This window comes from Piliocolobus tephrosceles, chromosome 11, assembly GCF_002776525.5.
Source record: "Piliocolobus tephrosceles isolate RC106 chromosome 11, ASM277652v3, whole genome shotgun sequence".
Lineage (NCBI taxonomy): Eukaryota > Metazoa > Chordata > Mammalia > Primates > Cercopithecidae > Piliocolobus > Piliocolobus tephrosceles.
Window position 1 is genome coordinate 106,537,386 of NC_045444.1, and position 72,089 is coordinate 106,609,474.

Sequence of the window (72,089 nt, forward strand, 5' to 3'; positions counted from 1 at the left end):
AAAGGGATGAGGAAACAGGGTGGGGGATCATTTATGGCTGGTTTTACAGTTAAACTCACTCTCCAGCTACTGTCGTTCTCGGTGCAATGTTGACAAATTTTGCCGTGTTCACATGCCATCCCTATTTACTTTTAAAAGCATCAACTGTAACTTAAAGACAAAAGCTATTCTAGCCTCATACTAAGCAATATTATCTGTGAAATCACAGACTTAATGGTCTAGTTATTGTTAATGAGTTGAACGGTGTCCCTCCTAAATTTGTATGTTAAAGTCCTAACCTCCACTACCTGCAAATTTGACCTTATTTGGAAGTTGGGTCATTGTAGATGTAATTAGTTAAGATGGGGTCATACTGAAATAGGATGGGTCCCTGATACAATATGACTGGTGCCCTTAAAAGAAGATGGAGAGGCCGGGCGCGGTGGCTCACGCTTGTAATCCCAGCACTTTGGGAGGCTGAGGCGGGTGGATCACCTGAGGTCGGGAGTTCAAGACCAGCCTGACCAACATGGAGAAACGCCATCTCTACTAAAAATACAAAATTAGCCAGGCATGGTGGCGCATGCCTGTAATCCCAGCTACTTGGGAGGCTGAGGCAGGAGAATCGCTTGAACCCGGAGGCAGAGGTTGCAGTGAGCCGAGATCGTGCCATTGCACTCCAGCCTGGGCCAAAAGAGCAAAACTCCATCTCAAAAAAAAAAAAAAAAAGAAGACGGAGAATGCTATGTGATGACAAAGGCAGAGGTTAGAGTTATGCATCTGCAAGCCAATTAATGCCAAAGATTGCAGGCAGATGCCAAAGATTGCAGGCAGATGCCAAAGCCGGGAAAAGACAAGGAAAGATTCCCCTTCAGGTTTCAGAGGAAGCATGGCCTGCTGCCGCCTTGATTTCAAATTCTTAACATCCAGAACTGTGAACCAATAGATTTTTGTTTGAGCTGCCTAATTTGTGGTACATTGTCATAGCAGTCCTAGCAAGTGAATACAGTTATTTTTAAAGATAAAATACTAAGCAAAACCATATTAAGTTGCCACTTTTAAAAAAATGTTTGAACAACAGCACTGTCACATTAAAATAAATAACTACTTGGCTATTAAGAAAGTTTGTGGACTACCTAAATTTATCTTGTATACAATCACTGATATATCACTATACTTTTGAAGATGCTGATTTAAAATGTTCTATTCAAAGATGAAGCATTTACATTTCCTGGGAAGGTCAGGCTGTAGTTAACATTTCTCCCCTACAATACTGTCCTTCCTTGTTTTACACACTTGGGGAAGAATTAGAATACAAATCTTTAGAATTCATTTGCAGATGCTCTAAACCTGACTAAATTTTCTTTTTTTTCAGTACCAAAGTTAATTTTTTTTAAAACACATAAATTAGTCTCTGACCCTGAGATATTAGAAAATCAAAGAGTAAATTTTCTAAAGTAGAGAAAATGAGCCATTTGGCTGCTAAATAAAATATGTGAATTGAATCAAGTTTCCTTCATCGAGGCAGTCCAAATTAACTTGTAACTACTTTAGTAGAATTAGATCCCAGTTACTTTTGCATGGAAATAATAAAAAGAAAATAATGAAATCTAAAATTTCTGAATCTTGCAAATACTAGCTAATTAAGAGACTTTACCTGTCAGGATTATTTTGAGCAACTGATTGTTTCCATCAATCAACTAGGCAACCCTGATAAGCCAATCATTTTTTAATCGATGTTGAGCCCCTGAAAAGTTGCCATAGATACCAAATTCTACAACCATCACAACAGAAAGTAAGGTTAGAATTGGAAGTGACAGGTGTATTCATCACATAGTTAACAAGCCTTTGAAGGGAAAGAGAGAGTTTGTCAGAGTCCTTAGGCTGGGTATAAAAGATTGCAAAGAACACTCAAACAATTCCCAAAGAGCACTTCAAAAGAAGGGAGAAGAATCCGTTTTTCATTAGAAATGCAGGAAGATGTTTGCCTGAAATTCAAGCTGTAAGTAACAAGTTCCTTGAAGTCTTGCTTGGCTGTCATTTACCAGGGGTCACCAGCAAGTTATCTTAAGAGTGGAGAGTTTCCTTTTTGTTTCCTTTCCTTTCTACATCAAACATAATAAGGATGGTTGAGAGCACGGAGCAGTGATAACTGTAGAATGCAGTCCTGATTGCACTGTATATAAATGTGGAAATTTGAAAGTATATGCATTTATGTAGATATAGATGCCCATATGTGTGTAAACATATATATGTATATTTACTTGATACTTTTAGAATCAAAAAGTAGAACCAAGAAATATATTTTGAGAGTCACTGTAGCCAGTATATATTACTAGTAAAAATATTGCTTGTCTAGAACATTGGGGAATAGGTAAAAAAGGAAAGGACTCACTTCAGGTGAAAAAAACTTAATATATTTCAAAAGTGTAGCACACAACTTCCTTTGGGGCGGGCGAGGCAAACTGGCTTCTTGTCCTTATTGTGCACATCAGCAGTGGGACTGTGTGGAAACACAGTGTTATCCTCAGGCTCCAGAAATGAGCACTGGAGAAGCAGTCAGGAGAACAGAGTTCCCACCCTGGCTCTGCCATTTACTTGGTGTAAATGCAAGTTTCTCCAAGACGGTGCAAACCAGGATGGGAGGGGGGCCTGCCTAGATTGCTAAAAGTGTCATCTTGCTGAAATATTATTTGAGTCTGGGATTGCTTGTATCTGTGCTACACAGCCAGTTGTGGCTTACAAGGACCCCTGTGTGGTTTGTGCATCCCGTCTCATCATTGGCTCCCATCCGCTTCCTAACGCTGTGTCCCGGGGATCCCTGCACACCATTTTGGTCTCATGCTCCTAAAATGCTCCCTAACATCTGGGTACCATACAAACAAATCAGTTGAAGCAGTTTGATAAATAAAGGAAAGTAGGTCTGACTAAGTTCCTGAGGGGCATGCAGTGAGCCGGGTGTGAAACCACAGCAGGAGGAGGCTCTGTTCATCCACAAGGAGGGTGGTTTCTCAGGGTTGCTGTCTCTGGGGAGCTGAATCTTGACTTTCATGCCCACTTGTCCAAGCCTTTTGTTTCTCTCTCCTCTATGGTACATGGAGGAGGAATTTTCTTTGGAACTTTATTGTAGCAACCAAAATGTCATTGGAGGAGAAGCAAATCCATATTATGGCATAAATAGTTTACTAAGCAGTCTATCTGTCTATCTACCTACCTACCTACCTATTTCTATCTCTATCATCTGTTTGTCTAGCTAATCTATTTTTTCGTCTATTTATCTTTCTGTTTATTATTTATATCATCTAATATCTGTCATCTATTATCTATCTAAACTTATAAATTAGTAACCCAGTGTGAGTCCGATGTTAAGTACCTCTAATATTCCCTCTACTTTTTTTTCTATATCTCAGGTCATGGCTATGATCATAATCAATCCCTGAGGAGTAGTGACTTCTTTCTAGTTTGTATGTTTGTATGTGTGTCACTGTAAAAATTCCTATGCTTCAGTTTTCTCCTGTCCTCAACATAGTCAATGATTTAATGCCTTGCAAATGTATTAATGCCTTACATACCTACATTTCTAATCTACGTAAATGGAATTTTTAAAATAGATCTCATTCTGTTTCTTGCTTTATTTATTTATTTATTTATTTATTTATTTATTTATTTATTTACTTTTATTTTTGTGAGACTGAGTCTCTCTCTGTCACCCAGGCTGGAGTGCAGTGGCATGATCTTGGCTCACTGTAACCCTTGCCTCCCAGGTTCGAGTGATTCTTGTGCCTCAGCCTCCCTAGTAGCTGTGACTACAGTCGTGCACCATTACTCCTGGCTAATTTTTGTATTTTTAGTAGGGACAGGATTTCACCATGTTACCCAGGCTAGTCTCAAACTCCTGGCCTCAAGTGGTGTGCCCACCTTGGCCTCCTGGAGTGCTGGAATTACAGTGTGAGCCACCATGCCCAGCCTGTTCCTTGCATTTTTATTCACCAAGCACTATACACATCCATCCGTATTGCTGTGTGTCATCTTTTTGATTTGGTATTCATTCAGTAAAATATTCATTGGGAATATACTATGTGTCAGGCACTGTTCTTAACTGGAAGATACAGTGATGAACTCTGAAAACAAGATCTCTACTCTCTTGGAACTTACATTTTACTGGGAAGAAATAGACAATAAACAAGTCAACATACAAATAAACAGGATAATTTTGGGGAGTGATGAGGATAACCACTGTAAACAGAACAGATGGGGAGATGATGATGCCTGCAGGTCTACTGTAAATGTGGGGATGGGTCAAGGTTGCTCTGAGGAGGTCATATTTGAGTTGTGACCTGGGGGAAGATCATTCCAGGCAGAGGGCAAAGCAGTGTGGTGTTTACAAAAGACTTACATGTTCAGAAGCAGAACCTTGTAACCCACTGAGTGAGTGGTGAACCCCTTAGGCAGGAGTGGCTAAAGACACTCTGATGCACTTTGAGCTGCTTTAGTCCTTTGTGTCCTTTCCTGGGCCTGATGTGAGGTGTGGGTATGAGTAGACAACGGGCAGCAGCCAGAGGAGAGTCATGAGTTGCCAAATGCAATTCCTTGATCACAATGAATGGGTCTTCTTTTTCTCTCCTCCTTCCCTCCCTCCCTTTCTTCCTCCCCCTCCCTTTCTTCCTCCCTCCCTCCCTTTCTTCCTCTCTCCCTTTCTTCCTCCTTCCCTGCCTATATTTCATATTTATGATGTGCTGGGCACCTTGCTAAGGGAGCACACTGGTCAGCATGGTCCTTACCCCCACAGAGCTTATATTCCAAACATTTCTTCTTTTGCATTACATCTGAGGATGTCCTATTTCCTCCCTATCTTCAAAAGCTGAAAGATAATGGGAGGAATAACATACTCCCTTCTTCTCCATGTTTCCCAACAGGGAAACCCCTCTTCCTCACCACCTTCTCTTGTCCTGGCCATTGCTCAGGATTTGCAATCTGTCAAAGGCTATTCAGAAGGATTTTATTTAGTTTTTTGCTAGAGCATTCACAAACAAATACATAAAATGACATTTGCTAAAAACTAAAATGAAAAATCCAGTTGAGCTTCACAACATTAAGAGATGCTAATCATGAGTCCAGTAAACAAAAATGTATGTTGGAAGAAAGATTTTGTGTTCTGTCGGCACAGAGGACAGTACCTGAGGAATACAAGCAGTGACCTCTCTAAGGATGTGCTGGGACTAAATGGTCGTTTGTAAGAGAGTTGTGAAGGAGGCTGGGTATGCTCCTGTGAACACGGGTCCTGTGGTGTTGTATCTTGACCCTAATCACAAACCACTGGTTAACTCAGAGAATACTTAATAAGTTGTCCAAGTTGCCCAGTTGCACTCTGAAACCTAGCCAATGCCTAACAGTGTCCAAAGGCGTTCCCTATCAAGACCATTCCCTCAGTCGTTGTTCTGGTTCACGATCTCCTCTCTTACCTGCATCTTCCAATAATGTCCTCACTGGTCTTTTTTTGCCTCTGTCCTGGGTACCTCGTCTATATCACAGCCGCCTAGAATGAGATTTCTAAAATGCAAATCTGATTACCACCCCACACCCCTCACTCCCCCAAACTCCACAATGGTTCCTTGTTGCCTGCAGAATGAGAGTAAACTCCTCACCGGGATTCAGGGTCTGCATGGTTGCTGTGTGACTCACCTTTTGAGTCTACCTTGCCATGCTCTTTCTTCTGTGGCTCCCTGCATCTGCTGTGCTCCTTCGGGCCTTCGCTTCATGCCTTTGCTCATGTCGCTCCTCTTCTTGGAACACCCGTCCTTCCCTTGGCTGTTTGGAAATTGCTTCTTTTCAGAATTTCAATCAGGAGTTCTCTCTTTCTTGGTTAATCTTCCCACTCCTGGGAGTCCTCTGTTCCTCTTCTCTAAGCATCATCCCAGTGTCTTGCACTTATTTGATTGCATGTTTCTCTCCCCAGTTGGATGTGAAGCTCCTTGAAGCCAGGAACTATTCTTATTCACTTGAATCTTGAGGTCTTGGTGCAGCAAAGGTGGCCAACAAGTATTTACATAGATGAATGTGTTCCTACTCTTGATGCTACGACCAGAAATAAGGGATAAGAAAGAGGTTCTACAGGGGCAAAGACTTAAAGTGGGCTCTGGGATGAGGAGCACAGTGATGGCTTAGGACAGGCTGGGCTCGACTCTGAGTGGTCAGTGTGTATGCAGGTGTGTGTGTGTGTGTGTGTGTGTGTGTGAGAGAGAGAGAGAGAGAGAGAGAGTTCTTATGGTCTGAACCCTAGGGTTTGTGCACAAGAATTAAGGGAAATAAGCCTGGAAAGTTAGGTTAAGGTCTCAAATGCCAGACAAAAGCATTTTTACTACTCTCTCTGCTGCAATGGGGAATGCAAAATGTTATTTGAACCTGGAAATGACATAATCCCAAAGGCACTCACTTGGGATTGACATACTGCAAAAAGCACTTTGGGACACTAATTAGCCCTTTGCGGCTGGTTTGATGTGGGGGAGAGTGCAAACAGGAGACTAGTTTGAGGATGACTGGGATAGACTAGGGATGACCTGATAGGAATCTAAACTGCAGAAGTGTCAGACAAGGCCTTACAGAGTTTGTCCTGATCATCAGGCTGTATATAATATGGGCTCTGTGAAATGTCTGACATGCCTTGAAATATTTTATCAGTGGCCCCTGTCTTTGGGCTGCTTTAGCGCTCTTTCAGGGTGGGGCTATGACTACTGGCTCTCCAAAGCAAGGCAGAGTCAGGAGTGAGGAGGATAGAGCTGATATGCATGTGAGGAGAGGGTGACCCACCTAAGGATGGGTGGCCTTTCCTCCTAATTTGAGATGGAGATATGTTGTTTTATATTGAGGCTAACAAGAATTTTGTGATCAGCAGGACTTCTTCACTCAAATTCACATCTCATTGGGCATGAAGACAACATCTACAATTAGGCTTGATGTATAGGCTTCAGCTGCTCAAATATGGATAGTGTAAGCTAATGCCATCCTCATGTGAGATATGCTGTACCTCTCAATTTTGACTGCAGAACCCTGATAATAATATCTTTACATTAAATCTGTACCTAAAAGCAGAGTAGGGGCACTTAATGTCAGAGACTCTTAGATGTCTCTAGCTGCTAAATACATCCAAGTCCTAAATGCTGATGGATACATTGACATGAGTGATCAACAAAAAAGCAAAAATGTTTGGAAGAAGTAAGATTTAGCTTACATTTCCATTGAGGTGTGAAGGCTAGGACGTCCCTCATGCCTGGCCCGATTCCTCTTTGCCCGCCATATACTGCTGTGGCACAGCTTCATGGAGGTGTGTCCTGAGAGAACCTTACCCAGCTACCTTGTGCATTCCTCACTTGCTTCTCTGGAGTTTCTTGACGATGAGGTGTAGGACACTCTAGGAGTCCACCGAACACTTAGGCATGTATTGCCTGGAAGTGTGAGTGAGTTATTGTCTGATGGGGAAATCCTTGCCAATGGGGGACAGGAGCAGGTGTTAAGTATTGTCTTTTGTCCCTCAGGTGGACAGTTCTGAGGGACATTCTGCAGAGTAAGCCCTAGTTTCTGTAGTTGTGCCCAACTCAAGGATATAATGTATTGACCTGCCTTTCTTCCCAGTTTCATTCTTCAGTCCCTTTCTCCTATTCCTTGAGATCACCTCTAAAACTAAACCACTGGCAGGTGAGCTTGTGTCTCAGGCTGTTCTTTGTGATGGGCAGTGACTCAAGTCAACCCCAGGACTAAGGGGTTATCCTTTCCTGCAAGTGGGTTTATTAGAAGTGGTGGCTGGAAAGACAACATCAGAACTTAGTCTATTTAGACCTCCATGCCATGTCATAGGCTCAACCTTGTTGTGAACGTGTTTTCACCATGTATGCAGAAGGAACTGGGCAAGAAAATGTGTGTTCCATGTCTTTTTGGACAAAGCAATTCAATCAAGCTGGAATATCACTGTCACCACAGGCCTTACTGGAGAATAATCGTGTTGGCATGCTTAACTTGTGACTAGAGTCAGTGATGACGGTGAGAGAGAGACCATTGGGTTTTGGCTTGTTGCTCAAAGGGCTTTTTAAAAGGATAATTGATGTTTTTGATATTTGTTCTCACTGTGCAATTGTCATCTTACACTGTAGTAAATTTTCCCTCAATAATGAATACATCTAAATATAAAGGGACCATTTGGATTTTCTGGTATATATTTTATTTTCATAATTCTCTTTCTTCCATTTCCACTCCTTTTTCTTCTCTTGTTTCTCTTCCTCTTTCTCATCCCTTCTTCTGGCTAGGAGCTCAGTGCCCTGGGTGTCTCTCACCCTCTGAGAGGGTCAATGCTTGATCTCATATCATGGAGCCATGACACCTGCTACATCCCCCATCACCTTCCACCATGTTTCCAAGGCATGTGCTTTGTGCTCTGTCACTCCCTCCTGGCTTCTCTGTCCTGAGTGCCCTCCACACCTACCACCTCCAATGTCCAGTGGTAGAAATAAGACACATGTAAAAACCTCTAGGCCTTCTATTACCATCCAAAATATTTGTTTGCTTCTCACATCCTCATGTGGGTTTCTGACAGCCAATTGAGTATCCTTGCTCAGAAGGAAAATTCCCAAGCAGTTCCAAGCAGAGAGTGAAAAGGAATAGGAAGCCACTTTTATGGCCAAGTCTCAGGAGAAGCCCAGCTCTTAGCTTAGCCAGGCTAGACCGGCACATTTAATAGTCCCCAGCCCCCTACCTGGAGGATCAGAACCTGGGAGTGGTTATCCTCATTGCCTCATGGAAGGACGCTAGTTCTGGCCTCCCATCCTCTGCTATGAACCCAGATTGCTTCTGCCAACTTGTGCCTGTTATTCCTTGTTCAGCCCATCCTCTTTGGATGGTGACTTATTCAGACATTCCCACTGGCAGAGACCCTTACCCTCCTCATGACTGCTGCCCTTCCCGGGGCTGGGACATTGAACAGATGAAGAAGCACATGGAGAAGAAGAGTTGAACTCTTTTCCCTTCAGTCCTCACAGCTATCTCCAGGACTGCTCTTAAAGTGCTATTGAAACCAAAGGCTTTCCCAGCTACCATTGAGCTTGCTCTGACCTAGATTAATGTTGAATCTTTGCTTTGTGGGGACAGGTGTTCAGTCCCCTGTAGGAGGAAGCATCATGCAGATGGGGTGAACATGGATCTCAAGTGATGGGGAAGAAGTCACAGGCCCAATAGCAGGACTATGTTTTTATGACCACAGACGTTAACCTAGGCCATGGAAGAAGACAAGGTTAGCCATCATTCATGGGTAAGCAGATGAAGGTTCCAAAAGGAAGAGGTTCTGGGCCTCCAGCCAAACAAGGCTTCTTCACCCACTGATCAAGGGCTATGCTTCTGGCATTTGGGTTTCTTCTCATGCTATCTTCTATTTTACCTCTTTATAATTGCATTGTGTGATGTTCACTAGGAGTGATCTTCTCAGGAGAGTGAAACTCTTTCCATTGGTTCATGTAAAAGTGGATAAAGCAGCCAGTGATTTTCTGTTGTGCTGTAGTTACACCTAGGTCCTGAATCCTGATAGGTTGCTCATAACAATAGGGCTGGTTTGGCCACACATGAGTGGTTTGGGAGAAGATCAAGGACACAGAAGATGATGAATTGCATTGTGTGAGCAGAACTCCCATCACTCTGAGTGAAGTTGATAGATTAGGACACTAATTCTTAAAGTGTGGGCCCCAGACCATCAGATGCACCTCACCTGGGACCATGTTAGAAATGCAGTTTGGGGGCATTGCACCATAGCTACTTAATTGGAAACTCTGGAGGTGAGATCTATCTAGCAATCTTTTTTTTTTTTTTTTTTTTTTTTCCTTTTAGACAAGGTCTTGCTCACTCTGTTACCCAGGCTGGAGGGCAGTGGTGTGATCTCGGCTCACTGCAACCTCTACCTCCCAGGTTCAAGTGATTCTTGTGCCTCAGCCACCCGAGTAGCTGGGATTATGGTGCACATCACCACATCTGGCTAATTTTTGTATTTTTAGTAGAGACTGGGTTTTGCCATGTTGGCCAGGCTGGTCTCGAACTCCTGGCTTCATGTGATCTGCCTGCCTTGGCCTCCCAAAGTGCTGGGATTACAGGCATGAGCCATCACACCCGGCAGTAGCAGTGATCCTCTAATGAGTCCTTCAGGTGATTCTGATGCCTGGTAAAGTTTGAGAATCGCTGAATTCAAGGGACTTGCCCAGGGATTCTCAAAGTTGGCTGCCTGATTAAATTACTGAGTTATCTGGGAAAGTGGTTAGAAATTTCAATTCCCCAGGTGGCAACCACCCCAGAATAATTAAATTGAAATCTCTGAGGATGGAACCCAGTCATCAGTATTTTTTTTTTTAATTAAAGTTCTGGGGTACAGGTGCACAATGTGCGGATTTGATACATAGGTATACATGTGCCATGTTGGTTTGCTGCACCCATCAGTATTTTTAAAAAGCTCCCCGTGTGATACCAATGGGCAGCCAAAGTTGAGAATCACTGGCCTAGATCCTAGGGAAAGGGAACGTCAATGAGCTCAAAGTGTTTCTACCTGACCACATCTTTTCCTTCTCCATCTCTCCAAACTCAGGGAGAAGAAAGAGCTTTAAAAATGCCCTCATAGTTGGGTAATGTATTTCTTGTGTATCTATTTTATCGCAGTCTAAATATGCATATGTTAATCACTTGTCATAATTTTCTTTCTTCCTGAAGTGTGTGTCCCTGGCTATGATATAGGCTGGTTCAAGCACTTTTTGCCTAAGGCTAGCCTGGCTCTTGAAGCTAAGCATGTACTGTAGAGGCCTTTGGATTAGGTACCTCCATCTTGCAAACTAAGGAATTCCCAAAATTCTCTTTTCCTTTTTGAAAATACCTTTGAACTTCATTTGAGATAGTCTTGAGAATTTTCAAAATTGAGTTCTGCTCAGAAGAGCATCACTGTAATATTTGGCCCTCTTTGGGGCCTCTCTCTTTTTTTTTTTTTTTTTTTTTGAGACGGAGTCTGGCTCTGTTGCCCAGGCTGGAGTGCAGTGGCCGGATCTTAGCTCACTGCAAGCTCCGCCTCCTGGGTTCACGGCATTCTCCTGCCTCAGCCTCCCGAGTAGCTGGGACTACAGGCGCCCGCCACCTCACCCGGCTAGTTTTTTGTATTTTTTTAGTAGAGACGGAGTTTCACCATGTTAGCCAGGATGGTCTTGATCTCCTGACCTTGTGATCCGCCCGTCTTGGCCTCCCAAAGTTGAGGCCCCTCTTAATTCTGTAACTGAGTATGTAGACAGAAAAAGGGAAAATTTAGAAATGTTTTTGTCTTTAAATTTGAAAATGACTGGTCATGAGCACATGGTCTAAAGGGGTCTTCCCATGGGAAGCTTTCAGAATCATAGCCTGTCAGTGCATGAAGTGGCCTTGAGAACATCCTTTCAAACTCCCTCATTTTAGAGATCTGGCAACCAAGGCCCAAGGAGGGTTCATATTCGCCCCAAATCACACAGCAAATTAGTGGCAGAATCAATCCCAGAAACCAGATCTCTCAACTCCCACTTGGGTGCTGCTACCCTGCTATATCATGCTGCCTCGTATATTTTAATTTTTTTTTTTTTTTTGTAACATGGGCTTTATTCTATCCTCTCTCCCCCACTAAGGATTTTTATTAAGGATGCCTGTTTTATTTTTAAGTGGCTGATAGAACTCATCAATTAGGTAATTGAGATGGTTCTGAGGATGCCTTAAGTCATTTTTATATGCACTGGAAAATGAGTCTGTAAAAGTATAATGCAGGGTAATGAGATGTCAAAAGTCATGGAAATGAGAGGATCTGAGTATAATGGTGGAGACTCTGAAATAGGCTTTGGAATTTTCCGGGATTTTTGGAGCACTTTTATTGTTTTTATTTTATTGGTTGTATAATAATTGACATGAAAAACCTGAATAGCCCCATTTTTCCATTTGAGCCCATGATTCAGAACACCGAGGATCTTTTTAGAGGATTTTAACTATTTACCACACCTTTAATGAGAAAAAAAGGTTCAAAAATTCCTTTATTTACTTTTTCACATGTGTTATATTTTCTGGATTTCTTAGTGGCAGCTGTAAAAAGGGCTTTTCATGTGATCATTTCATTCAGTAATTTGTCTAAACTGAGGCCTTTTCCCTTTTTTTAATGCATGCCCAGCTGTCACAGTTGCCTGCTAAAGTGATTTTTCTCTATTATGTTGTCACTTTACACTCCCATAGGGTCCAATCCTGCAAGCCGTACACGCATGGAACTTGCATTAAAGTCATGGGAAGCTTTAACATGTGAGAATGTGTGTTTGGGGCCCAGAGAAAGGGCCTGGCTATTGTGAAACCTCAGCTCTGGAGTCCTGACCCGCACTACAGTCAGAATGCTGGGGTTCAGGCTTATCTCTTATCTCCCTAGGGACCTTGTGATGCTGATACATCCAATGGCCAGGAGATTTTGGGGGGTAGATTCTGCATCTATCCAAACGGTAAGCTTTCTAGAGTTTCATATTCCAAGGAGTATCCTCTCCATCCTGATTCACCATTTGAAGTTGATATCCAAAGCAGAAAAGTGAAGGACCACAAGGGAGGTGAGGACATGTTGTATTAGATTCAGTATTTTCTTTTGTGTTTTCTGAGAGGAGTTGGATTGCGCAGTCAGAAAATGCATTCAGCAAATAAAAGAGGAAACGGAATTGTGCTTAGAAAAGGGAAATACCCTTGCAGTGGGAGGAAAGCTGGTCAGTATGGAAAGGGCCTTGGTTTTCCAATAGTGAAGGTTGTTTTTTTTTCTTATGATGGCTTGCTTCTGCCTGCTCACATATGGTTTCAAGGTGTATGTTCAATTGAACTCCTGTGAACAAATCAGGATCAAGTGGTTCTTGGGTCTGAAATGTTCTATTTTATCTTTTTGTCCGGGTCTTTCCTTTAAGAATGGAAAGTACTGCTACCTCCACCAGGAAGCCCTCCATGAATACTCTGACCTTCCTAATGGCAGCTTTCTCAGACCTCTCAGAGCATGCCTGACAGGAAGGGGTAGCTTCAGCTTGAACCGTTGCTGCTTGCGGATCTGACGTGAATTATTACAGGGATGGGTGGGTATTGGGTTGGAAGGAGCAGTAGGACTTTTACCATGGAGAGGGAATCCTCTGAGATAAGAAGACTGGCTATCTCTCTACAAAATCTGAATGGAGGGCCTGAAAAACTGGGTCCCTGTTGACTTGTGAGATCCTGGGCATACACACAGGGGAATTTATGGTTCAGAGATACAGAAATGGGGACAGGGCTCTTTTCTGCAAACTCCTCGCAGATCTCCACGTAGTTCTGGTACTGGGGTTCCCTGTGTGGGTAGCCCCAGTGAGCCCTATAGACCGAGCCCTGCAGAATCTCACCGAAGTTATTAGCCACACAGACGGAGGCCCAGCCCCTGCCCAGGAGGCCAGAGAAAAGAAACTGCACAGACTTATTCAGGAGCATGGGAACATCCCCAGGGCCTCCCGAAAATAACCAAGGGAGGTTTGGAGGAAGGACTGCAGTGCTGTGAGAACAGATACTGGCTCAGAGCGCTACAAATTTGGATATTAATACTAAGGCGGACATCATTGGTGCTTAAACTCTTGAGAGAGCTGTAGGAATGTGACTTATTTAGAATGAAGGACAAGCCTGGATGTGGCCAGAGGGAAGACCCACGTATGGGTAAGGGGCCCAAATGAAGACCCCTCCACTTCCTCTCACCCTCCACTTCCCAGGCCAGTCCTGGGATGAGGCTGGGCTCCTATCTGCACATTCTTGCACACTTTAAGCACTCTTGAAGCTAAGCACCTTCCCAGAGGGAACAATTCCTCTGTTGGTTTAATATTTATCCATGTTTCCAGAGCTATTGACCCTGAACTTCCTGCTCCTGAGGGATCTATACCAATCTGGGGTTTGTTTGCATACTGTTTTATTGTAGACATTTTGTTGCCGACTGTCCAGTAACACCAATGCACTTAGGCATGCATGCCACAGGATAAGTTTTTGAGACCTCTTAATATGTCTTGGGCTAATATATGAAAAAATGGAAAAAAATGAAGTAGGAGAAAGATACTGGGTCTTGAATCAGAAAAGTCAACTTGAATGGCTCTGCCATTTCTAGCTTTATGTCTTGGGGCAAGTCACTCAAATGGTAAATCTCAGTTTCATCCATCTACCTCCCAGAGTTTGAGCGAGGGTCAAATATTTTACATATATCTTACATATGCAAAGATGTATAATATTCATGGCCGTAATACATAATTGACACACACATATATATGGTATTATCTGTGTATGTTTATATATTATATACATGTAGATAGTATATATGTAAGCATACTAAAATCTTATTATACATATACATTTTGGAAAACTCTAAAGCACTGAACTGAATGTATATTTGGGATTTTTATTTTGGAGATAATGTGGTTCTCACAATCCTCGTTTTGTGTTAGTTCTGCTGAAACATGTTTCCAATGACGTTCGAATTTTAAACAAGAATCACTGTGATATAAGAGCTCAGTTGTTTTAAATGGACTGTCCCTTCTCCTCTTGGGGAAAATGAAAGTAACAACAGAAAATCATCTAATATGCGCCTCTGTTTCCAACTTCAATTTTCTGTATAGGCACAGGAACAAAGAGAAGGGTAAGTCGATCAGCTGTAAAGGGAACGGTGACCTTCATTCATTTTTACTCTCTCTCTCTCTTTTTTGTGACTGAGAAACAGTAATAATAAATTGTCTCTTCCCCTGCCTATTTCAAGACAGATTTTTAGTGTGTTTTATGACTTGAACTTCTCTTAGGCCAATCTGCTTCCCTAGTAATGATGAACTAATCCTCGACGTCCATTAGCATAACTGAATGTTATTTTGTTAACTCTGATGGGGTCCTAATCAGCACTGACTCTCCCTTTGGGATTGCATTTTGGAGGGTGCACCCAGGTGCTCTCCCAGATGTGAAAGGGAGAGTGCTGCCTGGCTCCTTCCTTGCCACCACCCCAGAACCTTCAGCTGCAGATGGTTCATGCCTGACTGAGAACCACTCAAGTGTTCCGTGAGCCACGCACTCTGCTGCATCTAATAAAATCTTTCTCCCCCAGTCCTGCTCTAGGAAAACAGACACAAATGTGAGTGACGAGAGCCTGCTCATGGCCCAGGATGGCTGGCAGCCACATGCAGAAGAGGCTGGCAATCACATTCCTGGGCATCTCTGCCAAGAGAAAGCAGATCCTGCAGCCCGGGCTCTGTCACCATTGACAAAGCCATGGCACAAACGTTCAGTGGTTTAATCTTCTTCTCTTTCCCTACAGGGGGGGTCCTTGCACTGTGCAGCTTACCTCCTTCCTGGCAGCGTGTGGGCTACCGAATGAGTGTGTGTGCAGGCGTGCCTGTGTATGCTGGGTGGAGAGAGGAAGGAGGGGAAATAAAGCTTCGCAATGCTAAACCATGAAGAGATAAAAACTTTCCTTCATTTGCACTGAGCTCTGCAGGGCACAAAGTAAGTGGAGAAGTGGCATTCCGGAGTTAGAAGATCGGAGATTCAACATAAACTCGAGCATCTCCTGGAAATTAATCTTTCTGTGTCTCAGAGTCTTGGTCTGTAGAACAGAAAACAATATTTGTCCTACATTCTTTCCAGAATAACTTGAACTTCTAATGACAGCTATGCTTTGTAAAGGATTGCCCGGTTTATAAAATAAACTTGAAAGTAACAAGGTGAGCTGTAGTATCTCTCGGAGTGTGGGCTGACTATCCCCTGGGGAGTAATTCTGTGATCAGAATTAGCCACACAGCTCGTCTGGAGGCCCCTGTAAAGGGCCCCCAAGCTTGGGCACATGACCCAAGGTCAGCCAGCAAGATGCCCTGTCCCGGGAATTTGCATCTGTTTATGAGCCATACGAGAACAGGGCAGCTTGCGGTGAGAGCACAGCCATTCTCCTGGAACTGCTCCACAAGGCTGTCTCTGAGCCCCTTTTGCTGGGTCCCCAGAGCTGCTGTGGCTCCCATTCTTCCCGAGGTCTGGAATTCCATCTTCCTTCAGTTCTGTAAGTCTCTCAGGTATTCTTCTAATAAATTCCCTTGTTTGGCTTAAGTTAGCCACAGATCCTAACTGACAACACTTCTAAGATTTGTCAACTAGAAACTTTCCATGAAGGACACTGTGAGTTGGCCTGAGTGGGACGAATTTTCCCTGTCACACTGGGTTTGGTCTTGCTTTGGGCTTCATAGGAACAATGCCTTCCGTTTCGAGCCAAAGAGAAGAGACACAGTGGAGGTCTCCGGGGAAGTCCTTACTATCAGGATGTAACTCTTCTGGGATGTTTGGAAAGTAATCATGTTATAAGGCAATACCACGGTGGAGCTTCTTGATAGGCAAAACAAAGAGGTGGTTGAGATCATAGGTTCTTGGACCAGTTTACCTGGCTTCATATCCTGGCTCTCCTGCTTATGAGCTATGTGACCTCCCAGGCTACTGTGTTTTAGTTTCTTCCTCTGTAAAATGGCGACAATGATAATAGTACTTCACAGGTTATTGTAGTAATTAAATGACTTAAAACACATATCATGCCAAGAATGGTCCTTGGTATGCAGTAAATGCTCAATAAATGTTAGTTATTAGCATTATCCTGATACTGGACACTCTTCTGTTATTACCATGAGAGTAAACATATAGAAGAAAGTCTCAAGTTGGGTTAATAGGAAAGTAAAAGCATTTTTTAAAATAAAAAAAAATGGAAACAATGAATTGCTTTTTGCTGATGCCTAGAGAGACATGCTAATAGTAGAGTTCTCTTGGCTGGAGGAAAAACTTCTTCATACTGTTGTTTCCAGACTGGACTGTTTATCCAATAAAGGAGAGGTTTCTAGCCCTGCTTTGTCTCAGCAGTTAGGCTAGCAGCTACAAGGGAGCTACTATGGCCAAGTGCAGAGATTGTATCACGTTTAAAAAAAATAGACTTTGTTTTTAGATACATTTTAGGTTCACAGCAAAATTGAGCATAAGATACAGCGATTTCCCACATACCTCTTCACCCCCAAATGCGCAGCCTTCCCATTTCTAATATCCCTCTCCAGAGTGGTGCATTTGTTACAATGGATGAACCCACGCTGACACATCATTATCAGCCGAAGTCCACAGTTTGCATTAGAGTTCACTGTTTGAATTTGCAGAAATTTATAATGCATTCTATGGATTTGCAGACATTTATAATGACATGTATCTGTTATACCTTTATAATAGCATGCAGAGGAATTTGCCCTAGAATCATGAGATTTTTGCTCACCTGGGGTCTGTTGAGCAGGCTTTGAGCACACGGGGGCTCTCCTGTTGGTGAGAGAAATGGACTAGTGTAACGGGCTTCGGGGCACCTTGGAGGGCATGGGGACTGATGACAAATGTGTATGTGCACCACAACACCCATGTAAAACAAGTCTACTTGCCCCGTGATGAAAAACTACTCACCTTGACAAAACAGGCATGATATTCATTTGGAGCCTTGCTTCTAAGAAAGATAAATCCTGCTGTCACTGCACAAAGAGATAAGAAAGACCGGATGACAGTTTTTCATTGATAAAAGATTCTGTCTGTATTTTAAAAGAATTTACTTTCTTCCCCTCTACTGATACCCGCATGAGTTAAGGCAGAGATACACTATCTTTCATGTTTTTGTCAGGATGGGTTATTACTGAGGGTGGTGGTGACTCAATTGCTTCATTTAGTGATCTGACTAAAGTAGAATGTCGCCTGTACATGAGCTACAGGGCCCAAATAAAGTACAACCTCCAGAATTAAGAAGCAAGACCCAGAAGCCTTCTTGGCTGGAAGGGAAACTGACATGAGTTTGTGTGAAATGGGGGAGGTTTGCTGTGTGCAGAACTCTTCCTAGAAATTAATCTTTCCTAATAGAAGTTAAAACATTTTGCTTATGTCCAGGGTGTTTCTAAAAACCTCACTGGGGAGAAAATATTGTACGATAATTAATGTAAGTCGAGCAGTCATCCAATTTTCACATGAAGTACGGTGGCAATAAGGTTGAGAGAAAAGAATTAGAATAGCCATTCTGTCTACCGAGTATGGGGCAGAAATGAAAGTTCTGTTCCTCTTGGAAGGTCCAATTCTAAGTGAGCATGTTCTCACTTATAAATGGGAGCTGAGTGATAAGAACAATGGACACGTGGGAAGAACAGCACACGCTGGAACTTGTCGGGGGAAGTGGGGTAGTGGGAGAGAGAGCATCAGGAAGAATAGCTAATGGATGCTGGGCTTAATAATTAGGTGATACAATGATCTGTGCAACAAGCTACTATGCCACATGTTTACCTATGTAGCAAACCTGCACATCCTGCATATGTACCCCTGAACTTAAAAGTTGAAAAAAAAATAACAGTAGATACACTTAGAGACTTATCTATGGAGATACTCATCAAGGTTACTTATAGTAAAGAAATGGAAAACCTTCAATATCTAACAAGAGAGGACTGGGAACAGGCACAGTGGCTCCCGCCTGTAATCCCAGCACTTTGGCAGGCTGAGGCAGATGGATCACCTGAGGTCAGGAGCTTGAGACAAGCCTGGCCAACATGGCAAAACCCATCTTTACTAGAAGTACAAAAATTAGCTGGCCATGGTGGTGTGCACCTGTAATCCCAGCTACTGGTGCGTGTCTGCAATCTCAGCTACTTGGGAGGCTGAGGTGAGAGAATCTCTTGAATCCAGGAGGTGGAGATTGCAGTGAGCTGAGATTGCACCACGGCACTATAGCTTGGGCAACATTATAAGACTCCATCTCAAAAAAAAAAGAACTGTTTAAATAAATAAATGCTAGTTCACGCATTCTAACATAGCCATTATAAATGATAAGGTTAGAAACTTAAGGCGTGGAAAATAGTCATAATTTTATAAAATGTACAAAGTGGTTTATAAAATAAAATGTATTGTGTGAAAAAAAAAAACCTTAAGAGTATAAGGCAAATTTGTGGAAGACTGATTATCTTCGTTTTACACTTTAGTAAATTCAGGCTAAAGCAACATCAAATTAACCAGAATTAAGATTAGGGCTCAAGTCTTCTGACTTCTGGTCTAGATTTTTATGTGTTTTTTGATTGTTTGTTTGTTTTTCTCCCACATACTATGTATACTTTCTTAAATCTAATACTTTCTGAAGCTGGAAGTTTTGCTTCTGAGGATTATAATACAGCATTTCATATACTGAGATTGGATATAGCAAAAGAAGCTGAGTAAAATTCATTTTAGAAATAGGTGAAATTTAATTATGAATGTATTTGAAAAAAAAATCTGGGTGAACAGGCATAATCCTTCCAGATCATACTAAGCAAAGAAACTTCTGATCCTCATTTGGTTTCCCAGGTAGACTTTTCCATTGGGAAGAGAATGCACTGGCAGTTGATATGAATATTACAGTCTGTTTATCACTGTTACTTATTAACAGTAGGTTAATCCTCACAGAAACCCAAAGAAATAGGAACTCTTATTAACTTAATTTTAAAGAGTAGGAAACTAAAGCCCCCGATATGTTAACTTATGTTTAAAGGGTTTTGGCATAGAAGATGTTATTGTCTCCATTTGACAGATAAAAACACTGCAGCTCAACACACAGTGGATAAGAACTGGGCTCTGAAATCAAAGTCTTGTATCCCAAGCTCCGTCACTCACTGCCTGGTGGCCTTAGGAAGATACCTGTGGCAGAGTGTCCTGTCCGACAATAGCCACAGCAGCATTTCTGCTCCCACGTGCTCTTCTAGAATCTAGCCTTTCAAGGGGTAGAGTCTGTTTTCTCTCCTCTTGAACACAGGCAAAACTTTATAACTACCTCCATGAATACAATGAGGTGGAAGTGATGCTCCCTGACTTCTGAGTGCAGACTGTAAAGATGATGCCATTTCCACCAGGTTCTCCTTCTTTGGGGGCCTTTTCCCTTGGAGCCCGCCACCATGCTGGGAGGAAACCCTCACAGAGAGACACGTGTGGAGAGGAACTGAAGCTCCCAGCATCAAACTCCAGACACGTGAGTGAATAAGACTTCAGATGATTCCTGCCCCCAGCCTTTGAGTCTCCCAGTTGAGGTCCCAGACATGGTGGATCTGAGATGAACCATCCTTGTTATGTTCTGTCTGTACTTCTGGGCCTCAGAATCCATACACTAATAAATGACTCCTTTAGAGCACAAGTTTGGGGTAATTTTTTGCACAGATATAGTAACTGGAGCAGTACTTCAGATACTTTTTTGGTATCTTGGTGTCCTTGTCTGCAAAATGGGAGTAACAGCAGTATCTGTCTCACGGTGGTTGTGAGAATTTGTGTGATGTGCACAAATTGCTCAGTGTACTTCCTGGAAAATAATAATCCAGTGTTTACATAGCACTTACTATGGGCCAGGTATTGCCCTAAGAACTTTACATATATTAACTTTAAATCTTTAAAACAATCTTATGATGTGGGTACTACTTAAATTTTATTTTGTTGAGATTAAATGGACATAGTATACAATTAACCTTTTTGAAGTGAGCAATTCAGTGGCATTTAATACATTCACCATGTTGTACAACCACCACCTCTCCCTGCTTCCAAAACATCTTTATCACCCCAAAAGGAAACAAGGGTACTACTTTTAAACCCAGTTTACAGATGAGGAAACTCAGGCAAAGAGATGGTCAATGTAACTTGCCCACGGTTAGACAGATAGTAATGGCAGAGCTGGGATTAGAACACACTTGGACTCCAGGGTCTGTGATCTTTGCTATCATGCTGGGCTACCTAGTGCACAAGTGAAGTGACTTGGCCAAACCACACAGCTGCCACATCCACTGGCAAAGCCCAGATTGCTCTGTTCCTAAAGCTTGTGTATTTTCTGCTGAGAGAAAGCTTACATTGACTGTATCAGTCAAGTTCCTGAACACCTGAGTCAACATTCGGAATCTGATCATTCCATAAACTCACCATGCTGAGGGTCAGACCCTGAGCCTTCCTAAACAACACCCACAAGGTATGGTCACCCACTGAGGTTGCACTTGAAATGGCCAGCTCTGCTGAACATCTTAATTGCCACATTGATCTCTCTGGAGTGGAAAATGTGTACTACCACTGTGCAGTAAAATGGCTATTTGGCAGAGAAAAACATCTCTGGTCCAAAATGAATAATTCTTTTACTCTGTGGCCTACCAAAATATTTGGGTAATTGCTTTAGCTAGAGCTGTCCAATCTTAGGCCTCCTCATCCATGGTGGTTCTTCTGTAACTGCACAGACTCTGCATGCATATAAAGAGATTTACAGCTCTTGGCCCTGGAAACAGAAATGTGTGCTGCCCTCATAAGAATAGAGTTTTATGCTCTACAGATTCAGTGTAGATTGGATTGATTGCTTTTCCTTTCTTTCATAGTGTCAACACTCTCAAAATGCGGAATTCTATACATGATTTGAGGCTCGAGTCTCGGGCAAGTCCAAGGAGCTGTGAATGCTATGGGTTTAGTGGTCAGGGTCCAGTTAGGAGACAGAAAGCATATCTGTTATTGAACAGAGATTAAAATCAATTCTGCCTGGTATGGGTGGGGCGGGGTGGAGGTTGTTTATATGGGCCTGGGAGCCCACCTAGAGGTGAAATGCCAATTGAGGGAACATGCAACTAGGACCTAACTGTTAAGCATCAGGCTGTCAGAAGACAAGGGATGTTTCTGACATCTGGGCTTGATGGGGCTGTGGAGTGGAAGCTTTGTCTCTTGTTACTTAGGCCTTGTACACAGACCATATTTACCACACGTGACAAGAAAAAGGATGTCTGGGGTCCTATGGGCAGGCACTCAGTGTACTAAGAATAACCATGCTACATGTTCTGCAGTGAGATGCCACTATTAATCTATCACCAGCAAAGCATGTGCTTTGAGTGGTTTTGCTTTTTCCAGCAGTCATGGGTCTGCACTGCACCATCCGCGACAGTTTGACGAAGAGGAAGGAACAGAGATTTTGGATTCAGTCAGATCCTGGTTTGAGCTCTGATCATATCATTTATTAGTTGTGCCACTAGGTCACAGTCTTTCTGGGTCTCAATTTCCTCATATGTATCATGGGACTAATAACATCCATTATGGTTTATTTTTGAAAATGCATGGAATGCTATAACGTGCACTGCATGTAGTAGGTGCACAATGTGGGTCAGCATGGCATGCATATGCAAGAGAGTGGGGACTTTCTGACCATAAATGGAGCCAGTTAATTAGGCCACACATTGAACTTTAATCTTGGCCTTCACAGCATCCTACTCCAACCAACTGAGCCAGGCATATACTTACTTACAGTGTTGAGTTTATAGAAACTTCAGCTTCAGTGATTTGAATCAACATCAATGTTTTATTCTGGAGGCAATTAGCAACTCCTCAGTCACTTTGTAAATCCACTTTGCAGTTGCCATTTTGAGACAGAGCTGGCATTATGAGGCTTAATTCTGGCAGGTAACTGTCGCAGTTGCCCAGCGGAGCTGCAATCTAGTAATGGAAAAGTGTTTCATTTTAACTATGAAATTTCACACAAAGAATACAGCTGCTCAACCGGGCAGTGACAGTGTATGTTAATTTGATTTATATACACGCAATGTACCATGCCTAATGTTGAATATTGGAAGACTCCAGCGAGCCTGATACCAGCCGCATAAATGAGAACACTACTATTACGAACTGACTTCACGTGTATAAGCTCACCTGCTTGGAGCAAATAAAGCTGTGGGAGTCAGTCTGTGCGAGAGAAACAAGAAGGAGTGTTCTCCTGCATGGAACACGTGAGGGCTGGGTTTTCCCAAACCAAAGATGTGGCTTTTCTAGAAGTACTCCCCAGGATTTTCACTATATTCCCAGTCCATCGGCAAGTCGGGGACACTGTGCTCAGGTAAATAAAGAACCCGTGGAGTGGGAAGTGGCTTAGGGCTCCCTGTTGGTTTACGGCATGCCCTACTTGGATAGGAAACTTCTGGCTAACCAGAATCCCTGACAGCAAAATTCTTACAGAAACTGACAGCCACGTGGAAAGCACGTGGCAAAAAAAGCACATGAATATGCCGCTGTGGGGCACGTTGGGGGTGTGTGTGGTATGTATGTGTTGTATGTATGATGTGTGTTGTGTGTATTGTGTCTATGGTGCATGTGGTGGGTGTGTTGTGTGTCTGTGTGTGTTGCATGTATGGTGTGTGTTGTGTGTATGTATGGCATGTATATGTGTGTGTTGCATGTGGCATATGTTATGTATGTGTTGTGTGTATTAGGTATGTGTGATGTGTGTGGTACGTGTGTTTGTGTTGTGTGCATTGTGTGTATTTGTTCATGCTGGGTGCCTATGTGGCATCTGGCACATTTACTTTGGATCAGCACTGTGTAGAGATCTAGGTTCATCCTGGCTACCCTGGTACATGGCCAGATCACTTTCCGTCTTCATTTTCCCACATTATAGTAATCACAGTCTGTTGACATATGGAAAACATTGAAAACAGAGGAAAATACATCACCCCTAATCCTACAGTCCCCTCACTCTGACTGCTGCTATTTTGAGATCTTGTGATGTTTATCCACACGAGTGTGAGAGTGTATTTGTACTCATCAGTGGATGCTACATCTTATGATAACTTTCTACGTTAAATTGCTACTTAGTTTTCATAACTCATCCTTAATGGCTGTATAATATTCCATCAATGCTGTATCATTGCTTCTAGTTAGGTGGCCTTTGAGTGTTCCATATGATAAATAGCCCCACTCCGAATATTCTCCATTCCATCAGGCCTGGTCCCCCTTGTCTTCTTTAACTCTGAGTTTAGTGCAAATAATGGTGGCTGTGGCTGTGGCTGGAACAGTTCATCTCTTGGCATCAACAGGTCTGTGCAGAGATGAGGGCGTGGTTGGCTAATTCGTCTGCCTCCCGTTTCAGCCCTTTATCAAGGCCTTGCATGGGCCCTGAGGTGGACAGCAACAGGACAGGCTGCCACTCCAGTTAAAAATGCCGTGAGTCAGTTCTTTCACCTCACCCCCCTGAGTGTGCTGCCATGCCCACAGCACCCCATCACAGTGGTACCCTGTTCCTGGCACTTCAAAGCCCTTGAAGCTGTGTTTACCCTTTTGCTTTCCCTCTTTGTTCTATAATAATTAATTCCCAGGGACATGTTTCCTCTTTATCTTGAAATGGGCAGTACTTTTTAGAGTAGGGTAGAACCCTGTGAAGCAATTTATTCTGTGGGCCTCCTGGAAAGGGTAGACTGCTGAAGTCATTTTCTTAGGATTTCCATGGTTCTCAGGAATTTGTACAGTGTTCCTTGCTGTCCCTGGCCCCCAACCCACAATCTTTTGTTGGATCTGCAAGTGGGAGGTGGTGCATTTTTCCTTGGCACTCTTCCCTGTGGTGTCCCGTGTGCTTCCTCATGAAGCCTCTCATCCATGTTGCTAGTCTCCTTGATGATCCCACAACCTACCCTGCTCTGCCCTGCCCCTGAGCTGGCACCTCATCATCCATTAGCCCCTGTGCTTCTTCCCCAGCTCTTTTTTCCGAGGCTGTCAGTCTTGGCCTCTGGAATTATCTAATTGTGTGGGGATCACATTATTTTCCAGTATGTAAATCACCTACCATGGGGTAGGCGCCATGTGTCCTGGAGCAACAGGATAACTAGGAGGAGGGAGTTGGCAGAAATGACTCATTGGTACCACTTCCAGTTTCCTGCCATGCTCTTAACACCAGAATCAGGAGTTGCCATACCAATTGGGAAAGTCAACCTTCCACTTGCTCAGGTCATCTCCCTCATTCCTCTTGGAGCTCATCTAACTTTGTTTCCTTTTCACCGGCCCAGGAAGTAGAAAACTCTTGGATTTATGCCCTCGGTGTCTTCTTTCTCTAACTTCTCTTCTTTCTCTAACTGGTCTTTTGCAACACCCAATGCCCTTTCCCCTAGGAAAATCTGCTCTCAGAAAGGAGTACTGCAGAAGCAGTCTACACCTCGCTGTGGAGTTGGGGCTTCATTACGTTTTCCTGGGGAGGCAGTGCGGTGGCGAAAGATTGTTTGGTCAGGCAGAGCTGAGTTCAAATCCATACTCTGCAACTCATTAGTTCTTTGACTTCATCTTTCTGAACCTCAGTTTTCTCCTTTGTGAAATGGAAATAACACTACCTCGGTTAACATAAGGCATGTAAAATACCTAGTAAAGTTCCCACACATAACTACTACTTATTGACACGGATGATTTTTATTTGAACCTTAGGTCTATTTGTGGGATGAAAATATTTGAAAAAAATTTAAGCTGTAGCAGCAGATTCTGGTGCGTGCTTGTATGCGTGTGTCTGTGTGCATGGATATCCGTGGATGCATGCATGAGCAATGATTTAGGGGAAGCTGGGAAATCTCTGGAATCATACAAGGAAAGGAGTCTTCTCCTTGTACTATTAACTCTATCCTACCCATTTCACGTGGATGCCAGTTCTCTTTGATTTTCTTCTTTTAGTCTTTAACCAGCCAGTTGTATAGTTCTTCTAAGCATTATGCTTGTCACGATCATACCTCTTGCTTTCCAAATGTCCACAACCTTGCCTTGAAGTGTCCGTTGCCTTCTGCCCTTCAGGCAGAGCACTGTCAAGCCACGGGTCTCCAGGGAAACCAGAGTGAAGAGCCTTGTTTTGTGAACATGGGCAAAATTGTTGGCATGGCAAGAACATTTTGGAAAATGCAGTCTTTTGGAAAGCAATTTGGTAATATCTATAGACATTAAAAATATATGCAACTGATTATTCCACCACTAGGAATCAACCCTAACCCTAAAGAAGATTTGCATAATATCCATAAAGAAGTGTATCTAAAAAGTTCATTGCAGTGTTATTTATTGGTATAGAAAATTGGACACAACTTAGCTATTTATCAATATGGGGATGGTTAAATAAATCTTACATATAATGGAATACTACATAGCCATAAAATGAGGTTAATTTATGTGTCTTGCCATAGAAATCTCACCAAGGTGTTACTAAGTTTAAAACACACACACACACACACACACACACACACACACACACACACGAACATTTAAAATCTGATCACATCTAAAGAAAAATGACAAAGAAATATCTGGGTATATACCTTTGTATTGAAAACGAAGTGACAGGGTGCACACCAAACTGTTGATAGCTGTATCAGTCAGAGTCAGTCAAGGAAGCAGAAATATAAAGTATTATGGAATAAGGATTTTATTGTAGAAATTGGTTCTTGCACATTACAGGAATAGCTAGCAGGAAAGGGTCCAAAAAGGGAAGTTGAAGGATCAGAGAACAGTTACTCCCCTGCTCTGGTACAGCAGATGGGTAAGAGTATAGAGGGAAATCTAGAAGCTAGCATATCCAGCTGCTGCAACAGGATGCAAAGGGGGTTTGGGGAAGATTGTCAATTGTTCATGGCTTCCATCTCTGTATGTTTACAATGAAACATCCAGAGGTTGCCTAGACTCACTGTTGGTCAAGAATTTGGCAGTTGGAAAGGAAAGCTGGAAATGGAAAGGGGAAGACAATGATAAACTGGACTTGGCCGGCGTCTCTGCTCTGTCTTTCATCATCTTTGACCGACGACAACCTTTAGAACGTAATGACTGCTGCTTCACTTTTGTCTCCCAAATCTCAAGAAACTTCACTTTTGGCCAACTCTAGCCCATAAAAGGAAGGCAATTCTGGGAAATATTGTTCCTAAAGTAGCCAAGTTGATAGTAGAATAATTCAGCACAATAGGGTTTTACCTTTGAGGAAGGGAGTGAGAGCTAGGAGGTCAAGGGTTATTTGTCCGCTATGCCTCACACTTTCCTGAATCCTTCACCACAAAAATGCCCACATGGAGTGCTTGTGTGTGGAAACCAAGACAAAAAGGAAATCAGAGTCTCTTGACTTTTTTTTTTTCCTGCAAACTCTTGGTAGGCTTTCTTCTATCCTTCCATATAATTATCTCCTGTGGCCTTGTTGATATTATCCTTTTCCTCCATGAGATTGCTAATGTTTTCACTTGTTAAAAAAAAAAAACTGAAAAGGTGCATATGTGTACAAGTGTGTGTGTATGCACATATGTGAGTGTGTATATTTGCATGTGTGTTGCATGTGTGCAAACTCCTGTCTGGTTTACTCTTGGCCCCTTTCCCTGTAGTAATGGTCCTGTGACCTATGCCAAAGACACCCACGGGACAGGAGAACCCAGGAGGTGGGTATGGTGGGAGAACGATGGAAATGTAAACTCCCTGGGAGATAAAACTTATGTAGCACACAGGGGGGTTTTGTTCCATTAATTTTTATTGGGAGAGGCACATCCCCTACTGCTATAGACTGCCTCTCCCTCAGGCACAAAGCCAACTGTGTGTTCTAATGCAGCTGCCTCTTTGCAAATAACTTAGGAAAGAAGATGCAGGATTGATATAGTTGCATCCAGCATGAAAGCTACAGTTCAAGGCCCTTGGCTTCCTCCTGTGGGGCATAGGAGATTGGGGAGAAATGGTGTGAGCCAGGAGGTGAGCTGCTGGCACCCCATCAGTGCACAGCACAGTCCCCTTCAGATACTGCTTGGGACTAGAAGTGTCAGTGGACCAAAATCGTACAGGTGAACTTGATGTCAGGGCTTCTTGTTCTCCTTGAGCCAGAGCCTTTGTCTTTTGTCTTCTATCAGACTGAACATCTGCCAAGCAGCAGGGGAAGTCACTTGAGATGAATATTCCCCTTTCTGAGTTGGCCACCAAGTGTCCCATGTGCAAGACATGTCACCATTTTGTGAGGGTAGTGGTGTAGTGGTGGAGCAGTGTGTGGCACAGACAGCATCTGAGATGACCCAGTGATTTCTAGTTGAACAAAGAACAAAGACATTAACCCCTTCATTCCTTATAAAGAACTCCTCTATAAGGCCAGCATCCAAGAATTCAGCTGGGCTTGCTCAGAGCCCCTTTGTTCCTCCCTTCTGGTAACACCTTCCTCTGGAGGTTAGTGAGCTCCCTGCAGCAGGAACCCAGTTGCTGGATTTGCATCCTCAGTGCCTAGTACAATGACTGGATTAAAGCTGAGCTCCCTCTGCATTTGTCCACTGCCTCAGCTACTCCCTCCCATTCATCTGACCCTATTTTCTACTCCTTGTTTCCTTCCTCACTCCACATCTGTCATGATGATCTCCTCCTCGTAGGCATTTGAATGCACCAAGCATACTCCAGCCTGAGGGACTTTGTATTGACTGTTCCCTATGCCCAGAATGTTCTTCCCCAGAGACCACATGACTAATTCCTCACCTCTGCCCAAATCTCGCTTCCCAAACATGTTGCCTCATTTAAAACTGCAACCTGCCTCCCACTCCTCACTCACATGTTGGTACTACACCTTTTACTTTATTTGCCTTTCCTTCCAGAGTATTTATCATCTTCTAACATACTATGTAACTCACTTATTTATTACATGTTTTTGTTTGTTTGTTGTTTATATCCTTCCATGTAAAAAGTCAGCCTTTTGAGGGCAGGAATCCTAGTCTATTTTGTTCACTGATGTATCCTGAGAGCATATAGAGCCTTTACATGAATATTTGTTGACATTTGTTGGAATTCATGGACAATGTTTCATGAAGAAATTGCCTGGAGATATTTCATGTTTTGGGACATTAAGCTGAGAGGACTTCTAGTCAAGTTAGCACTAAAATGAAAGAAGACTGTTATTTCAGAGCTTCCTCAAATTCCTACAGTGTTAACACAGACCTGGGATGCTGTAATGACAACAATAATAATCATAAATAACAAGGAATTGATTCCTAACCACTGTATAGTATTCTACAGATGTTTTATGCCTTGTATTTGAGCTTCATGATTTGGGAAAGGCAAGGCAGATAGCATTACTCTCATTTTGCAGATGTATAAACAGTTTCAGAAAGCTTAAGTGATATACTGGAGGTCACACAGCTAGGAAATGATGTAGATGGATCCTCAGCTTAGGTATTCTGATTGTTAGTCTGTTCTTCTCTGTCAGAAGAACTTCCTGTCATATACAGGCTGTTCTTGAGTACCACATCAAAGAAGTTCAAGACAGAATGGCAGGGATGAGGCACAGAGGCTAGAAACATAAGAGTGGAGGTTCCCCTTGTGCTGTGGGATTCCCTAAAGGCGAGCTATAAGCTGGAGCTTTCAATATCAAGATATAGGTTTTCAGAACAGAGCAGGATGGAGCTGTCTGCAGAAGTTTTGTTATTTATTTATTCTTAATTGCATAAAAAACATAAACTTATGCATATATATATATATATATATATATATATATATATTTTTTTTTTTTGAGAAAGAGTCTCACTCTGTCACCCAGGCTGGAGTGCAGTGATGCTATCTCAGCTCACTGCAATCTCCACCTCTTGGGTTCAAGTGATTCTCTTGCCTCAGCCTCCTGAGAAGCTGGGATTATAGGCATGCACCACTACACCTGGCTAATTTTTGTATTTTTAGTAGAGGCAGGATTTTACCATGTTGGCCAGGCTGGCCTTGAACTCTTGACCTGAGGTGACCCGCCTGCCTTGGCCTTGCAAAGTGCTAGGATTACAGGTGTGAACAACCGTCATATGCAGAGAATTTTGACTGAAGTTTCACTTCGAAGGTGGGTAATATTGCCTTTAGCCAGCCTGGCTCGTCTAGGACCTTTTGTGGGTGACGTTCTTTAGAGTCATATTTCTCAATGGTACAAATCTGGGGGACATTTGGCAATGTCTGGAAACATTTTTTTCTTGTCACAGCTGGAGACAGGGGTGTTACTGACATATTGTAGGTAAAGGTCAGGGATGCTGCTGTACATCCTACGATGCATAGGACAGCCTGCAATAAAAAAATATTCAACCCAAAATATCAACGGTGCTGAGACTGAGAAACCTTGCTTTAGAGTATGCTGGGAATGACTGCTCCTGGTCCCCATTTTGTTCTGTTTTTTCTGGATCTCTAGTTTTTTTTTTTTTTCCTTCAGAAGGAGTAGAGAGTGGGCTGAAAATCTCTCTTTAAAATGATTTCTTCTTGGGAATTAATTGGCAAAGGGAACAAGGAGTTGCAAACTTCCACAGCCATCAGCTTGCCACCTGCTGCAGCATCAGTCCTGTTCCTGCCTATGCCAAGCCTGGAGGTGGAGAGCTGCCCTGTCGTGCTGCTGGTGTGGGTCTGTAGACTTCAGATGCCCTCCCTAAACCAGGGATGAGCTGGTGAACACGGAGGTAGGAGGGCCAGCCCTCTGTGTTGTCAGTTGCCTAGACGCCCAGGGCATTGTGTAACCCAAATGAACTCCTGAGTCTAATCTCTGTCTTGACAGTTCTCTGGTACTGCTAGAATGCCCAGAGATATTTGTTCTAACTCATCTAATTGGTATTGAAATACTTTCCAAATGAAGGATAAGGCTGTCAGCGACTACTCTGAACATTAGCATATGCCTGCCAGTGTTTGCTTCCCTTACCAATCCAGTCAAATCACAATTTCTCTTCTGTACACAGTGCCTTCTAGTTCTCAGAGAATAGTGTTGGGTTATGAATGGACCCACATACATCTTCACATACATAATTTTTAATAGAATGTTAAAATTTTTAGTAGAATGAGAAAGCAAAACAACTCTTTAAAGATGATTTCTTCCTTCACTACTACTTAGCAGATGAGGAAACAGATCCTGAAATGATTTAAATTATATTCTAAGACTCCAGAGTTAGCAGCAGACCAGGACTAGTACTGTGGTCTAGAGGACTCCTAGCTGTGAGCTATCTCTGCTATCCAAGGGTTAAATAAACTATCAATTACTAGGATAAAGTTACCCCTTGTTTAGATGAAACGCATTTTACAAAATGTTCAGTTAACAGATTTGAACATCAATGCAGACATCAATCCTTATTGCAGAGACATGAGGACTGGCCACCTCATGCTTGGGTATGCCGTGCCTTTGACTTAAGACACTTTTCACTGTCTGGTTTTCCTCTTAGCTCTAGGAAACCTGCTCTCTCGTTTCCTTTGGCAGGTCCTTCTTTCTCTGTCGGTCCTTAAGTTCTGGGGTTCCTTAGGATGCTTGGGAGCTCTTTTCTTTTGCACTTGACATGTTCTCCTGGGGTAACCTCAGCTCTCCCTTGTCGTTAGTTGCTGCCCAGCTTATGTCTCTTTGATGATGTGTGCGCAATCTGTCCTCAGCCCAGGGTATGTGTGGGGTGAGTCCAGGCTCTGTGGGTCAGGGAAGGGGTGGAGCTAGGAGGCTAACAACAGGCTTTGTGGGATGTACATCTCATTGAGTGAGAGTCTAATCTCTCACTAGATCCTGAGCTCCACCAGGCTCTGCGTTTCTTTTCTTTTCTTTCTTTTCTTTCTTTCTTTCTTTCTTTTTTTCTTTTTTCTTTTTTTTTTTTGCTACAGAGTCTTGCTCTGTTGCCCAGGCTAGAGAGCAGTGGTGCAGTCTTGGCTCACCGTAAATTCCGCCTCCTGGGTTCACGCCATTCTCCTGCCTCAGCCTCCCAAGTAGTTGGGACTACAGGCACCCACTACCACACCCGGCTAGCTTTTTGTGGTTTCATTGGAGACGGAGTTTCACTGTGTTAGCCAGGGTGGTCTCGATCTCCCAACCTCGTGATCCGTCCGCCTCGGCCTCCCAAAGTACTGGGATTACAGGCGTGAGCCACTGCGCCCAGCGCAGGTTCTGCATTTCTTCAAAGCCTAGCAAAAAGCCCAGCATCCACATATATAATCAACAAATGGATGAATGAAGAAGGGGATTTCAGGGTTGCTGCCCCGATGGGAAATGCTTCCAGGACTAGCAGACTGCGGAGTTGCCTACCTTCTTTAGTTATTTACCACCCAGTGAAAGTGTTCTAAGTGTTGGTTGTGCAGTGGAATAATTTAGAGGACTTCTCTACAGCTAAAGATGCCAAGGCCTCACTTCAGATCAATCAGGATATTGAGATTGAAGTCTGGGCATGTGTGGTTTTAGAAAGTTCTACTGATGATTCCATTGTGTGCCTGAATGAAGAATGAACAACTCACAAATTATCTACTGGTTGATTTGCTTTTGTGTGAAAACATATCTTTAGTATTCAGTAGGAAAATAGGATCCCCTTTGTAGTCATTATTCTTGTGCATACCTGTGGCAGGTGTCTGCTGTACTGCCAAGTGTAATCATTGTCTGTACTGCCTGAACCCAAGTAATATATATTCTTGCTACCACAGTAAGTATGTGTTTGAATGTCCTGTTTTTGCTGATCCCTGATCCATTAATGTGTGGGTATCTTAGATACCCACCTCGTTTATTATTATAAGTAAAATATTAATTTATTTTTTAGGTGTGGCAATTGTAGTAATGAACACAAATAGATAAGTATCTTTGCTGTCACAGAACTTACAGTCCTTGAGGGAGACAGTCAATAAACAAGATAATCAAGTAAGATTTATATACCTAGGCAGTGATAAGAGCTGTATTAGTTAGCTATTGCTGTATAACAAATTATCCCAAAACTTAGATGCTTGAAACCATAATAATTTATTTCCTTAAAGTTTTTGTGAGTTAGGAATCTGAGCGTAGCTTAGCTGGATGTTTCTGGTTCAGGATCTCTTAGGAGGTTGAAGTCAGAATATCGACTGGGGCTGTGGTAAGTCAATGGTTTGGCTGGGGCTGGAGGCTCCTCTTCTAAGATGGTTCACCCTGTGGCTGCTGGCAGGAGGTCTCCATTTTTCTGCATGTGGACCTCTCCATAGAGTTGCTTGGGTGCCCTCCTGACATGGCAGCTCATGTCCAAATCTAGTATCAGTGATCTAAGAGCAAGAGAGTGAGCCAGAGGAAGCCACGATACCTTTATATGAGCTTGTTTCAGAAGCAGTACTCCATCACTTCTGCTTTCTTGTCCTTGTTAAAAGTGAGTCATTCAGTAAAGCCCATACTTAAGAGGAGAGAAATTAGCCTCCACCTTTCGAAGGAAGGAATATCAGAGAATTTGTTGATATGTTTTAAAACCACCACAAAGGCTAGGGGAAAAAATAAAAGCAGAGAAGGGAGACATGGAGAGCTGGTGGAGGCTGAGCTGTCATTTGGGGTAGGATGACTGGGGAAGAAGTTGAGACTTGCATGAATGTCTGGAGAAGGCCAGTGTGGGTGGAGCAGAGCATGCAAGGGGAGAGAAGCAGGAGGTAAAGTCAGGGAAGGGACAAGAGGCCATGGTGCATTTGGGAAGGGCTGCTTAGACCATTGTAAGGACTTTGGCTTTTACTACAAGTGAAATAGGAAGTTAATAGACGCTGTTGAGGATAGAGATTTTCTGTTTTATGAAGAATAAGGCAAGGAAACTAAGGATAAAACAGGAAGACCATTAGGGGTCTTGCAATAATCTAGGTTGAAGAGGACCATGGTTTGGCCTTGGAAGGGGTTGGGGTGCGGGTGAGAGTGAATAGCAGAAGACATGCTCAGGAATGGCTGGATTCGGGACATATTTTGTAGGTAGTGCTTCTAGATTTGCTTATCAATTGGATATGGGATATGAGTGAAATACAAAAATAAAAATAAGGATCATTTGCAAGGGTTTGGCTTATGTAACTGAAAGAATGGAGTTGGCATATGTTAGGGTACTAAGACGTTACCATATGTCTGGACAAGCTTGCTGCACAAAGTGAATTCAGGCTTCTTTAGTGAAGGCGACCATTTTTCCTTTAACATTTTTAAGCCAATACAGAGACCCAAAACCAAACAGTGATTATTGAAAACCCTGGTGTCTGTTTTTCCAATTAATATTCAAAAACTTTAGGAAAAAGCATGAGCTTGATTATTTTTACTAACCATCATTATTGATAACCTAAAAAAATGAAGAAGATGACTTTTAGCAGTGTCTACAGATGGTCAAAGTCCCTGACACTAGTAAGTGTAACTTCAAAGATGAACTAGAAGATGCCTTGGACAGAAAAATAATCAATGCAGGTGCAAAAAAGAAATTCATACAACAAGAATGCTCTATATGTAAAACAACCAAGAAAACTCTTGCTCCTTCAGTTTCACATTCTCATTTAAAATATTTGAAAATTCATTTATCAGTCATCTACCCTACATCTACACAGATATTTATTGATAACGTAATATGCATTAGGTGTTGTTCAGAGTTCTTATTTAAGGCAGAAATATTGAACTGGATCACATCAAATTGCTGATATTTGGCCATTTGTGGTTTACAACATTGGCCATTTCATATTGTTCAAGACAATATTTTATGAAAAACATTTTGAGTACAGGTTGCTCTAATCAACATGTCATTTCATCATATATGCATAACACTAACATTTGAGATTTTGAGGTCCGTTCCTCCTGCACTGTCCTAATAATGTGGCTCCTATTTAATAACCTTGTTGTCCTCATTTCTGTTTTTTTATACCTGTCACACCTACCTATTGTAATTCAAATGTCGTTCCCTCTTTTCCTGTCCCCTGTGTAAATGGAACACAGCTGTTTCCTGTCACCTGTGTGTACGGTGTCCCTTCATGTACTTGAACCTATCTGTAAGGTCGTATTATGAGGTATTACTAGGCCTGAGGATGTATTTATAACTAAGTACATCACATCTCAGCTGTTTTTGTTATCAGTTTAGAGTATTAAAGACCAGTTTGAGCCAGTTATAGGCTGACTCTGAGCCCCAGCTGTGTGGATCTTGCACAGATATGCTGTCTTGCATGTAACATTTGTGACAAGCTTAAGCTGCTGGTAATAGTGTCCCAGCCTTGAGGGCAGGTTTTTGCCAAGGCCAGTTTACAATTATGATCATCATTTGATACTGCTTTTCAATTTCTTATTTCAGAACTGAATGTCTGTGAACCAAACCAGAACTGTCTCTGGCTACACAGGCAATTTTATTTAAGATTGCAATAAGAAGTGGTGTGTTTCTCACTTCCATTGGATTCACCTGCATTTTTTATTCCAGTACAACATATGCTCAGCTCTGTACATCTCAGAAACACAACATCTTATCGCTCTGTGGGGAAGTTACTCTCTTCCTATTATGTGGCTTCTCTTGTGCTCTACAACTTCATTTTGCATCATCTCGTTCTAGAAAACAACATTCTCAGAGGCTTTCCTGAGTTAAGTAATACAATTACATTGGAATAGCTGCAGGATGTGTCCAGGCTGGAACACGATGCTTATGCTATGGGAAACAGGGTTGCTGTTATTTTTGCCTGTCTTACTTAATTAGCATACACACAGCATGACTGGGGTCCAATCCCTACCCTGCTTATTGGGTTGTAATACCACGATGTAGAAAGAGCATCCATAGAAATTGAGAAAAGATTTTTTTTTTTTTTTTTTTTTTTTTTGTGGTACATAAACAATTAGATGAACAGAGAGAGAATTATCCAGCACCTGTATTCTCAGAGACTCATCTGATTGCCTTGAAACCCATTATATTGTTTTTCTCCCCCTTCTTTATTGCATTTGGCTACGGGTGCAGCGGCTGTCTCTTACAACATCTATTGTTTGATTGCATCCGTTGCTTTTAAAAATCCAGGTCTGTGAGCCCAGTTCCAACTTCAGATGGAATTGGTGCAAAGGGATGGAGGCAGCAGATCCTTGCCAGACGTGGAATGATGACTCCATTCCAGTCGCATTTCCCTTTAATGAGGATCCTGATGCAGCTCTCATTCCTCTGCAAGTGCCATGCTGCATCCGGTGTAATGGCTGTACTTGATGGATAATTTATGCAAACAGAACACAAACAAGAAGTCATTAAGCCACCCAACGAGGGTCCTTGACTTTTGCAAAACCAAACAGTTATTCTGATCCTGATGAGTTTAATTTTACTTTTGGTTGAGTACTGATGAATACATTATATTTAAAATAAATATAATATTATCAATATTCATGATCAAACTGAATGTCATTTGGTGTTTACTGTTTTTTTTAAAGAGTGATACACAGAGCTTGATTTTCATAGTCACAAAGTATTCATATGTAGATCTTTAATCCTATCTTAAGTCTGTTTCTAATGGATTCCAACATAGCTAGTGAAAAAAAGGAGGCGGAGGGGAATCTATTATTTGGATATGTGTAAACACCTTTACTTTTCATTTGAATAGTTCTTGTTTGGTATTCGCAGCTCTAGAATGTATGTAAATGTGAATTTGATAATTTGACATAAAGAAACTGTAAAACACTGGACCACATAAAGAAAATTGATATTGAATATGATTTGGCTACCTAGTGATAAAAATCCACTTACCAGGAAATTAAAATTTTAAAAAGAACTCTTTAGCGTGCATAATGCCTTTGTTGGAACTCAAGGGCCATGTAGGTGTACAATGTTTGGATGTCAGTTTACATAATATGTTGTGTTCTCGGCGCTTTCCAGATGCCCAGCAGTTTATTTTAGTAATTTTAATTTTATTACAACAGCATCCTATGATTCGGTTGCTGTACAGCGTCTCCGGGAGCACTCACGTGAAAATCATTAAAGCCTAAATGGTCCTGGCAGGTAATCTCACCATCTTTTCATCTTCCATTCCCTGGAAGGTGGCCCCTGTCGATTATTTAGAGGAAAAGAAACACTGTTACATGAGACACAAATAACAATGCTGCATCCCGATTCCTTCCCTGTAGGGCCTTCCCTGAGGCCCTTTAACCTCAGTCAACCCCAGAGGGGACAGGACCTCCCCACTTGTGATGGACAGGCCTCCCAGACCAGCAGCTGGGGCAGCCAGATCTACCATATCCACCTCCTCTGCCACTTTAGGGTGACATGGGAAATGAGGAGCTGGCAGGTTGGGTCTCCCAGCTTCAGGAGAAGGTGTCTCTTGGGGAGATCATTGTGAAGCAAAAAAGAGAGACACTGGAGGAGGACTGCAGGGAAGAAGGGAGGCGAGCTTTCTAAACTGTCAGGCCCCATACTTTTTCCCCAGGGAAGGGGAAAAGGGAAGGAAGAACTATAAGTAAACAGTCAAGAGGAGGAATAGATCTCTAGGAATAGGACTGGGTAGTGGGCAGGCCTTCTTATGGATGATCAAACAGAGCAATATACCCTTGACAGCTACAGATGACATGAATCGATAGACAGCATCACTGGGTCACCTTGGAAGGAATGCTGGTAGCTACACCCTGAATTTTTGGTTGATGCCAAGGATTTCCTACTCCTGGCATCCTTATTCCCAAAATATCTTAGAGCCTCTGCCAAAGATACAATACTCAGGTTCTATGTCTAGATTTACTAGTTCTATGGGTCTGGAGTTTAGGTGTCTAACAAGAGTCTCAAAGTGGTTCTGATCTAGACAGCCAGGATCATGTTTTGACAGTCATTTTCTTTGACTCTGAAGTTGGGGGTCTTCCAGCTACAGAACTCCCTTCAATCTATAGCTTTGAAGACATTTTCGTTTAGCTTGTGAGTCTCTGAGGACGGTTCATTTTCTTTGGCCTCCTTCTCTGGTAATTTTCCTCTTCTCTCAATGCCTTAAACCTTCATACAAGAGTTGGAGTGATCTGGATAGGAGATTGTTTTTAGTTTGGCATCTATGCAAAATTCCATTGAGAGTTCTATAGGTAATATGCCAGTCTGTGCCTCTTGACTGTGAAGCTAGAGGCAACAGACTCAAGTACAAAGAAAATATTCTTTCCTGTTCCATTTGAGAGAGGGGATATGTTTTCCTATATTAATAGGAAAACATTAATGGATTAGGGAGAAAAAACTGGGCCTATCCTTAGGATATGGATATAGCCTAGGCTTTTTTTTTTTTTTTTTTTTTTTTTTAAAAAAAAAACCTCATGGTCTGAAATCATGTCTATATTTATCTATTTATCTAGCAATATATTATTTTGTCTGTAACTGCTGTTGCTTACAATCATGTGGCTATATTTCCCAGGCTTTCTTGGTAACTGATATATGAGTGGTTTGGTCAATGGAGACACTTACAGAAAACTAGAGGTAGGGGAGCAGGGAGAAGCCGTCATTTTTTCATCATGGCTACACCTCTTCTATGATTCTAACTCCCCACGGTTTCTCCCTCCATAGTTACAACTCTCACCAGGAAGCTGCTGAACTGGTTCGGGGAACATTACCTTCTCCTTGTGTTCTTTCAGTCTAAGGATGAAGCAACTTTCTGCTGTTCCTAATCCCCAGGTTGCTTCACTGGTTTTGCTTCTTAGCTCTCCAGTTATGTGTTACTAATTCCTTCATTAATTTCCTCTGCTTAAAATATCTAGAGAGGAGAGGTTTCTGCTTCTTGGCTGGACCTTGACTGATTCACTGATCACAGGTAGGCACTCCCTTGCATAGAGTTTGAAAGCATTTAAGGAAGGTGGGGTGGTGTAGTATAATGGCTCTGGACTGAGAATGCTGGAATTCAAGTTTTGACTACAGGCAAGGAATTTCATGTCTTTGGACCTCTGGACCTCTGTTTCTTTGGTTGTGAACTTCCAGTGCGTAGACCCATTCTTGACTTCTCTTTGTCCCCACAATAACTTTCTCACAAAGGGAATAGAATTTAGACTTTAATAGGCTGATTGAGAGCAATAGAAATACCGTGTATGATCTGCCTTATGATATGGCTTATTATAATTACTCATCATAAATGCTCACTATATATAAATACTCATTATAAATACTCATTATAAATGTAAGCACTCTTTTATGCTGAGCCCAGGCTTTTTTTTTTGAAAAGCATCACTGATGCTTTTCAACATAATGACCCTGGCGAAGGATAGGATTTGGCAAGCAGGTCAAAACCCATTTTCCACCCATGAGTCCAAGTCTTTATTTTTGTTCAGATTCAAAGACTGAAGCCCAGAGAGACTAAATGCATATCAGATGCAAGGCAAAATACATTTTTATATCAAAATTATGTTGACATGTGAGCAAAGTAACTCTTTTCTTATATATGTGTAAACACACATGTATGTATGCACATATAGATACACATATGTATGCTTATGTATGCATTTTATATATTATGTATGATATATGTATATATACATACATATGTATATACACATACACACATATATATGTATACATATATATTTAAAATTATAGAATTTGTTTCACTTGGGAAGGCAGCTGTGTGTTCATCTAATCCAATACTTTCATTTTATGGATGTGAAGAATTAACCTCAGTTCCTGAAAATGGGTACGTGTTTAAGTTCTGTGGAGAAGTTGAAGGAAAACAATTAAAAATGTTTTTCTTTCATTTTAAGCTATCAGTACACCCTTTTTTTTTTAGTTGGCAAGTAGTCCACCACCCCTAGATGTGCTATAGTTTTTGTATGTTTATTTTGACAATTAAAACACCTATCAACTGTATGTTTCATTTTTGGAATTTGGGGACTGGAAAAGTTATTCTGTCCATTGTCACAGAAAATAGAGGGAATGAGAAACCCATACATATTTCTCTTAAAATTTGCCGTATCTCAAGTCTGGTGAAGTCAGCTTGCCTTAGGTCTTACTGAAGTTCTATCCTTTGCAGTCCTATATAGGGGTAAGAAAACAAAAGATGGCAGACAAATATAAAACTTCTGGGATTTCCTTTAGCGGTTCATTTTTGGCAGAGACGATGCGATTGTAGAATATGTGAAACTCTGTTTTACTTTCTGTAATCTGTCTACCTGATGATTTTTTAAAATGTAAGTGGTATAACAGTGATTGCTGTAGATTTCCCATTCATTGTAAAAATGCAAGTGTTTGAACTAAGGAGCAGAGGAGCCGATTTGTTTGGTACATTTCACAGAGACAGTCCATTCCCCATGTATGTGCTCCAGATGTTGGAGAGCATTAAAGCAGAGCTTTTCAGAAACCCAAAGTCGAGATTTTTCCTTGCAGTTTTGTCCATTCTGTTATTTGTATGCTATTGATTCTCTCAAATTCACCCCTCTGCTAGATCAATTAAAATCTTTTACTTTCTCTTTTTCTTGGGGGGTGGGGGTTGTTGTTGTTAAATTGTGACTATCTCTGTCTTGAAGCATTTTCACTTAAATGTTTATTGTTCATGATGCACCGCTCCTGAGCCATACCCACCGGAGGGAGGAAGGAGAATACAGGACGTCAGTGTCACCAGCTGGGTTTACAGCTTCATTGTCTGGCCTGATTTTATGAGAAGAAAGCACATGGTGGTGGAAGAGAGAAATTGCTAGGGGGTAAACGTGTCCTTTGAAATGCCACTCTTGGCTTCCTGACAAGGGAGAAAGAAAAAGCCTATGGTGGGTTCGTTGTACCCGTGATGGAACGTACCGTGATGGAAAAGAAGCCAGGGCTGAGTTTTTGGCAGGGAGTTAAATGTTCCCTTCTCACATAGAGATTAACTTTCATGGAGGGCACCCTCCTGCCCTGTGTGGGAACAGCATTATCTATCTGGTCGGCTAAAGAGAGGGTTGGATTGTCTGAAGAGCCTCAGGGGCCTCAGCAGGGTATCATTGGCCGAGCAGCTTGATTTATCATTAACTCTGCATCCTCATTATCAGCCCTAATTCTAAGAGTCCAGTCAGCCTGCCGTCTCAGCCATCAACCAGCTCCGTACTTACCTGCCTCAGGGAAAAAGAAGGGGCAGTATTCTGAGGCTAAAGAAGAGGCATCTTGGATTTAGATTGCCTGTGTACAAATGTTATCTTTGCTGTCCACCAACGGTGTGAGTTGAGCAAATTTCTCATTTCTTTAAATCTCCGTTTCCCTAGCTATAAAACGGGCACAAAACTATAATGTATCTCGTAGGGGCTTCAGGAAGATCATTTGTGAACAGAAATTTGCACAGTGTCTGATCCATACTGAATGCTCAGTAAATGTTGACTTTTTTTTAATAAAAGAGATCTTGCCATGCATGAAAAACATCATCTATGGGCCAGACATGGTGGCTCATGCCTGTAATCCTGGCACTTCAAAGGCTGAGATGGGCGGATCGCTTGAGCCTAGGAGCTTGAGGCCAGCCTGGATAATGTGGCAAAACCATCTATACCAAAAATAATACAAAAATTAGCTGAGTATGGTGACATGTGCCTGTAGTCCCAGCTACTCCTGAGGTGGAGCGGGAGGAACACTTGAGCCTGGGAGTTGGATGTTGCAGTGAGCCAAGATCATGTCACTGCACTCCAGACTGGCCAACAGAGCAAGATTTTGTGACACACACACACACACACACACACACACACACACCCACACACACGCCCACCTGCCATCATATATGCAACAAAGACATGTTCAGGCAACTCAAGCCATGTCTCACCCTCTAGGCCTGAGGAATGTTACATGACAGAGGCAGAGGGGGACTCCCTGGTTGGGTGTTGGAGGTTTGCCTTTCTTTGATTTCCTTCTCATTTCTGTAGGAAGTGTGCACTCCTTACTCACAATGGTGAGATGCAGCCTGGTGTCTTTTGCTTGGGAGGCACCTTTGGCTCTGGAGGACTGAGTAAGCCAGGGGTGCAATCACAGTATAAGGAAGCACATTACTGTCTGTTTAGTGCTGACTCTCATGGGATATTGAAGTGTGAGAGGGATGAAGGAGACCATGATGTTTCTGTATTGTCCATCTCAGCTGGGTATCACAGAAAAAGAGTGGAGCAGGACCTCTGTCAAGAGTGTTATGCATTCAATTGAACAGCACTTTGGTTTTACATCTTGAAGATAGTATGTAGTTGTAGAACTGCAGATAGGTAACAAGACCACTTCTGACCACATGGTGTGGGAAGTTGGTTAATTTCTGATAAATGTGGCCTACTAATACCAAACTAGAGAAGTCAGGGCTATTTTCCTACCCAAATTTCCACAGTGTTTCTTAAAAGTACATCTCTTTGAGGGTACACACATGCTATGCTGAGGGATAAACTGGGGTATGAAGGCTTGCTGGGCACATCTTATTAATTTAGTAAGTAGTTACTGTGCATGTCTTATGTGTCAGGAAGTGTAGTAGGCATTGGGGTATGCAGCAGTAAATCAGACAGATGTGGGCTGTGCCCTCACAGAGCTCCCAGCCTCTCACCTCCTCACAGGCCAGTGTGGTGTGGCAGTTTGTCCACAAGATGACTGCCATCAATCCCTTCCCTCCCTTTACTTAAATGTCACTGCTTTGACCAACAGAACATGGTGGAAGTGATGCTATACTAGTTCAGGGCCTGGCCTTTAAGGGGACTAATAGGTTCTTCTTTCTTTATTTCCATTTCTCTGGATCCGTGGCTAGTCATTTAAGAAGTCTAACTACCCTGCGACTTCCATGCTGTGAGGAAGCCACTAGAAGAGGCCAGATCCCGGAAGAACCGAGGAATCTAACAGATAGCCAGAAACTATGCCACACACATATGGTTCTGGCAAGGCTATCCCAGTCTTCTCAAGCTGTTTGATCTATTCCTTTGTATTCTCACTAATTCCTTGACTCCCCCAGAAAAATGAGCATGTTGAAACAGTGGTTGTTTTGGGCCACACATTTTGGGGTGGTTTGTTAGGCAGCTGTTGTTGGTTGGAATACTCAGTGTTTGGTCTGTCTTTGATTCCCCAGCCAAGTCCAATGATGAGCATGTAGTATGTGCTCAATAAATGTGCTTTGGATTTTAATAAGCTGTGCTTCACTCTTCCCTCACATTTGCACCCTTGCATTTGAGGACCCCCATATTTGTACTGAAGAAGTGTCACACCCAAACTTCCCAGAGAAAAAGTGACACAGAGGCAGAAATTAAGGCATAAGCTATAAGGTTTGGCTGATTCCACAGGATCTGATTTCCCCAGACACTCCAAAGACAACCTTGGTCTCTCTTCACCTCCCTGCCTACTATGCATCCCTTTCAGAATTTCAAAATTGGCTCAACCTTCACATGTGGATTCTTGAAGATGCAGATCTTGAAGATGTACATGAGGTTGAGGATGTCTTGCTCCTGTGCTAAGGAAGCTCTGTGTCCTATGTCAGTGTATTAGTCCATGGGGAGGCACGCTTAGTTCTTCAAACAACCCTCACAGACCTACTTTTGGCCTTGAACTTGGCTGACTCTGAAACTCTCCAACTCTGACTCTTGGCTTATCTCTGGTGATGATCTTCATAAAACTTATGTTGAGCCAATTGGCTGCTCTGCTCCCTGTGGTTTTTCCAAGTCAACCTTCCTTAGTTCCTGAGATGCCCTCATGTTCTGTGCCAAGTCTTGGTGCTCCCATGAAGTCCTCTGTAGCTTCCCAAAGGAATTTTTCCGCATTCAGAAGAAATACATTCAGTGGCATTTTGCTTTAGTTTTCCTCTGCTCCTTCCTCTCCCCACAAATGAGACTTTTCTGCATTCCCTTCCCCATGGTATAAACAATGAGCTCATGATCACATGTCAGGTGCAACTAATTACTTTGCTTTGCTTGAAAAATTTCTTTTCTTTCTTTCTTTTTTTTTTTTAGACAGAGTTTCACTCTTGTCACCCAGGCTGGAGTGCAATGGTGCGATCTTGGCTCACTGCAACCTCTGCCTCCCAAGTTCAAGTGATTCTTCTGCCTCAGCCTCCCCAGTAGCTGGGATTACAGGCATGTGCCACCACGCCCAGCTAATTTTTATATTTTTAGTAGAGACTGGGTTTCACCATGTTGGCCAGGATGGTCTTGAATTCCCGACATCAGGTGATCCACCTGCCTTGGCCTCCCAAAGTGCTGGGATTACAGGTGTGAGCCACTGTGCCTGGCCGCTAAATGTCTAAGTAGCTAATATGTGAATCTCATGCTACCTAAAGTGTTAACAGTTGATAACTAATACATTACCATCCCACTCCTTTTACTTCTCTCATTTGACTCTGTCTCTACTCCTCAACTTGCCCTGAGTTTATGCTTCCCTGTATTCTCAATTGTCATTTGCGCCCCCTTTTTGCCTACCTCACTCACACGATCACTACTCAGTCCTTACTAGGCCAGTTCTCTGCCCACCACTCAATTGCCACACTACGTTCTTAGGAGAGACAGGCAGGAGGAGAGAAAGTGCCATGGCACTCTAGAGGGCAAGAACCTCATGTGGGGTTGTCAGCACTGACGAATGCTGTAGAGAGGAGGCACAAGAAGGTTCAGATTGAAGAAACACAACTGAACTTTCCAGTTAGGAGGCCTGACCACTCTGGGAGTCCCTTAGCTTTTCTTGCATACTTGACACCTCATGTTGGCAAGATGGCTGCTGCAGCTTTGGACATCCGGTCCTATAAGGTAGGGAGAAGAGGTACCATCTGCTTCCTTCCCTTGCTCTTTTCCTCTTGGTGCTTCCAAATTCTAATGACTCCAGAGAGTTCCCTCTTCAACCTCTTCTCTTTTTTCATATTTGATCTCTCAGTGACCTATTTACTCATATAGCCACTTTTATGGACTCTGCAGGGATAACTGAAATATTGGTATCTCTGACTGTGATGGCTCTCCTGAGCTCAGCATTCACATCTCCAGCTGCCTGCTGTACTTCCCACCTGCACCTCCTGTGGGCCCCTCAAATCCAACATTAACAAAAACATGATCTCGCTCCTAGTCAACTAAGATTTATACCTTGGACTGACCTTTACATATTTTCCTCCCCTTTTTCTCTTTTCACGCTTGTGTCTAATCAGTCCTCTGGTCTGCTCATACCTCTCTCCTCTCCATGCTGCCCACCATGGATTAGCATTAATGGTCAGATTTAGACTCCAAATATGTAGCCACCAATGCCTCCACTGAAGGAGACCATTTGGTGACTCTCCACTCTTCATTATGACAGACACATCACCAGGTTCTTTGTGTGTTCAGCTTAATGACTCATTCTGTTCTTTACTACAGCAGAGCTGGGCTACTTTGTTTTCAAGCAAGTGCAAGGCTTTTCTGCAGATAGGACTTGTTTGTGAGGTTTCTTTCTCTAGAATTCGTTTCTTTTCCAAGTGGCTATTTACTTTTTTTTTTTTTTTTTTTTTTTTTTCTTGAGACAGTGTCTTGCTTTGTTGCCCAGGCTGGAGTGCAATGGCATGATCTTGGCTCACTGCAACCTCAGTCTCCCTGGTTCAAGTGATTCTCATGCCTCAGCCTCCTGAGTAACTGTGATTACAGGCACCTGCTACCACACCTGGCTAATTTTTGTATTTTTAGTAGAGACAGGGTTTCACCATTTTGCCCAGGCAAGTCTCAACTCCTGATCTCAAGTGATCTGCCCGCCTTGGTCTCCCAAAGTGCTGGGATTACCGGCTGAGCCACCTTACCTGGCCTACAAGCCTATTTACTTTCAAAGACCATCTAAAGTTTACCTCCTCCACCCCATCTCACTTGGTGTAAGCCCCCTTCCCCAGTCTATCCACGGTAGACCTTTCTTTGTCTGAGCTCACAAAGCGCTTGCTTGTTTTTGATGGTAGTAAACCCTGGGTTCTGCATTACAGATATTTGAGCACATCCCTGAGACCTGCTAGACTCTAACCTCACTGAGCATAGAGGTTATGCACACAGGCATAGCTGTCCCAATATTTGGGAGATTCCGCTTACTTGACCTCAGCTGAGCCCAGACTGTCCACTGGCCACGGTGGGTCAAACCTCTTATAACAGATCTCTGTCTCTTCTGTGCTTCTCTCGGTCTCCCTTGGAGCCCAGCACTTCCATGCACACTTTGCCTTCAGAGGCACTATGCCCGGCTCCTGAGCTTTCCTTTCTCTTTTGACACCTCCAAACTTAGCTGTCCTGCTCTTTTTCCTTACAGTCTCATTCCTTACGGTAACTAGACTTACAAGCTGATGTGAGTGAAGGTGATCATAGAAAAAGGATCAGAAAAGATTTACCATTTGTTTGTGGATTCCTTGACTGCTAAATGGACCAGTGGTTTTGATTTCCCCTCTGACACATCCTAGTTCAGGATCTTCACCAAGATGGCCCATTTGTGTCACTACAACAGGCCTCAGTCTTTTTCCTCCTGTGGTTCACTCTCTTAGCCCTAGAATCCTGCCCCTTGCTTCCTGACGAGTGTCAAAACATGGCTGTCACCATTTTTGCTCATTTGGAACCTCTGTGACCCTCTGCTGTCTACAGGCTGCATCTCAGACTTCTTGATCTATCTCAAGTCTTCCATATTCAGATTCCAGGCTATCCTTGCATTCCTCCTGCTCATAGCATGCCCCTTGCTTAACTCCTTTGCTTTGGTCAGACTCACTCCCTCACTCATGGTTTCCATCCCTGTGTCTTCCCCTAATAATGCTCAGGGGTTTCTTGTTTTCCTGACTTGGCTCGTGTTCCACCTTCACCCCGAGGGCCCCCCCGCCCCCCCACCTCCCGCCACCGCCAGCTCCTCCCTGCTCATCCAAAGCCATCCCATTATTGGTGCAGATTCCCTTTTCTCCTTAAGGCAGTCCTGGATCGTTTCCCCTCAGCTCTCTCTCTGGTCTTTGCATGGCTGTAATCCTCCCCTGCATCACTGTTTGGCAATTAATCATGCACTGGGTTGTGACCCTTCTTGTACAGCATTGAGCTGTTATCTCTTGTATATTCTTTCACTTTTCTTGCATTTATGTCTTACCTCTTTGAGTTCCCTGAGATCACAGAGCATCTCTTCGGCATTCTTTTTAATCCTTCTCAGTGCCTTGCTTGCATGTCATAGCTGCCCTATAAATATTTCTGTAATATCAATATTTAACCTTCCTCAGGTGAACGCTGCATTTCTTTCATAGCAGTGGTCTCTGAGGCTCTAAACCAAACAGTGACTATTGTGGACTTTTTCCAATGAATGGGGAGGCAGCAGAGGGGTACATTTTGGCATGTAGAGGCCTTCAGATGTCCTTTAAGTTGGGTGTTAATAAATATGACTCACTCATCCTGTGGGCTACCATGCACCAGGCTCTGTGCTAAACCCTCTAGTGTAATACTGTTTTAATCCTGACCATAGTCCTATGGGAGTAATTACTACCATGATTCCAATTTTACAGATTAGGAAACTGAGGTACAGAGAATTTCTCATCATTTTCCTGAGACCTGTAGCTCATTTATGTGGTGTGGTGAGACTTTAAATCCTGTGATCTGACTCCAGAGTGTGAAATTTTAGCCACTACTCATAGCACACCCTGACCACTATGCAAAATATCAGTCCTTGTCTGTATATAGTATTATCCCATTTATAAATGACTTTCATACATAGTGTCTTATTTATCTGACTCAACACAATTGGGCACTCTTCATTTACTCCCATTCATATTATTTATATTCTAGATACCATTCTTTCCTGTAATCTCACACATTTTATGCTGTTGTTAAAATGTAATGCAAGTAACACTTAAATGCATTTTCATTGTTAAAAAACAATCCAGAGCGCCAAAAAAAAAAAAAAAAAAAAAAAAAAAAATGCAGGATAAAAAGAAAATTCCACTCTTAACTCACCCTGACCATACTCCCTTCCCTGAAGAGAATTACTCCTGTTTCTGTATGATGCATAACTATCCCTTCACACCTATGTGTAAGCATGGACAAGTATGTCACACACACATATGTATACACAGGTTGAGCATCCCCAATCCAACATCTGAAATCTGAAATGTTACAAAATCCAAAACATTTTGAGTGCTGACATGAAGACACAAGTGAAAAATCCTACAGCTGACCTTGTGTGATGAGTTACGTGTTTCCTGCACAAAATTATAAAAAAATACTGTATAAAATCATGTTCAATCTCTCTGTATAAGGAATATATGAAACATAAATATATTTTATGTTTAGATTTGGGTTCCATTCCCAAGATGTCTCATTATGTATTTGGAAACATTCCAGAATATGAAAAAAATCTGAAATTTGAGACACTTCTGGTCCCAAGCATCTTAGATAAGGGATACTCAACCTGTATATATCTATAAATACAGACACGTATTCATATATATTTTTCCATAAACATATGGAAATTTACAGTTTTCTACGTGGAATTTGCTTTTTCTATAAGTGGGAAAATCTTGTCAGTTTTGGCTCTTCGATTTGCTCTTTTTCCCTTTGCAGTTGTCAGTGTGTCTTGGAAATCTTTCCATGCTTGCATTAATAGATCTCCCTCATGTTTTATCCCAGCGCTAGAGTATTCCCTCTATTCAATGTGCTGTGGCTTACTTAGTCTTTCCTCTATTTTTGAATATTTAGATTGTCTTACCTGGGACAATAACCTCAGTTTGGAACTAAGAAAGTACAGCTCCATAGGGGAGCAGTGAGCTACGTCATTTGCACAGCTAGTTATGAAGATGGAGCGCTTCCGAGCCAGGTGTCAGGATTCTCCCACCCTGTCCATTTCCCAAAGCTACCATATAGCTGAGGAAGGCCGTGGCTGAAGCCAGTCTGTGGGACTCCACAAGGAACTTGAAGTCATCTGCAACAGTTCCTCTGGCAATACTAATTGGTGTCAAGATCACACCTCAAAAGACTTCTAACCAAATAGCTGCCAGAGATGTAGACATAGTTTTATAAAAAAGTGATGGAAGCTTTTCTTCGTGAAATGATGTATTACATGAATTACATCCATGATTTTTTTTTTTTTTTTTTCAGATGGAGTCTCACTCTGTCACCCAGGCTGGAGTCAGTGGCATGATCTCGGGTCACTGCAACCTCCGCCTCCTGGGTTCAAGTGATTCTCCTGCTTCAGCCTCCCAAGTAACTGGGACTTCAGGTGCGCACCACCATGCCTGGCTAATTTTTTTTTTTTTGCATTTTTAGTAGAAACAGGGTTTCACCATATTGGCCAGGTTGGTCTCGAACTCCTAACCTTGTGATCTGCCCACCTTGGCCTCCCAAAGTGCTGAGATTACAGGTGTGAGTCACTGCAGCTGGCCCGCATCCATAATTTCTTAAAATGAGGTGATTTTGCTTTTGCTTGGGAGTTTGTTTCCTAGGTAAAAAGGGTGCAACAACACTGAATCCCTTGGGGTTTACACTCTTCTGAAGCTCACAGTGGGAATTATCATGCCACATTAGAATGGTTCCAGAGAATCATCAAAGTCTTTTTCCCCTTGTTTTGGAATGGGAGTATGTTTGCAACAGTGCTTGTTTGAAAGTGTAACACAATATTAACACTAACACAAGTAAAAGGCAACGTGATCATGTCATGATGCATTAAAAGTCTTCAGAAGATCAAATAAAGGCTCAGCCTATCTGTATGATCTGGGGATTGCCAGGAAAGTACCACCTGCTGGAACATAGTTTGTGGCAGTTCTCACTGTGTAACTACTTGAATGAATGCAAAAGGTCCATTGCATGGTGCAGAAATGCTTTCTCCTTTCCTTTAGGTATGGAGTAAGACTTTGACAGTCAGAGCACAGGTTGTCAACTGTTACAGATATTAATCAAGGTCAAGTGAAGGTGAGTGTTGGATGGTAGTCGAAGATTTTCCTATTGACCTTAGTTGGTGCATTCGAACCAGAGGGAGAAAATTTTGTTGTAGGAAAGGAAAAACATAATTTTCTCTTGTTTCTTTCAAAGGCAAAGATTATTTACATAGACTAAAATGTTGATTGTCTCAGAAATCAAAGTCACTGGCAGAGTGTTAACTAAAATTCATGTGTGTTTGATTAATATTGGATGGCCTCTCGCTCTAGTAGAATCTAATTTTTCAAAAGACATATGGAACTCATTCATGCTTATATTACACATATCTGTTCATACAGATCTTTGACTCTGCATTCAGTGAAATGTCATAATTTCTTTTACAACAGATTTGGAAGAGAAAATGCTGCTTAGAGCAGAACGTTATGAATGGTAAAGGAAATGAAAGTGTGTGTGAGTGAATTGAGGATCATGACAGTGACCTGTATTTCTATATTGGATAGAAAACGTGTAATAAAAGCTAGAAGCCAAGGGGCAAATTTTAGCAATAGGATTTTGCCTTTGATTATACTTCTCTGTGTTTGGACTGCCAATTTGACATTCTGCTGATGAATGTTTGCTTTTGCATCAGCATCTAATAGGTGAGATTTATGTCTGTTTAGGAGCTACCAGCTTTGTTAATTCATTGGCTGGCAAATGTAATCAAAGAGGGTAAGTTTGCTTTGGGGAGGTGCAAATACCAGTTTCTCTTGGGCTTCCAGCAAGAAAAAAAGACAGTCCTTTTACAGATGTTAAAATGGATAATTTCAGGAAATTAGATAAAAAGTACCAAAATGTTCAGAAATTATTTTCATGGTAAGTGCCCTGATTTCAAAAACAAATAAAATTATTCCTACCTTTAGAGAATTCTTTGATTACAAAGAGTATGCCATTACATAATTCAGGCAATGAAGCCTTCTTATTAACTCAATAAAAACATACTGATATTGGAATAATTAAGCAACCACTGGAAATTAAGTGCCTGGTAGTTCAGATAGTCATGGCTGCACTGAGGTCTGGGCCTTAGCTGACAACACTGGGCAGATGGGAAACTGCGGTGCCTGAGACAAGAAAGTGATGTGGGAAGTGATAACAATTCTTCTCCTCCTTTTCTTCTTCCTTCTTCCTCTCCTGATGTTTCTTCTGCTAAAATCAATGCCTACCTCTTGTTTTTCACTTTTCCAATCACTCTTTTCCAATCTCTTTTGCTGGTTCCTTTGCAGATTTCTGACCTCTAAAAACTCAAGGGCCCCATGGTTCATTCCCAATCTGTACACATTCCTTAGGTGATCTTATCCAGTCACATGAATTTTATACCATCTGTCTGCTGACGGCTCCCAAATAGATCTTCCAGCTTGAACATCTCCCCTGAACCACAGACCCATATTTCCAGTTGCCTACTTGGTCATTTCAGATGGTCCAGTAAGCACCTCAAACTTGACATTTCCAAACCTGAGCTTCTGATAATGTGCTAAACAACTCTACCAGAAACTTCCTCATCTTGGTTAATGCAATCTCTTTCTTTTAAAATCTTGGCACTGTCCTTCATTAAAGTTTTATTTTGAATGGACAAATAATATTTGTACATATTTATGGAGTACAACATGATGTTATGATACATGTATGCATTGTGGAATGATCAAATCAGACTAATTAGCTTATCTGTCACAAATATTATTTCTTTGTGGTGAGAAGACTTAAAATCCTCTTTTAGCTATTTTGAAATATACTTTATTATTAACTAATTATAACTAAATTATTAACAGTCATGTGCTATGCAATAGAAAACCAGAACTTATTCCTCTTCTCTAGCTGAAACTGTGTAACCATTGACCGAGATCTTCCCTTTCTGACCCCTCACCTTCCTCCCTGGCCTCTGGTAACCACCATTCTACTCTCTACTTCTATGAGTTCAACATTTGTAGGTTCCACACATAAGTGAGATCATATGGTTTTGGTGTCTCTGTGCCTTTCTTATTTCATTTAATATCTTTAATATCTTCATTTAATATCTTGTTTCATTTAATGTCTTCTAGGTTTACCCATGTTGTCACAAATGACAGAATTTTCTGTTTTTCTTTTTTCTTTTTTTTAAGGCTGAATAGAATTCTATTGTATATATATATCACATTTAGAAAATCCATTCATCCAAATGGGCACTTAAATTGTTTCCATATCTTGGCTATAGTGAATAGTGCTGCAATGAACATGGGAGTACAGACATCTCTTTGACAAACTGATTTTGATTCCTTTTGAAATAAATACCCATTAGTGGGATTGTAGAATCATATGGCAACTCTATTTTTAGTTCTTTGAGGAATGTTCATACAGGTTTCCAAAATGGCTGTACTAATTTACAATACCACCAAGAGTGTATAAGGAAGGGTTCCCCATTCTTCGCATCCTTGACAACCCTTTTATCTTTTTGATAATAGCCAATCTAAGAGGTGTGAGGTGATATCTCATTGTGATTTTAATTTGAATTTCTCTTATGATTAGACATGTTGAGCAATTAAAAATTTATCTGTTGGCCATTTATATGACTTCTTTTATCAAATGTCTATTCAAATCCTTTGCCCATTTTTTAACTGGGTAATTTGTTTTCTTGTTACTAAATAGTTTGAGTTCCTTGTTTATTGTGGATATTAGCCTCTTAACCAATGCATAATTTGCAAATATTTTCTCAGTCAGTGGGTTGTCTCTTCATTCCATTTATTGTATCCTTTGCTATGCAGAAGATTTTGTAGTTTGATGCAATCCCATTTGTCTACTTTTGCTTTTATTACCTGTGCTTTTGGGGTTGTGCTCCAGAAATCATTGCCCAGACCAATGTCATGAAACCTTTCCCTTACGTTTTCTTCTAGTAGTTTTATAGTTTCATGTCTTAATATTTAAGTCTCTAATTTATTTTGAGTTGATTCTTGTATAAAAGATGAGATAAGAGTTCATTTTTGTTATTCTACATGTCAATATCCAGTTTTCTCATTACCATTTATTAAAAGATACTGTCCTTTCCCCATTGTGTGATCTTGGCACCCTTGTCAAATCAATTGTCTAGAGATGTGTTTTATTTTCTTTTTTCTGGGCTCTATATCCTATTCCACTGGTCAGTGTGTCTGTTTTTGTGATGTTGATTGTTGTTTTGATTACCATATCTTTGTAATATGTTTTGAAATCTGGTAGTGTAATACCCCTAGCTTTGTTCTTTTTAGTCAAGGTTGCTTTAGCTATTGGGGTGTTTTGTGGGTCCGTATGAATTTTAGAATTGCTTTTTCTATTTCTTCGAAGAATGACATTGAAATTACTTTGTTAGTGTATAGAAATGCTATTGATTTTTGTTAAGTTCATTTTGTATCTTGCAACTTTACTGAATTTGCTTGAGTTTTAACAATTTTTTGGTGGAGTCTTTAGTATTTTCTATATATAAGATCTTGTCATCAGCAACAGAGACAATTTCACTTTATTATTTCCTTTGGATGCCTTTTTATTTATTTCTCTTGCTTGATTGCTCTGACTAGGACTTCCAGTAGTATGTTGAACAGAAGTTATGGGAGTAGGTATCCTTGTCTTGTTTCTGTTCTTAAAGGAAAAGCTTTCAACTTTTCATGTTGAGTATGACGTTAGCTGTGGCCTTGTTATACATGGCCTTTATTGTGTTTTGGAACATTCCTTCTATACCCACTTTGTTGAGAGTTTTTATAATGAAAGGATGTTGAATTTTATTAAATGCTTTTTTCTGTATCTATTGAAATAATCATATGTTTTTTCTTCATTCTGGCAATAATTTATTGATTTGTATATGTTGAACCAACCTTGCCTCCCAGGGATAAATCCCACTGGATTATGATGATACCCTTTTAATGTACTGTTGAGTATGGTTTGCTAGTATTTTGTTGAGAATTTTTACACTATGTTTATTAGAGATGTTGGCCTATAGTTTGCTCTTCTTGTAGTGTCTTTGTTTGGCTTTGGTATCAGGGTAACACTGGCCTTATAAAATGAGTTTAGAAGTATTCCCTCCTCTTCAATGTTTTAGAAGAGTTTCAGAAGGATTGGTATTAGTTCTTTAAATGTTTGATAGAATTCAGCCATGAAGTCATCCAGTCCTAGGCTTTTCTTTGATGACATACTTTTAGTTACTTATTCAATCTATTTACTCATTATTGGTCTGTTCAGATTTCCAGTTTCTTCATGGGTTAGTCTTGGCAGATTACATGTTTCTAGGAATTTATCCATTTCTTCTAGGTTGTCCAATTTGTTGGCATGTAATTTTTCATAGTACTCTCTTATGATCCTTTGTATTTCTGTGTTATGTTTCCTTTTTCATTTGTGATTTTATTATCTGTCTTCTCTTTTTTTCTTAATTAGTCTGGCTAAGGGTTTGTCCATTTTTTTAGCTTTTCAAAAACAAACTTTTAATTTTGTTTATCTTTTCTATTGTTTTACTAGTCTCCATTTAATTTATTTCTGCTCTGATCTTTGTTATTTCTTTCCTTCTGCTAACTTTGGGCTTAGTTTGTTCTTTTTTTCTAGTTCCCTCAGGGTACCATTAGGTTGTTTGTTTGAGATCTTTTTTTTTAACCAGACAATCAACAAACCCTGATGGCTTCTCCTCCTCAACTGTTGCCACCTTGGTCCAAACTACCATCATCTTTTGCCTTCTCACTGGCCCTCTTACCTTTGGCCTTGCCCCTCTGCAGTCTATCCTCACCCAGTGGCCTGCATGATCTTGTTGGAACATGTCATGTGGTTTTTCATCTCTTAAATGATGATAATAACAGCATTAGGTTAGAGCATGGGATTTTAATGTCTGTAGGTCAAAATGGTGGAATGTTGCTGAACTTCTTATGGTTCAAGCTAATATCTACCTCACGAAGGGAGATAAGGACCAGATGAAGTAGTGCCAGTGCAATGCATTGTGCAGGGGCTGGCCTATAGTAAACTTGAAAAATAGTCAGCAATTGCTATTGCTAAGCAAAGTCCCTGGTGAGTCACACAAAGCCTTCTAAAACTTAGTCCCTGTTGCCTGTCTCCCCTCACATTCCTTTGTGCTTTGTACTTTATATACTGCACTTTGACAATGCAGCACTTACAGCAGTTTCCTAAACCCATCTGACTTTTTAAAATTTTTATTTTGTAGATGGAGTTTCACTCTTGTTGCCCAAGCTGGAGTGCAATGGTGCAATCTCAGCTCACTGCAACCTCCGCCTCCTGGGTTCAAGCAAATCTCCTGCCTCAGCCTCCCGAGTAGCTGGGATTACGGGCATGTGCCACCACGCCTGGCTATTTTTTGTATTTTTAGTAGAAATGGGGTTTCACCATATTAGCCAGGCTGGTCTCAAACTCCTGACCTCAGGTGATCTGCTTGCCTTGGCCTCCCAAAGTGCTGGGATTACAGGCCTGAGCCACTGTGCCCGGCCACCCATCTTACTCTTTTTATGTCCTTTTGCTTTTGATTATATCAATTCCCCTTTCTGGAACCCTCCTCTCTCTAGTCCTTAAAGTGTAGCACCGCACTTCTCTCCCTCCTCTGTGTAGGTGTCTTCATTTCTCCCCAGTCTGTCCCACCTTTTTCTGTGTTATTTCTGAATTTTGAACAAACTCATTGTATGTATTACAATGATTGATTTACATGTCTGCCTCCTTACTTGACCCCGACTTCCTCAAGTACAAAGGTGGTATTTTATTCATTTGTGTCTTCAACATCTTGTACAGTCTGACATAAATAGCTCCCAATAAATATTTGGTGAATGAGTGGGTGAATGAATGAATGGACAAGCTGAGAACATGGACACCCTGTTTTATGATAGCTGTTACATACCAATGAGTGAGGACAAGGTAAAGATTAAGAAAACATGCAAACTGCTGAGGCGTAATGAAATGAACACATTTTAGAAATCAGGTTAAATAGGATGCAGGACTCTAACAGGGCAGGGAGAGAAAGCAGGACTGGGAGGCAGAGATACTGAAATGAATTGTATTTGAGAGGATGGCTGCCTGCCCTTTTGGCCTCTTGGTGGTTCCTGATGGTGTGGCTGGCTTTGGTCCCATGGATGGATGGATGACTGTGGCAAGATGTGTCCTGCCAGAGGGTGAGCTAGAGGCCTGTGGGCTGCGCTCTTTTTCTGAGTGATGTGCTGCAGATGCTGTAGGATAGTGAGTAGGTTGAAACAGCTGTCTTTTTAGAGGCCTCAGGCTACCCTGGCCTTGGAATAGAATCTCAAATAATTTTTAATTCAAATGAAATAATGGAAGAAAATTCCCCTGTATGATGGAACATTCTGGCCTGGCCTCAAGGCTGGTGGTTTAGGGCTGAGAGTAAATCTGGGAAGGTTCTGCAGGTGCTTGTTGAAGTGAGCCCTTCCTCTACAGACTGTTGACCTGGATATGAAAAGTGCTGGTTTGGAAAGAAACTTGTTTGTGTGATAGCTGCATTTCTCTACAGTACCTGGGAATGAAGCGGAGTGAGTTATAGGAAAGATAAAGTCAAATGGTGCTAAGATCCTGCTCAGTTAGATTCTTTATCCTGCTAGGATGTTTCACGACAAGAATATGTAGGTTTGGATGATAACAGGCTATCTGTCTGGTTATGTATACTCCCCACATGCCTTCTGGTGCCTAGTACAGTGCCTGGCAAATGGACAGTGTGCAGTGAATATGCTACTAAGGCTGGATCCTTACAACAACAGAAAAACTGGCCACAGAGTGAGAAATTTAGCGGGTCAAGTTTGCTGGGATTCATCTTGGATAAGGAGATTGAAAGGACAAGATCTCCTGTAATTTTTTTCATAGCTTAGCTATAGAAGGTAGGACCATCCCAATTTTTCCAGTCTGGTCTGAGTTCATGGTCCTTAAAATATGTGTTATCGCTAGTAAGAGGAAGAGAGTGATTTCATAGTATACTTGCAGTAAGGGAAATGGTTACCAGCATGGATTTTAGGAGGGAAAATCTCTGCTTACAAATCTTGTTTCTGATACATGCTAGCCAAATAATACAGAATTCTTTTGTGTCTCAGCTCCTTGTTTATAGGATGTGAATAATATGGTACCTATGCCCTTAGATTAAATAGATATGTGAGGTGGTTGCCATAGTACTTGACAATGAATTAATGTGAACTAATGACACCAGGCTTGATTTCTATAGAACGAAGAAGATGAATTGGTAGTGTAAAACCATGCCCCCTTTGTGCAGGCAGCTGAGAGGCCTCAAACCCTAAGAAGGTCAAACCCTAAGAAGAAAATCCTAGTCTGGCTCTCCAAGAATGGAGGCTCCTGATGGGGAGGACTAAACCGAAAGTCGGTGGCTTTTTGTCTGAGATTGACCTGTGGAATAACAGTAGTGGGAAGTGGGAAGATGGCAGAGAGAGTAGCTGGACCTTGCCTTCCCTAGAGACTGCCAGGCTTCGTGAAGATTTGCTGGATCTTCTTTGAGTGCTCATAACAAGGATTTCTTTGTATATATACAGTACTTTACAGTTTCCTTAACAACCCTGTATGGTGAACTTCCCAAGTCGCAATGGGGACTTTTAGCTCCCCATTGCCCAGGGAGGAAGGAGGCTTCTTTTTTCCGAACAGAAAAGAGGGGGCAAGGAGTCCTGTAGGAGCCCTGGGAGACACCAAGGGGGGATGCCCTTGGGGTTTAAGTCTGGAGTTCAGATATGGTGTGGAATCTTGAACCCCTGACTGCCCCTGGGGTTGTCCACTAGAGAGTCACCCATGCAATGTGCCTGTAGCTAAGATCATTTCCCAGAGGAAAATGGGAATCTACAAGGAGAAAAAAGTCATGATCTTCTATATCAATAGTGATATCCAACCCTTGACTTCTGAAATAAAAGTTTTCTGGGACTTTAGCTTGATGTCTGTAAATCCCACTCCCCTTTGGATCTACATATTAACCACTTTTTCTATTGTGGCCCTGATATGGTTTGGCTCTGTGTCCCCACCCAAATCTCATGTTGAATTATGATCTTCAGTGTTGGAGGAGGGGTCCGTGGGGAGGTGGTTGGATCCTGGGGACAGATTTCCTACTTGCTATTCTCATGATAGGGAGTGCTCATGAGATCTGGTTGTTTAAAAGTGTATAGCATCTCCCCCTTTTCTCTCTCTCCTCCTCCACCTTGATAAGACCTGCTTGCTTCCTCTTCACCTTCCACCATGATTGTAAGTTTCCTGAGCCTGCTCACCTCCCCCAGCCATGCTTCCTAGACAGCCTGCAGAACTGCAAGTCAATTAAACCTCTTTTCTTCATAAATGACCCAGTCTCAGGTAGTTCTTTGTAGCAGAGTGAGAAGGACTACTACAGGCCCCCAGGCATAAGCGATACTGAAGAGTGGGGGATGGGAAGAGGGGAGCTGGTCCAGGCCCACCCAGTCACTGCCCTAAAGGGGCTGGAGGGAAGAGAAAGGCAGCTAAGCCTGCACATGTTGAAGGGACCACAGGCAGTGGACACCTGTCAAAAGTTCAGGCATTGGCAATAGCTGGGAAAGGTCTCACCACTAACTCTCAATCCCCATAAAAAAGAATCGAGGGTATCAATAGGCTCACAAGATATTATTTATTGGAGTGACCTTTGTTGCTAAGTAACAGCATGATTTTCAGACTGTATTAAAAAATTATAATTGGCATGAGCTTTAAATAATGTGAGCCAGCATTGGAGACATTAAGCCACATGGCGGGGATGTAAATTAGCCAGAAAGGTTCACAGGGGGGTCAGTGCAATTGTCAGATAATGCTGAACCAAGTCAAATTAATTTCTAATAATTTGTAGAGAGTAGGCAGCAGAGAAACCACCAAGCTCCTGGAAGCTGTGGGGACCACAAAGCTTGGGTGTCAGGCTAGAAATATGAGGCCTCGCCCATGCCAAAAAGCATTAAAACCAGTAGTTGGAATTCAAGGAATGACATTTTTTGAAGTTCGGACTTAATCTTATTCCCAGTACTATTTCCTTGATTTTGCTGGGCAGAAAATTAAGTAATGACAGAGAGCCAGAGAGGATCTCCTATGCCTGGGCTACCTGCCTAAATGCTGCCCCTGAATTTTCACCTGAGTTAGAACACCTTCAAGTGTCAGCAACAGGTTAAGTGTTGAACTGATCATTAAGCTAGACCCAATTCCTTCTCAGCAGGCTGAAAATCTAAATAAGCTAGGCAGGCAGAACACCAGGTAAATTAAGATACATCTTATCCTTTCACCACACTGTGAAATGGAATCTTAATGTACAGAGGCCCTGTGGGGAGAAGAGTAAACTCTGGCTATGGACTTGGAGTGGAGCGGTGAGAAAGAAGCTGGAGAAGCTGGAATGAGAGATGCTTCCAGTGGGCCTTGCTGCCATTCCCCAGGGAGTAGACACGTGAAGGGCAGATCACATGTCTACTAGTTAATTCTTGTGAGGTCCTGAAACTAGGAAAGACAAAGTTGAGATTCTGTGCCTGGGGCTCTTTAAGAGGCTTTAGTGCCTTGCCTAGTACTAGGCTGTGCATGGCACTGGAAGCCAGCCTCTTTGTGGAGCTGTTCTGGAATGGTGCTGAGAGCAGAGGAAGGGGTTTGAGTGAAGACTAATTATAAGTCTCTTGCTGAACCATTTTAGAAACCTCTGCTCCCTCTGTTTCTCAGGGATGAGCTCTGGGATTGAGGACTCAGAGAAGGGGCTACTATTCTCTCTGTTGTAGACACTATGAATAATCACCAACGTCTATGTCCCTCTCTTCTTCTTGGGCACAATGGCAGATGACATTTCAGCATGGAGGAGAGGCATCTAATTCATGCTGGGGAAAGGAGCTACAGCGTAGAATGATGTCCTTGCAGTAGGATTTTGAGTATCATGAAAGCCAGTGGGAGACATTATTATTGAGAACTAATAAGTATGGCTGATTTCTTATTCTATGACTTTCTCAAATAAGCATGGTCTACCTCCCCATCTGATTAATAAGCCCCAAATGACTAGGTTTTGTGGTCAGACAAATCTGCATTCACATCCCGGTTTGCCACTTACTTACCTGTTTGATCTTGGGCAAGTTATTATATTAAATTCTCTGGGACTTGATGTCCTTTTGGATAAGACAGGGATAGTAATAGGCTTTCCCCAGAAGATTGTGAGGATGAAATGAGATGAGTAGAAAAGCATGTTGCTCAGTGCCTGGCATGGAGTCAGTGCTCAATACATCTTTGGTTGTGTGACACTGAGAGCAGCAAACTTCTTCGTTTTATTTTTGACATGGAGTTTTGTTCTTGTCGTCCAGGCTGGAGCGTAGTGGCGCGATCTTGGCTCACCGCAAGCTCTGCCTCCTGGGTTCAAGTGATTCTCCTGCCTCAGCCTCCTTAGTAGCTTGGATTACAGGCACCCACCACCAAACGTGGCTAAGTTTTGTATTTTTAGTAGAGATAGGGTTTCACCATGTTGGCCAACCTGGTCTCAAACTCTTGGCCTCAACTGATCTCCCTGCCTCAGCCTCCCAAAGTGTTGGGATTACAGGCGTGAGACACTGTGCCCTGCCTGATATCACCAGACGTCTTATTCTGAAGACTTTATGAACAGAACACCAGACAAGACTTGTTCTTGTGTGCTCCATGGAATTTCTAGATCTTAATTGTTAGCTCCAAATGCCCAGGAAGTCTTTGGGAAATGTCTGTTGGAGTATATATCTTTAGAGTCCTAATTAGTCAAGGAGAGATGGTTTCTGGAGGACGGGGTGTTCGGGAGATGGCCCAGCCCCTCCTCAGAACAAGTGTTGACTTTGGAATCAGACAATCTGGTTCAAGTCCTAGGTCTGTCACTTTCTAGTAGCATGAACTTGTATAGGTGATACACTTTCTCTGAGCCTTGGTCATATTGTCTGCAAAAGGAGGGGATGATTCCTTTGTCACAGGATTGCCATGAAGATGTATTATAAAACAAACAACTGACTTTGAGCTGTCCTGAGAATAACCAACACGTAATTTGATATCAATAGAAGAACAGTTGATTTTTTTGTTTCCTGTTTTTCCTTGTGTTGAGGATTCAAGAGTTACATAGAGCCAAGGATTTTTAACATTTTATTCTGCAGAATTTCTGAAGAATTTAAGATAATCTGCCAAATATGTATTTTTTCCAGGTTATAATGATAATATATGCTCATTATAGAACATTTGAAAAAATAAACACACAACACAAAAATAATAAAAAATGATAACCATAAACTATAATTCTGCAACCCAGAAATAATACCCAGTGATGTTCACATTTCTGTGTCTTTCCTTCCAGCCTTTCTTTCTTTCAACCATATTCAGAATCATACTGTGTGTGCAGGTTTTTTTTTTTTAAAAACTTAGATTTCCTGAATTTTTATTATATCATGAGCATACTTAAATTATCATTATTCACTGAGAATAATAATGGTTTGTCATGGCTACACAAATATTCTATTGTTTGTAAGAAAGATTGTATATTTAATTGTTCTCCAAATGTTGGGTATATAGGTTGGTTTTTCATTATAAATAATACTTTGAAGACATCTGGGTTGGGTATCTTCCTTTTGCCTCTCTAGATCCATTCCTTACCTTTCTCTATCCTGCTTTCTGCTCTAGAAGGCTAAGAATCTGGTTTTCCTCAATTGTGCTTTTGCCCTCTGACTTTCTCTTGGTTTTGGCCCATTTGGGACCCAGGCAATTGGTTATATCTATTTTGTCAGCTTGCTGCTTGCTTTGACAGAAGGTCACAGAACCTCCTAAGATGGCCCTCTTCTTACAGCTCTTTCTCTCTAGACTCTAGCACCTTCTTCCTCTCCATACACTTTCAGACTGTGAATTTAACAGCCACACTGTGACTTCTGGAGTACCAGTCTATCCCTTGTGTGCTTTTTATACCTGCCCCCAACTTCTGTAAATAATTCCTTATAAAACCTCTTAAAATTATTCCATTTTGAGCTTGCCATCTACTTCCTGCTGGAGCCCTGACTGTGTTTATACATTGTATACACAGTTGTATGTTTGGCAGTCTTTATATATATGTCTGATCATTCCTTCTATCTAATATTAATACATTTCTACAAGCCAGTTTAAAATAGCTGATCCTTAGTTCTCTCACCTGTAAAGTGACATTAATAATATCCAAATGGTGGTTAGGTGGAGAAATGTGATAATGTATGAAAATTCTTTATAACCTGTAAATTGACTTATACATGTAAGACATAGGTTATTATCACCATCTACTTAACCCTGAGGAGCTGAAAGCCTTTGATCTGGTTCCAGGATGAAGTTTTGCAATATCAAACCTTGAAATGTTTTCAAAACCCCAAAGTAGCTGAGGCTAACAGGTTTCTTCACCCTGCTACCATAAACTTTACATTCTTGGCTTTACTTTTTTTTTTTTTTTTTTTTTGAGACAGAGTCTCGCTCTGTCACCCAGGCTGGAGTGCAGTGATGCGATCTCGGCTCACTGCAACCTTCACCTCCTGGGTTCAAACAAATTTCCTGCCTCAGCCTCCAGAGTAGCTGGGACTACAGGTGTGCGCCACCATGGCCATCTAATTTTTTTTTTTTTTTTTTTTTTTTAAATTTTTAGTAGAGGTAGTGTTTTCCCATGCTGGCCAGATTGGTATTGAACTCTTGACCTCATGATCTGCCCGCCTTGGCCTCCCAAAGTGCTGGGACTACAGGCATGAGGCTTTACTTTAAGAAGAGGTGATCTTAGGAACCTCTGTATTGTCCACAAACCTGGTAAGCTATTGTTTCTGCATGAAATTTAATAAGGATATATAGGCTAAGGATTCTCTTGGGTGGTACATGCCAATATGTGGTTTGAAGTACTGCTGACCCAGGAGAATTCACTTTTCAAACCAAAGTGAGCAGTCTCTTTTGAGCTCCTGGGCTGATCTAGTCCATTGCATTCAGCATAGATCTGTTTTTTAAAAATCCATTCAAGCACATAAGGTAAAATTTGCCTTATTGGCTTTTTGTCTGAAATTTTGGCAGAGCATAGACAGATTTTAGCATTTATTGCTCTTTGAGTGATTTCCAGCTTTGTTCCAGGAAAAATACAATTAATCTTGTGGCAGCCATGATATCAATCCGTATGAAGGGCGAGTTGTTTCAGATATCACCGGGATCTCTAACTCCTTTGACTGTGCTCATCTTTTTGGCTGAAGGTGAGTGTAATACACACCAGGGGAAGCCTCTTGCCTCCATTAGTGCAATTGTCTGCAAAGCCCCAAGACTTGCACGGGTTGGGGTGGGGGTCTTGTGCACAGAGGTGTGCTCCATCAGCCCCAGGAAAACATCTGGGAAAGTAGGTGTGAGAGGCCCCCATGAGTGGATGGGAAGGGGGGTTACAGTAAGTGTGACAAGGGAGCATGAGCAAGATCTGGTTGACTTGCATTTGTCCTGTACACAAGGGATGCTGTTTGACTCTCGCTAGGTGAAAGGAAGGGGGCTGTAGTCCTCCTATTTGGAGACAGTGCCATCAGCTTCCTTCTTCACACAATCTTTGTTTTCTTAGTGGTGTGCTGTAGCATGGAGCTTTATCAGGTCCAAGCCAGCTGAGGGCCCTAGGGCCACTGAACATGTTTCTTTTCTTTGCAACAGTTTTGCAGAGCCTAGTATTAGCCCCACTCTGAATCTGGCCCCAGTTGAAATGGTTGGTTGAATTTCTCCACCTTGATGATCACCCATGCTGGTCCTGGGGCCCAGAGTGCTCCAGCCCTCACTCTGTAACCCAACCGAACTGTGATCTTAGACAAGTTGCTTAATATCTCTGAGTCAGAGCTTCCTCGTCTGTATTGGATTAGATCGCAATTTCTCAAGCTTCTTTCTTCAAACTGCAATGACACCTCTGACTCCTTCCCACAAGTGCCCTGCTCTCCTGCCAAACTGAATACATTGTGATCTTTTTGTTTCCCAATAAAAACTGTAATTCATCCCGTGCTAATTTTATCCATTAAAACGGTCCATTTCCTCCCAGCTCCACAGCTGTTGCCATGGCCACATTACGTGGGCAGACTCAATAGCCCTAATTGTCTCCTGGTGTCCAAGCTTGCTCCCACCCTGGTATCAGTGCTCTTGTCAACTCCTCTCTCTGCATTGCTTACAACCCTTTCATGCTGTTCCCATTGCTCAAGTGATAAAATCCAAAATGTTAAACAGACGACCCACAAGGCATTGATCAGCTTCTGTGGTATCACTGCATGTCACTCACTCTTCCCTCATTCTCTGGGAAGGCCACCCTGGCCTCAGTCCAGGAGGACCTTTGTGTAAACTGTTTCCTCTCCCTGGATTATCTTTGCCAGTTAACTGACTTTGCTAATCAATTTCTCCTCATCTTTATAACTCATGGGTCAGTTTTCCAGAGGGGGTCAGATTCCTCTGTGATGGACTCTGCAGCTGAGTGCCCCTCCCTTACAGCATCATCCCGGGGGTCATCATGGGATCTGCCCTACCAGAACGAGGCTGTACCTGGACCAGGCCCAGTATGGTTCCCCCAGCATTTAGCACAGGGCCTGGTACATAGTATGTACACCATAGATAAACATTAAAGGAAGAAAGGAGGGAAGGAGGAAGGGAGACCCAATAGCTCACTTGTTTTGGATAAATTTCCAGTTTCCACTAGAATCTTTTCAACAATGGGTATAATGTGAAATGCCCCATATTCAGGGTACTCACACTCAGATTGGAACCCCAGTTGCAGGCAGAGGGAGGGGGCTCTGTCTCTCCCTGCTTCCGTTGGTACCTTCCTTTTATTGCTGCCGTGGGTGGAGGGAGGTGATGCTGATGCCAGTAGCAGTGTGCAGTCTGTTCCTCTGATTGGGCACTGGCAGGGGTCAGGCAGAGTAAGAATACAGAGTGCAATTTGACACAAGGATTATTAGTGGTGGCGGCAGACATGAACAACGGTGGTAACACGGATAATAGGTTTGCTTTTTTTCCTGCTGCAGAGAAGCTTAGAAATCATCTAGCTCAGTATGTCTGCAATGTCCTTATTCATCAGCATTTCCTGGGAATTTTGCTGAAATACAGATTCCCAGGTCCAATGCACACATTCTGATTCAGTGAGTCTATGGAAATTCTAGTTCAGTAGGCCCACGGAAGGACTTAGACCTCTGTTTTATTAAGTAGGTTAGGAACCACTGACCTGGAGCCCAGTCCCCTTATTTTACTGCATCTTTGTTACAACAGCTTCGAATATCATATAAACATGAAACTACCAATACAGGATTTTTTGTTTTGTTTTGCTTACTCTCATTAAGAAGTCCTAGGCCAGGCTCAGTGCTCATGCGAGTAATTACTGCACTTTGGGAGGCCGAAACAGGAGGATCACTTGAGGTCAGGAGTTCAAGACCAGCTTGGGCAACAGAGGGAGACCTTGTGTCTACAAATAATTAAAGAAAAAAAAAAAAGATAGCCAGGGATGGTGACATGTGCCTGTGGTCCCAGCTACTCGGGAGGCTAAGGTGGGAGGATCACTTGACCCCAGGAGGTTGAGGCTGCAGTGAGCCATGATGGCACCACTGCTCTCCAGCCTAGGAGACAGAGTATGATTCTATCTCAAAAAAAAAAAAAAAAAAAAAAAAAAAAGGAAAAGAAACTTTACATCTTTTATTTTCATATGACATGTAATTTTTAAAAGTGCTCTCACTTCTCTTATCTCATTTGATTCTCATAAAAACCCTTTAAAGTCACCCTCTTGTAGCTTTTGTGGGTGCTGAGAGGGAAGGCGGCCCAGGGGAACACTTGTGGAGGGTCCCGCGACATGTCAGTGGCACCTCTGGTTCCACAGCCTCGACACTTGTTTTCTTATCTGAGAAATGCTTCTATTTAATTCTAGAATGCCACATACCTTATTTCATACTATGTAATATTTAACTTCTGTATTAAACATCTGCAATTAACCTTAACAAAAATGATTGATGGCCGGAAATTCTCTTGGGCGCCCCCTTCCTCGGCATGAGGCAGCGTGCTCTCTTTCTCTCTCCTTTTCTTGTCTATTAAACTTTTTGCTCCTTAAAAAAAAATGATTGATGGCCTTTCCTCATTTTTAAAAGGGGTGCTTTACAGATACATGAAGGTAAGAAGCTGTTAGAGGAGCTTTTATGGCAGATGGTTCTTGGCAGCAATTGCTTTGCTTTTATGGCAGTCTGGAAATTTTCCTGGGTAATAACTTTCTTTTCTTTTAACAGGCATAAAACAAAGAGGTTCTAGATAGTTGGATCATTATCAAATGATTTTCCAAAGACAACCATAAATTGTCAATAGCATTTAGGCAAAAACAAGAGTTGCCCACATCTGGAAATCCAATGCATAAATTTAAAATTTTTCCTCTTTTGTGGGTTATGATATTCAGCTACCCAAACTGTTATTCCTTAAAGGGCAATTAGAGTGGGGAACTGGGAGAAAGAAACTTGGGGAAAGGTATTCACGCAACTTCCCCAAATGGTAATATTTCTCCTGTGAACAGAGAAATTTACATTTGGTCTTGCTGTCTGCAAAGACAGTGAACAAAGCAAGCTTCAGTTTAGGCTAAGGAGGCAGAAAATTTAAACTGTGAAAATTAGCACACAGAGAAATTGGATGGTACTGAAAACAAAACATGCTACTTGTGTCCATTAATTCGCTTAACCACTATTTTAAACCTCTGTTATATGAATATATGCCAGGTTTTGTGCAAGGCACTGCAGATCAAGGTGCCAAAGAAGCAAATGTGGATTACAGCCTGACAAGAGGAAGACATTGGATAGAAGCTTTGTACTGTGCTGTATAAAGAAATCATCATCTAACTCATAAATGCTGATCTATTGAGTCCTTACTTGATGCCAGGAACTTAACCCTTACAACAACCTCACTTAACCCTTACAACAACCCTGAGATGTAGTCACCTTTATTAATTTCATTTTGTCACTAAGTGAGGCACGCAGAAGTTAAGTAACCTACCCAAGGTCACCCAGATAGTAAGCAGCACCGGGATCGAAATCCGTCAGTCTGATCTCTCAGCCCACGCGCTTGTAGGACAGGATTCTCCCTCAACAAATCCTTGCTGCATGAATGAATGGATGAAGTAATTGCAAGTGTGCTGAGACTTTTCAAAGGGGAAGTACAATATGGCAGAGGGGTTTAATCCAGTCTGCCTTAGAGGGCTTCTCTGAGAAAGTGGAGTTTAAGCTGAGTCCCAGGATGGAACCATGGAAGGGAGTGGTAGAGCTTTGCAGATTGTGAAGGTCGGGAAGACAGCAGAGATCTTGAGCCAGCAAGGAACCTTAAACCTTAGAGATCATCTAATATGATCTCACTTCATAGATGAGAAGACAGGGGCACAAATGATGGTGCAGAAACCTGGGGTGACTGGCTTTAGGAGAGGCCCTGAAGTGGCTAACTATAGTAAAAATGGAGAGAGATATTTTTAAAAGCCCATTTACTCTGTTACACCATTAGGCTACAGCAGGGTTTTCTAACCTTTTTCACATCAGGGCACCCATAAAAAATGGCAGTAGTTGGATGGTAAAAGGAGCTTCAAAGGAAATAGTTGTTTGTGGCTAGTGATGGCCACAAGGACTCTGGGTGCTCTAGGCCCAACTAGACGGATGCTGGGCACATCTGTGACCATTCCCAGTATGGAAAACCCAGCACAGATGCATGTGAATGGCTCCCTGGCACTGTCCTTCTCTGCTTCCCTCTCCCACTTTGCAGTCCTCCTGCTCTCATCCCTCGCATCTTCAGTGTGTGGGTCCACACAGGCCCAACCTCACAGACACTGGAAAGCCTGGAATCCACACTTAGAAATCTCTTCTCCTCCAGCATAGCCTAGTGCTCCACACTGGCCTTTTATCCTCCAACCCAACCAAATGGCCATTCTTGTCACCATTAACCTTTTTCTATTGGACAGAAACAACCCAATTACACTCACATTTAGTTGTGAATGATTCTCTCTCTATTCTTCTAAGACAATATAAGGGTTTATTTACCTTGGGAAGGAAGCGTTAGTTAACTAAAGGGAGTGAATATTAGAGCCACAGTGATGTTGCCTGGTGAAGAAGGCCTCCCTCCACTAATCCCACAAGGACACCTGGGAAACAAGTCCCTTTTCTCCAGCAATGTTAGCGGCGTACTGCCTCTGCTTTCAGCTATCACGTGTGATATATTTCCATAAGCCCAGACTAGGTAAACTTTCTTATGTTTTTGTATCTGGGAGCTTATTAGTGGACACTAGGTTCTCTTAATTGCTGGATGGCTGCATAGGGAATGCTTACTGGCACACAGAGAAAAGACGCTGACAAGGTGAACTAGATCTGGCACTTAGATGTATTTGCATGTAGATGAGAATGTCTGATTGAGGGTGTAGCCTGTTTGTTTTTATTATCAGCTCCAGGATGGGCAGAATCTTAGAGGTTACCTTCTGGTGGGAGGGAGGGAAGAATCGTTAGTGTCTAAGAGTGAAGGAAACCTAACTTAAGAACTTCAGAAACAAGTAGTGAATTCAGTGGTGGAGAGGTGGAGATTGCTTGCCTGGCTTATAAATTGTCCTCTGTGTGTATCTGTGTATACTGGTACTGGGCTAGAGGCTCCCGCGGCACTCCGTCTCCAACCTTGTTGCCTCTCTCAGCTTGATGTGATGGTGTCAATTTCTTTTTTTTTTTTTTTTTTAATTTTTATTTTTTATTATACTTTAAGTTCTAGGGTACATGTGCATAACGTGCAGGTTACATATGTATACATGTGCCATGTTGGTGTGCTGCACCCATCAACTCATCAGCTGGCACATATACACCATGGAATACTATGCAGCCAAAAAAAAAGGATGAGTTTGCGTCCTTTGTAGAGACATGGATGCAGCTGGAAACCATCATTCTTAGCAAATTATCACAAGATGGTGTCAATTTCTGACTGATAAAGACATGCCTGACTTTGCCTCTTTCTGCGCTTGGATTCGTCAAGTGGGAGACACCCAGCTCTTCCTGATGGAGTGTTCTCTGGTCAATTAAATGTCAGGCGATGGCTGCTTAGCACGAGTACGATTTATCTTAGCGGTGTGGGCCTGGCCAACAGTTATCTCATCAGCAATGTGGGCCATAAGGCCTTAGGTGGTGGTCAGGGCAGGTTAGCAATTAGTTAAGGATTCAGCCCAACTTCACTTACGTAATGTTGAGCATGAGATGTCTGCTGTGCCCGTCACACCTGAGCAAAGGATACTGCAGCCTCAGTCACTCACCAAACAAGACTGCAACCTGAGGTTGTTTCTCAAATTCTGGAGGCGGACCCCAGTGGAGGTTTCTTAGCTGTTGCCTGGAAGAAAAGAAGAAATTTGGGCTTCACTTAGCAGATGCCACTGTTATAGTTTCTAGGGAGTACTACCCAACTGGGACATTCAGGTATATCTTTAGATGTATCTTTAATCTATATGTTCTTCTTTTTTTTTTTTTTTTTTTAAGGGAGACAGAAGTTTTATTATTAGTCAAATCAGTCTCCCTGAGCTTTTTAAGAACAGAGTTTTTAAGGACAACTTGGTGGGTGTGGTGAAGCCAGTGAGCTGGGAGTGCTGATTTGTCAGGTCAGAGTTGAAATCATAGGGAGTTGAAGCTGTCTTCTTGTGCTGAGTCAGTTCCTAGGGAGGGCACAAGATCAGAAGAGCCAGTTTATTGATCTGGGTGGTGCCAGCTGATCCATCAAGTACACGGTCTACAAAATATCTCAAGGCACTCCTTGTAGGTTTTACTATAGTGATTTTATCCCCAGGAGCAATTTGGGGAGGGTCAGAATCAGAATCTTGTAGCCTCCTGCTGCATAACTCCTAAACCATAATTTCGAAGCTTGTGGCTAATTTGTTAGTCCTAAAAAGGCAGTCTAGTTCCCAGGCAAAAAAGGGATTTGTTTAGGGAAAGGGCTGCTGTTATCTTTGTTTCAAACTATGAACTATAAACTAAGTTCCTCCCAAAGTTAGTTCAGCCTATGCCCAGGAATGAACAAGGACAGCTTGAAGGTTAGAAGCAAGATGCAGTTGGTTAGGTCAGATCTCTTTCATTGTCTTAGTTACAATTTTGCAATGGCAGTTTTGATCCCTCCCTTTGGGTTTTATAACACCTTAATCTTAAGGTGTTTGTTAATGGAGATGGGAAAAAGGTGAGGACCACCCTTCTTCCTGCTGACACGTGGCATAGTTGGGGTAGGTGTTGACCCCAAGGTGAGAGGAGTGATACTGCTTTGCAACTGAACATACTCACGCAGGCCTGGTTGGGATTTCAAGGCTTGCACGACAAAGGCATTGGTATTGTCATCTATAGTTTCAGTACCACATTCAAGAGAACAACATACTATAAGATAAATAATGAGTACTAGGATAAGGAGTGCAATTCCCAGTTTTAAAAGTGAAGATTTGAAAGCGTTAGTTTGGGGACTTGTAGTTCACAAAGAATTTAGGATTTACTCCAAACTGCAGAAAAAAACTGAAGAACAACAATAAGTCCACTATAGTTTTTTTGAAGCATGTTTTTCCCTTTCCAGTCCCCATTTTTATTAAAAGTAAATCATGATAGGACTGATTTGTTTGCAAAATAAACTGTAATCTTGTTATACTTGGCCTGTTATTTGCATAAAGCACAGCAAGACTAATTATTAAATATTTTTACATAGGTTCTTTTTAATACTGGGTTTGCTGAAACTTTGTTTTATAAGGAATCTCTGACTATACTTTTTAAAAGCCTTGAAGCCCAGCCACAAATTTATCTATGCCTGCAAGTACCTGTGAATTTCTCACCTCAAGGTCCCAAGATAACTTGGGGCTCCTGGGCCTGTCAGAAAGTGACATTCTTTACTTACCACAGGTCAGGGATCCTGTATAGGGACTGTGTAGACAAGGTATGAGGCCAGCTTTCTTGAGAGACTTTTATTGGCTCTGTAAGTCAACTTTGATTCCTTAAAGAAAGCATGCCATTTTGGTCAAAGCCTTGGTGAAGTAACAAGTTTCTCCAATTGTGTCCGGTTACAAAAAACAGGACTACACTATGCTGCCGTAAGTCGAGAATACTCACAAATCATTTCTAAATTCTGGAGAAATCAGGTAGAGAGAAAGCAATATGCTTCAAATGTTGCTCCCAGGAGTATACTTTATTCACTTTCTAAAAGTTATAAATAACTCAGAAGAGATTAGTTTTCTTGACTCTGAAAACAAGAGGATTATCAATGTTTAACACTTCAGCTCTCCATGAGAGTCCTGGAAGTTTGTTTCTTTCCTCTATTCCAATAGCACAATTTTTAAAGTTTTCAGAGACCTGCATTCAAAGGTAGCCATCAGAGTCCTATATCAGATTGTAAACTACCTTTTGAAAGGGATCAAAGCAAGACAAAATTGTCTATGAATGACAAAAGTCTTAGGACAGCCACTATTAAAGATAACATATACCTAGGCATGTCAGAATTATAGGAATCTTACACAATTTTGTAACACATACTAATAACATATTTATATAAACAAAAGAAAGTTAAACATCATTTTGTATTTAATCTATATGCTCTTATGCAAAGGAGTTACCTATAATGAGATAACATCCCCATCAATCTTAACAAATACCTGTTATCTACCTGGGTGTGTGCATTTAGTCACTATTTTAATGCATGTCCTTTCAAGTAATACAGTGACCTCTAGAGTGGAAGAGTTTTGCTTCCTTTCTTTCTCCCCCTCTCCTTTCCTTCTCTTCCCTTCCCCTCCTCCTCCTCCTCTTTTTCCTCCCTTTCTCTTTCCCTACCTCTCTTCTTTTTTCCTTTTCTTTCTCTTTTTTTCTTTCATCTTTCAATGTGTCATAGCATAATTCTTTGTGTTCCACTGTGTGAGTTTTCTAGTTTAAGAAACTTAGGGACATTTAATCTTCGTGGTACCTTGGGAAGGTAACAGCTAGTATCAGCTTTTGCATACAAATGGGAGAAGTAAAGCACTGATAAGGAAATGTCTTCTCCATACTTGATATACATTAGGATGAGATCTTTCATTTGTTGAATTTTAAAACAAATCTAGTGTGGTCACATGTCACTTAATGACAGGGATATGTTCTGAGAAATATGTCATTGGACAATGTTGTTGTGTGAACATCTTAGATTGTACTTTTGCAAACTTATCATATAGCCTGCTACTCACTTAGGCAATATGATACAGCCTACTGCTTCTAGGCTGCAAACCTGTACAGCATGTTACTGTATGAAATACTGTAGGTAATTGTTATACAACGGTAAGTATTTGTGCATCTAAACACAGAAAAGGTACAGTAAAAATATGGTATTAAAATCTTATGGGACCATCATTGTATAATAATCTTATAATGAGATCACCATTGTATAGTAGTCTTATACAGTATAATGATCTTAAAAGTGACTTGCTCACTTATAAGATCTGTTCAACAACAGATCATTTATAAGATTATTATACTGTATAAGATTATTATACTGTATTTTTACTTGTACTTTTCATGTGCATGGTAGAAATATTGGCTATTTCTGTGCTATAAGACATTCATTAACTCAGGAGCTTAAAACATTTATTATAGTTACAATATAACATAGTAGTTATTATGTTATTATATATTACATATTATTACGTTATTGTTATAGCTCCAGAACCTGTGGGTTGGCTGTGGGCCTGCTGATCTTGGCTGGACTTGGCTGGGTGGCTCTGCTGATCTTGGCTGGAATACATGGTCCCTCTAGGCTGAGCATGGCCAGATTTGTTCTGCCCTGTGTATCCCTCATCTTCCTCTTGGGCCAGCATGTTAGCCTGGGCAGGCTCTTTCCAAGATGGTAGCAGAGACCCAAGAGGACAAGCAGAAACTTGCAAGGCATTTTAAGGCCCTGGCACACCACACCATCATATCTATTCTACTCTATTGGCCAAAGTGAGTCTCATGCTGAACAA